Source organism: Erpetoichthys calabaricus, chromosome 5 (genome assembly GCF_900747795.2).
Source record: "Erpetoichthys calabaricus chromosome 5, fErpCal1.3, whole genome shotgun sequence".
NCBI lineage: Eukaryota > Metazoa > Chordata > Cladistia > Polypteriformes > Polypteridae > Erpetoichthys > Erpetoichthys calabaricus.
In genome coordinates, this window is record NC_041398.2 from 28,488,126 (window position 1) to 28,560,214 (window position 72,089).

A 72,089-nucleotide genomic window follows, 5' to 3' on the forward strand; every position below is an offset into this window, starting at 1 on the left:
ATAACAGTAACATCATCAATGACCCTAAATCCTCAAGCCCAAACACAACAAAACCTGATTTGAAGATGCTCAAAGAAGGAAAAACCTGGCAGGTTACCATAAAAGTCCCATAAATAACATTGAACTAATTTTACTAACTTTTCTCAAATAGGCCAGTTATATTAGACATTATTAAAAGTAGTACTCTCAAGGTTAACCAATTTCTAATCATGGAAGTGACCAGACATAGAACAGCAAAGCTCGGTTCTCGTGATTCTTTATTACTGGATTAGGAATCCTCCTCTTTATTCTCTTTAATGTTCTATCGTTATAGTCTTTTGTCAGTCCCTGCTTGTATAGGTGACTGACTTAATAGCACTGTGCACTTTTTACTTACTCATATTTGTTTGCCCTGTTTTTTGACTTTGATTTACATTTTTCAAGCTGAGATCTACTGCATACTAAGCAGTCTTATGTGGTTCAGCCTTGACTGGACACACTTGTAATTAGAACTTGATTAACCTAATGAGTACTACTTTTACTACACCAATACATAAACTGTCATTTTGGAAAAAATAGTGGTTTACTGTATTTTTGGAAATTACATGCTGCCACATCCCCAACAGGATTTAGTGCCCTATGGAAGGACTGACTTTGTCTGTCCAAAACATTTACTCAGGCTTCAGTGTGAATTGCAGTGTCAGCAGCAGTCTTTTGCAACCAGTTTTGATTATCTGCTTCTTGTGGACTGCTGATGTAGACTTGGGTCATTGAATTAACTCCTTTTGCTTTGTGATTGAATAATTTGTTTGCTAAATGAAATATATAACGTATTAGTTAAGATTTTTCCTTTGTTTATATTATATACTAGCTGTGTAAGCCCGTGCTCCTAGAAACCACTGATTCTGGCACTTCAATCGCATCAGTTATGCATTAGCAGCTAAGTGAGGTTTTCTGTCTTTGGCGGTTTTGTTTTGCCGACATGTTCGTCTCCATTGTCTATCAGCGGCTAAGTGCGTTTCTCTTTCCTCGGAGCTTTCGTTTTGACGATGTGCTCGCCTCGTTTGTGTATTAGTGGCCAAGCGAGTTTCTCTTTCTTTGGCGGTTTCACTTTGCCGACAGAGTCGAGTTTTTTGAGCTTCATGCTGTAGCCTCGCACTTCCGGGCCAGACAGACAGACACACTTCCACGAGAAGATGTTTATATATAAGACATGGATTTATGATATTTAACTGAAATTGAACTGCATGTATCAATCATTTGTTTTCATTTTTAGAAGCTGAATTAGTTCACTATTGACATTTGCATACTATTTGCTTTCCTTCTTTGCTTGTGGCCATCAACTCTCCTTACTGCTTGTGAGCCTTGTAAAGCACTGTTGTTTTGTTTGAGTGATCATTGGCTATTATTGTTCACAGACATGAGAGCTTATTCCTGGTGACTTTTTACATTAAAACTGAGCCAGTGTGGTAGAGTACTATAAATGAGTTGAGTTACTGGAGGTGTCACGCTACAGAACTATGGTAACAGGTGCATACTGCAACTGTGTACAACTCCGTATGATTGTCTGTAGATTTGTGCAAATGAAGACTCTGACCAAAAATTGTTGGAAGAGTCATGTAATTTAATGCCAGCTTTACATGAGACTGATATCGTTCCTTTTTTCCCTTAAGCTATTTCTTCTTCTAGACAGAAATGTGTAATGTCAGAGATGGCTGTCCATTTTTGAAAGATAATCCAACTAGTTTATTTTATAGATTTTTATTGTAATTGTTTGGTTTGTGGTCTCTTCTTGTTATTGTTTTGTGCAATTATTATGTTACATTTTTCTTTAATTTTCAGATTGTGGATTCTTAACTAAACTATTGGTTTAGGACAAGGATTTTTTGGCAATGACTTGGGATTATGAGTGTATTGTCAGTATTGGTAAATTTACATTTTATCATCCAATCTACCCTACGTTTCACATCCTGGTGGACTTTAACACCATCCTTCTAAATTCTCTGTTACTTTCTTGAAACAGAATAGTTCTTAACTTTCCAAAGTAATTATCTCTCTTCTCCTTTCCTAGGTAAAAAGGAGACTGACCCCAAAAAGTGAATGGCCTAATATGTGATCAGAGTCCAGAGACTTGGTGTAGGTTTCACCAGTCTCATTTAGTGATGTGCATTGAGGAAGATTCTACCAGGGTGAAAATGTTTCCCTGCCTTTAAGGAGACCAAGGCACACAGATGGATTTGTGGTAGGAAGCCCTGAAATCTGCCAGGTGTCATCATCATCATCTATCTTTCACTATCTATCTGTCATGGTTAAAGAGGAGGTTTTTGACCCAGGATTTATGGCCATCAAAAAAGAGGTTAGTGACCCCAGATATGGAATCGATAGAGTCATTAAGGAGGAGATTTATGACCCTGCATCTGAAATCATTACAACAGGATGTGAAGGAGAGAACATTTCATTTAAAGCGGATCTTAAACTCAAGGACTGTCCAGATCTGAAGCACACAGTACATTTGGGAAGTGTAATAGTCAAGAAGGAATTGACTGAGGAGCTGGAGGACAACTACTACTGCAGAAGTCCAAAAGAGGACGCAGTGTCAACTTCGATCAACAAGCCTTTAATAAGTGAGTTCAACAGAATAGAATGTGTTAGAATGAAAGAGAAGAATGCATGTCTTGTTTAACATCAGGGAAAAACGCTTTGCTTTTTACACTGACATTTAACCTTGGGTCCTTTGCTATATACCCATGTATTTAAGTATGCAAACCCCTTCACTTTTACACGTTTTGTTATGTTGTACTTTAATGCTTAAATCATATAAACAAACCTTTTTCCTTCATCCAGCAAAACTCAATACTCCAGCATGACAAAGTGAAAACAGGAGTTCAAAATTATAGCAGAATTGTTAAAGATGTTTAACAAAAAAAAAAAAAAAACTGAACTATCCCACTAAAACAAGTACAGTATTCAGACTTTTTGCTCATTACTTAGTTATGGCAGTGACTCCAGCCTAGAGTCTTCTTAGGTCTGATGTGACAAGCTTTGCTTACCTGAAGTTGGGGATTTTCTGCCATTCTTCTCTGCTGATCCTTTCAAGTTCTTTCAGGATAGATGGAGACCATCAGTGGACAGCTAGTTTCAGGTCTCTCCAGAAATGTTCAATTCCAGGCTTTGGCTGAGCCACTCAAGGACATTCATAGAGTTGTCCTTAAGACACTCTGAAATTGTGTTTTTAAAGGTGAACTTCCAGCCCAGTCTGAGGTCCAGAGTACCCTGAAGCAGTGTTTTATTAACAATATTACTGTACTTTACTCAGTTCAGTGGTCCCTCCGCTCTGACTAGTCACCCCTGATGCTACTGTCACCATGCTTCACCATTGGAATGGTATTGTACAAGTGATGAGTGGTGTTTGGTTTCCCCCAGATGTGATACTTAGAATTGACGGCACACAGTTCACTCTTAGTTTAACCAGACCAGACAGTGTTGTTTTTTTAGAGTCTTAGGTGCCTTTTTGCAAACTCCCAAGCATGTTGTCATGTGTCTTTCACAGAGGAGAGGCTTCCATTTGGTCATTGGTGGAGTATTGCAGTGATTTTTGTCCTTCTGGAAATTTCTTCCATCTCCACAGAAGTTCTCTTGTGCTCAACCTGTGTAACCATTGTGTTCTTGGTCACCTTTCTTACCAAGGCCCTTCTTCCCCAATTGCTCAGCTCTAGGAGGACTTCTTGTTGTTCTTAACATATTCCTTTTAAGAATGAATAAGGCTAATGTGCTCTTGGTAACCTTCAGTACTGTATCCTTCCTTAGATCTGTGCCTTGGCATAATCCAATCTCTGCATGCAGTTCATTTGATCTCATGGATTGGTGTTTGCTCAACTGTGGACCTTCTGTAGACAGTGGGCATCAAGAGATGAGAGGGAAAGAAAAAGTCCACAGAGAGCTAGGAAAAGTAAGCGGGATAAGAAAGTTCAGTCAAGACAAATGTAGAAGAGGTGGTAAGAAAAGAGATTTTACTGCATTTTGAAAAGTGGAGGATGGGGAGAAGGTACAGTATAACAACAGCAAAATAAATAGAAAAAGTGGTCTGGGATATGTAAGGGAGTGATAGGTGGGGAGGGAGGAGAGGTTGTGACTGAGAGAAGAAAAAAGAAACCAGATAAGCTGTGAGAGGCAAGGTTGATGTTGAGGTCTCCTAGATGGAGAACAGGATCTGAGCATAGAAATACAAAAAAGAGAAAGAAGTTTCATTCACAAAATTCACATGTGGGAGGACAATAGGTCACATTGAGAAGCAAGTTATAGGGCAAGGTTGCTTGAACAGAATGAAAAAAGAAGAAAATTAGAAGGTGTAAAAAAGATCAGGAGCAGTAAATATCTAGTTTAGAGACAAGAGAAGACTAGTGACACCACCATGTCCAGAGGCATGTGGAGTGTGAGAAAACCTCTAAGAGTAGTAAAGTGCAGAAGGAGTTAGAGTTGCATAAAGTGAACCATGTTTCTGCCTGAACCAGGAAGTCAAGATTTAATATGAGTGGCACAGGCAGTGACAAAATCTGCCTTGTTGAAAGCTGAGTGACAGTTCCACAGTCTGCCAGAAATCAAAGGCCTTGAGGAAAGAGAGATTTGGTTAGAATGAACGGAGACCCGGCACCATGAGAGGTGGATGCGGTAGCAGGAAGAAATATCAGGAATAGGGGCAGAGTGTAAGGGAGGAAGACCTGCTGGAAAAATAAATGTCACAGACAAGAGAGAATTGCGGATAAGCTGGATATTGAACACTGTGACTACTTCACTGAAAGTAACTGAAGACTACTTGGATCAAAAAGATATCTGACAAAGAAGGACTAAAGAAACCACTTGATACACATTTTAGTACATGAGCATCCTCAACAGCTGCTTAAATAGGTAAAATCACTTTATTGCTAACTAGCCTCACTTAACAGCTAGTCGCCAACACTGGGCAGCAGACTAAGCAAACTAAGTGCCTTCATCATACCTAAATAGGTCATCAACAATACCTTGCTTTGAAGCTAAAGGAGACACAAAATATGGAGCAAAGATTTTGAACAGTAATACCACCATAACAACAACTGCCTGATTCCTAACCTAATTCCTATCATCAGTTTCTGTACAAGCTTCACTTTAATACACTGTAAGGTGCATTGAAAGGTGTTAATCAGATAAGAAATATACTTTTTATCCTTGTTACATGGTAAATAATGTTAGAATTAGAAAAAAGTACAAGCCAAACAAAACACCCTTTCCAAGAGGTGGATCAGCCCAATAGTTTGACCAAAAATTGAATTGAAGTGATTTAGTAGAACTGATATATATGGGCAGCCTCTTAAAGACGTATGTAAAGGGCACAATGTGTGCCAGTGCTGCTGGGATTCTGTAAGAGCCTTATCTATCCCATTTCCTAACCCACTTACCCATTAGTAGGAACAATACAACGGCAGAGTGGTGGCTATGAGGCTAGGGATCTGCACTGGCAATCGGAAGGTTGCCGGTTCGAATCCCAATGCCAATAGGGACTCTGCTCTGTTGGGCCCTTGAGCAAGGCCCTTAACCTGCAATTGCTGAGTGCTTTGAGTAGTGAGAAAAGCGCTATATAAATGCAAAGAATTATTATTATTACAACAACACCTGGTCAGGACAAGCACACACATTCCGATTTTTATTTGTTACTTACACTTGTACTGGTAGAGTTTAATAGTCAAAGTAGGAAAACCTAGAATATTACATCTCCTCCTATTGCTACATAATCTTATAATTTATTTTGCATTATGCGGACCCCATTGGAAATTAAGGGGAAGTGCATTTAAAACTGAAGACAGGAAGTACTTCTTTACACAAAGAGTTGTAGGACTATGGAACAAACCACCAAGACATGGAGTTGAAGTAGAACCCTTGACAACTTTTAAGAAGAATCAGGATGATATAATGGGACAGAATAGCTATTAGTTAATAAACAGGCTCCTCTTGTTTGTCAAACTTCTTATGTTCTTAATCTTGGAGTAATGCCTAAGAAAACCTGATCAAAGTATCCCTAATTTCAACTGTGAATCTTGGTGGCATTAATTTTTTTTTTGACATTGATTAACAGAAAAACTATTTAATGTCAAAGTGAAAACAGATCTCTGCACAGTGATGTAAATTAATTACAAATATAAAATGGAAAATAACTGATCACAGAAGTGTTCCGCCTTTTAATATGACCCCCTAAATCGTCATTGGTGCAGTCACCTGTGTGACTTTTCAGTTGACTGTAGCCTAAAGGTAATCTGACTGTATGTGGAAGGTCCAACTTGTAGTGAGTTGGTACGGTGGTCTGACCTACACAGCAAAGACAAAAGAATACACAAAGCAAAAGGTGGTTGAAAATCACAAGTCCGGAGATGGAGACAAAAAAATCTCCAAGTCACTGAGTATCCAGTTTAATCAATCACGACGAAATAGGCACAGCTGGAGCAGGTGGTCCACAAAAACTGAAGACGACAAGTGAGGGAGGCCACCAAGAGACCTCTGAGAACACTGAAAGAGTCACAAGCTACATTGGATTATATCGGAGAGACTGTGCAGATAATAACTGCACAAAGTCACAGATTCAACGAGAGTGCCAAAGAGAAAAAACACACAGAACATCTCGGCAGAAGATAGAGGGGAGACTCTGGGAGAAAGTTCAGTGGTCTAATGAGACCAAAACTGACTCTTTTTGACATCAGACTAAAAGCCAGGTTACACTGCACATTATCAAAAACCTGCCATCCCCACCATGAAGCATGATGGGAGTAGCATCAGGCTGTGGAGACAATTCTCAGCAGCAGGTCCTGGAAGGGTTGTGAGGGGGGGGGGGGGGGGGGGGGAACGAATGCACCAGAATATGCAGAAATTCATCCTACAGAAAAAAAAAATTCTTCAAGAAACCTACACCATGGGAGAAGATGCGCTTTCCTGCAAGACAATGACCCCAAGCATATAACCAAAAATACAGATAAATGGCTTCAGAACAACAATTTTAGTATTCTGGAGTGGCCAAGTCAGAGTCCAGATCTCAATCCAATGGAAAATTTGTGGCTGGACTTGACAAAGGCTCTTCACTCACAATCAACATGACACCTGACAGAGCTGGAATAGTTTTGGAAAGAAGAATGGGAAGAAATGGCAGAGCTGATATAAACAGACCTGTCCACACAGGCCCCTAAGGCGGTCATTGCTGCCATCTACTAAATATTGACTTGAAGGGGGTGAGTACTTATGACATTAATTATTTTGTGTTTGTGTTGAACTTAGAGCATTTTGCAGGGATTTGGTTTCACTTTGACATTAAATCTTTTCTGTTGTCTAAAAGCCAAATTTAATCCACTATGATTCAAAATCTGCCTTAATAAACAGATCATGTGTCTGTGTGTGTACGTGCCTGTGTATAGGTGTGTCCATCCAGTTGCTTATGTCTCTGTTATATGCTATTTGATATGGGGTTTGTAAAAGCAGAGCTAATGTTTGTGAAGCACCATCTGTTGGAATTGAAAAATGCAGTGCATTTTATTATTACAAGTATTGCCAAATACATTCCAGTAGATGGTGTATTGCAAACATTAATACTGAATATGCTGAGATCTACATTGATTACTTCAGTTTCAACCTGTCTTACATGGGCAGAACAGCTAGTTGTATAATAATAAAATGTGAAAACTTCCAAGGGAGTTACTATAAGCAATATTTTTAATCTATTATCTGTTTGTTCTTTTTAGACAGGATGTTCTGGAAATATGTCAGGGAAGATATGCAAACAATCCAAATCGCATTGTCTGACTTTCCCAGTCTTCCTCTTGTGAAGATGTACATCACTTCAGAAGGTCTAACCCGCGGAGAGTCAAATGAGTCAAAGAACTGCTCAAGTAAATCAACCAGAGATGCAGAGGAGATTGTTGAACCAACAGCCATAATGATGCTGGAAACAGTCCCCAACAATACATCACTTTATGTATGCACTCAATGTGGAAAAAAGTTTACAACTAAACGAAAACTTGAACAACATGAGAAGAATCACAGCAGACAGAAGCTTTATAAGTGTACCCGCTGTGGAAGGAAGTTCACATCCAAGTTCTTTCTTCAAAGACACGAGTGGCTTCATGCCAGAGAAAAAACTTACAGTTGTACCAAATGTACAATGACATTCGTGAAGAAAAACAAACTTGAGCAACACTTGCAGAAGCACATTACACTTGATTTTTGTTGTCCCGATTGTGGTGTAAAGTTTATAGATAAAGTTAGTCTTGACTACCACCAGAAAGGTCACATAAAGACATCTAACCGCTGTACAGAATGCGGTAAAGGATTTACAAATAAGTACTCTCTTAAACGACACAGTATGGTTCACACTGGAGAGAGACCTCATATTTGCAGTGAATGTGGGAAGAACTTTGTCAGGAGACAACATTTACAAATCCATCAGAGAATTCATACCGGTGAAAAGCCATATTGTTGCAGTAAATGTGGAATGAAGTTTGCATGGAAACATCAGTTTCAGAATCACGACATTTTTCATACTGGAGTGAAGCCACACTGTTGTAAGATATGTGGAAAGAGATTTCGTGAGCAACATCATCTCCAATGCCACTATCAAAATCACATGGGGAAGAAGCGGTTTGAGTGCACTGAATGTGGACAGAGGTTCACCTTGAAGACCAGTCTTCAAAGTCATGAAAAAATTCACACTGGAGAGAAGCCCTATTGCTGTTCAGAGTGTGGGAAATGTTTCATACAGAAGAATAGCCTTAGGCGACATCAGATGACTCACACAGAAGACAAGCCGTACTGCTGTGCGGAGTGCGGGAAGCGGTTTATACGCAACAGTCAGCTTGAGGGGCATCAGAAGCAGCACACCGGTGTGATTTTAGTTAAAATGGGACATGGCAGCAAGCCTTGAGTGGCAGGCTAAAAATCAAATATGCTTTCATAAATTGGATGGTCACGTAATTGAACCTAAGATAAGTTAATGGAACAGTTGTGTCATACATAATGTATGGCAACAACAAGCAGTTTCAAGAAAGTAAAATTTACTTAAACAATTTACTAATACGGCTGTTCAGCATATTTGGTTATTACTTTTCAATTAATTCAGAACAAGGCAGTATATAAAGATATGGATGTGGCCAAAAGTGCCCTTTCACAATGTGAAAAAGAACCACAGTTTTTAAGTGCAACAAATTGAAACTGATGGAAGTAACTGGCATTCACCATTCTATAATCCATAGATCATACACTTGTCTTTTGATTTAGGACTTAACATATTGTTTTAAAAAAATAAATACAATTGGGACAACTAGACTTATACTTTTTAGCACACCAATAACTGCAATCCAGCACTTTCTATAGCTCTGGATGAGACTTTCCTCTCAAAATAAAGCAAAGGGCATGGACAAAATTATTGGGGCCCTTTAGAAGACCTCATTGAATAGTTGTGCTCATCTCAAGCCCCATCATCCATTACTGTCTGGATAAAAGAGTTCCATAGTAGAAGACCAAACGTCTGACACAATAAGGCAGACACGAGTTTGTTAAAATGCATGTGGACAAGCCATAGTCAGAATTTGTGAGACTGTCGTTTCAGATAGATGAAACTAAAGAAATGTTTTTGAAAGTTGCAGCAGCCCTGTATTCACAGAAGATAACCTGAAGCTTACAAAAAAAAAAAAAACACGAAACATAGAGGATGCTCATTAATGTTGTGGGGTTGCTGTGCTGCTCTGGCACCAGGTGCCTTGAATCTGTGCAGGGCAGAATCAAAGATTATCAAAGCATTCTGGAGCGAAACATTCTGCCTAGTGTCAGCAAGCTCCACCCTAGTCACAGGTCATGGGTCCTCCAAAATATTCATCCAAGAACACTTACGAAGGAGCAGAAGAAAATACTGGCAGTGGTCTGCTATGAGTTCTGATCTGAATCCTATCTGACATTAACCGAAAGAGCTGAAACTCACAGTTGGGAGAAGGCAGCCATCAAACTTGAGAGAACTTGAGCAGCTTGTTTAAAGAGAGTGAGAAGCATAGAAGTCTCATTCTGAGCTAACAAAAGCACTTGATTGCAGTTGTTGCCTCCGTCTGCTCAATGAAATAAAGAATGGTTGATGCCAAATATCTTTGGCACTTTCAATTTTTAAATAGTGGAAGGGTACTTATACTTTTGGCTGTGTAATGTAACTGAACTAAGAAGTACAATCTTCTATAACCCAAGTTGTTAAGCGGCTACATCGGTTTCCAGCTAAGTTTAGAGACCGTTTTAAAATCTTCCATTTTATATATACATTTATAAATGGCTTGACCCTCCAATGTGCCTTTACACAACATATTAATGCCTGCATTCCAGTTTTCATAAAATTTCCAGAGTAAATACAAGTACATTAGGAGAGGAGCCTTTAATGATGAGGCTTGCACATGCTTGAATGATCTCCCAACACTAATATTACAGATGCCTCATCAGTCTTGGCAATTTAAGTTTGAAAATTTCATTTGTATAGCAGTGTTTCTTAAAATGTGGGTCTGAGTCGTGTCTGACGACCCTCTGGGACGACGACTGACAGCAATTGTAAATGTGGGATAGATATCCTGCATGATGCTTTATGGTGATTGTATGTCACAACACCAGGCAAAAGTGGGACACTGATTTATATTTTTTAGAACTGCTTCTGGGCTATCTATGCTGCCTATTTAAATGGGGGGGGGGGCATCTTTATGATTTTTTTTTTTTTTTTTTTAGTTTTTAGTGTCCACTGGAGACCAACAAACCTTATAAATGTAAGAATGTCCTGGGGGCTGAATGACCAGCTGACCAAGATGAAATTTTTGTTCTCTTTTACTTAGATTATTAATACTTAACTATTTAATTATTAAAGGTGTGTGTGTATTTTTATGCACATTTTGCATGGTGTTTTTGTGTTTTACTACATTTTATTTTAGATATACAGTGGTGTGAAAAACTATTTGCCCCCTTCCTGATTTCTTATTCTTTTGCATGTTTGTCACACAAAATGTTTCTGATCATCAAACACATTTAACCATTAGTCAAATATAACACAAGTAAACACAAAATGCAGTTTTTAAATGATGGTTTTTATTATTTAGGGAGAAAAAAAATCCAAACCTACATGGCCCTGTGTGAAAAAGTAATTGCCCCCTTGTTAAAAAATAACCTAACTGTGGTGTATCACACCTGAGTTCAATTTCCGTAGCCACCCCCAGGCCTGATTACTGCCACACCTGTTTCAATCAAGAAATCACTTAAATAGGAGCTGCCTGACACAGAGAAGTAGACCAAAAGCACCTCAAAAGCTAGACATCATGCCAAGATCCAAAGAAATTCAGGAACAAATGAGAACAGAAGTAATTGAGATCTATCAGTCTGGTAAAGGTCATAAAGCCATTTCTAAAGCTTTGGGACTCCAGCGAACCACAGTGAGAGCCATTATCCACAAATGGCAAAAACATGGAACAGTGGTGAACCTTCCCAGGAGTGGCCGGCCGACCAAAATTACCCCAAGAGCGCAGAGACGACTCATCCGAGAGGTCACAAAAGACCCCAGGACAACGTCTAAAGAACTGCAGGCCTCACTTGCCTCAATTAAGGTCAGTGTTCACGACTCCACCATAAGAAAGAGACTGGGCAAAAACGGCCTGCATGGCAGATTTCCAAGACGCAAACCACTGTTAAGCAAAAAGAACATTAGGGCTCGTCTCAATTTTGCTAAGAAACATCTCAATGATTGCCAAGACTTTTGGGGAAATACCTTGTGGACTGATGAGACAAAAGTTGAACTTTTTGGAAGGCAAATGTCCCGTTACATCTGGCGTAAAAGGAACACAGCATTTCAGAAAAAGAACATCATACCAACAGTAAAATATGGTGGTGGTAGGGTGATGGTCTGGGGTTGTTTTGCTGCTTCAGGACCTGGAAGGCTTGCTGTGACAGATGGAACCATGAATTCTACTGTCTACCAAAAAATCCTGAAGGAGAATGTCCGGCCATCTGTTCGTCAACTCAAGCTGAAGCGATCTTGGGTGCTGCAACAGGACAATGACCCAAAACACACCAGCAAATCCACCTCTGAATGGCTGAAGAAAAACAAAATGAAGACTTTGGAGTGGCCTAGTCAAAGTCCTGACCTGAATCCAATTGAGATGCTATGGCATGACCTTAAAAAGGCGGTTCATGCTAGAAAACCCTCAAATAAAGCTGAATTACAACAATTTTGCAAAGATGAGTGGGCCAAAATTCCTCCAGAGCGCTGTAAAAGACTCATTGCAAGTTATCGCAAACGCTTGATTGCAGTTATTGCTGCTAAGGGTGGCCCAACCAGTTATTAGGTTCAGGGGGGCAATTACTTTTTCACACAGGGCCATGTAGGTTTGGATTTTTTTTTCTCCCTAAATAATAAAAACCACCATTTACAAACTGCATTTTGTGTTTACTTGTGTTATATTTGACTAATGGTTAAATGTGTTTGATGATCAGAAACATTTTGTGTGACAAACATGCAAAAGAATAAGAAATCAGGAAGGGGGCAAATAGTTTTTCACACCACTGTAGATTTACATTTTTTTACTTAGTAGATGCTCTTATCCAAAGCAACTTGCGTAACAGGATAAAACAAGCAACATCAGTCTGGGGGACTGTTTAGGAACAAGTGTGAAATGTGAAAGGACAAGAATACAAAATTGATTACCACAAGTAAAAAGATCAGAACAAAGAACAGTACTACTACTAGCAATTCACATTAAAGCCATTATTTCTTATTCCTTGGCAACTTAGAACTTTTGAGATACAATTGGTTATATTTCTTTTTGTTTTTCCCTTTGTAGCACAAGCCGGTCAAGTGACTTGCTCATGGTCACATGGTGTCAGTAGTGGGAATTGAAATCCCTAGCCACTACTCCACACTGCCTGTGCATTAGCAATTAGAAGGCTATTGTCAGCACAAGAGATTCCTCTTAATAATAATATTTTATTTATATAGCGCCTTTCCCATGCTCAAGGTGCTTTACAGAGTTTAAAAAAAATGGCAGGGTATACAGTATATAGCATTGTCCTAAACCAGATAAATAAATAGAGCAGAGTAAGATAGTGAATTCAGAGAATAGCCTAACAGACAACATAATTGATAGTCTAGCACACACACACAGGTTACATTAGCATTTAGACATAGAACAGCGTTTTTCAACCTTTAAGTATTTGCGACCTGAGTTTTCATAACAGTTTTAATCGCGCCCCTCTAACGTTTTTTTGAAAGGAGCCCACTAATACCAATTTGTTCTTTTTTAATTAATGATATATCATAGATGCATATTTTATTATACCTACTTTTATCGACATTTATCTAACTCTATATTTATTTTTCTAGTATCAGAATGTAGTTTAAGTTAATTTGTTTTTGTTTTAATAGATGTATTTTTCATATTTTCGATTCTTGTTTTCTTTTTTTCACATCTTCGCACCCCCTTTTTGTTACTTCGCACCCGCCCCACAAATTGAGAACCACTGACATAGAGGTAAACTGAGAGCAGGGTAATAGAGTCAGGTAGAGCTAAAAGCCTTCCTGAAACAGATGAGTTTTGAGTTGTTTTTTAAAAGAATTCATGGAGTCAGCTGACCTGATTAATTTCGGTAGGTCATTCCAGAGTCTGGGCGCTATACAGCTGAAGGCCCTGCTGTCACCCATGGAGTGTAGATTAGTGTGGGGTACAACAAGATGGCCAGAATCAGAGGACCTTAGTGGGCGGACAGGCACATAGTGATGGAGAAGGTCACTGATGTAGGTTGGCACAAGGTCATTTAAGGTTTTGTAGGTTATTAGTAGGATTTTATATTCAATTCTGTAAGAGACACAGGGAGCCAGTGAAGACGGAGCAGGATGGGTGTGATGTGCTCGCTGCTGCTGGTTCGAGTAAGGACTCTTGTAGCCGAGTTTTGAATAAGCTGGAGCTGAGATATAAGATTAGAAGGGGCACCTGCCAGTAGGGAATTACAATAATCGATGCGGGATGTGATAAAAGCATGGACAAGTTTCTCAGCATTAGAAAAGGAGAGGAATAAGAAAGGGAGGAATCAAAAAATGACACCAAGATTCTTTGCACTAGAGGCAAGTCTGATGAGATCACCACCAAGATGGACTGGGAAGGAGCTCATTTTATTAAGTTGCACTTTAGTCCCAAGTTGCAGGAGTTCAGTTTTGTTGCAGTTTAATTTTAAAGAGTTCTGCTCCATCCAGGTATTCATTTCACTGAGGCAGGTTGTGAGCTGAGAAAGCTCTGATGAAGTTCCACTTTTAACATTGAAATACAGTTGAGTATCATCTGGATAAAACTGATAACCCAGTCCAAAGCTACGAATAATATGGCCAAGGGGAAGCATATAAATACAGAAGAGAAGAGGGCCGAGGACAGAGCCCTGTCTTACACACACTAAGGACGTCAGCAGTTGGAGATCATTCCACCAGTGAGGAGCTATACATGAAGAGTCCAGATTGGCATTTGATACCACCTAGAGGTAGTGCCAGAAGATGCTATTCATCAGCTGACCTGAGTGGGCAAGAAGAAGCACAGGACCTCACGAGTACCTCCATATACAGTGTATTCAGAAAGTCCTCGGATCACTTCACTTTCTGCACACTTTGTGTTTAGGTTTAATTTGAAATGGATAAATGTACCATTTATCTGCCCATCAATCTACATTCAATAACTTACAAAGCCAAAATGAAGACATGTTTTTATAATAATTTGTGAAATACTTGCAAATCAAAGACTACAATCTCCCATTTATGTAAGTATTTAGAATCTTTATTCAGTACTTCGTATAAGCCTCTTTGGCGGTAATTCCAGCTTCAAGTCTGCTTGGTAAATCTCTACACTTTGTACATCTAGATTTGCACTGTTTATTCCTGATTGATCCTCTCAAACATCATTCGATTGGATAAGTGTCTGTAAATTACCATAGTCTGGTTTTTATACAGATGTTCTATGACGTCTGGGCCACTCAGTTACACTAAGGGTCAGTTAAGTGTGCTTAGAGCTGGGGATGATCCCATGCTGGTCTGTTTTTATTACGTATTTACGGTAATTGGACTAACATTGTGGATTACCACCCTGCTGCAGTGTGCCTCAGAGATGTAGACTAGTAGTGGATCAAGGCCAAGTGCAGCTGCAGTGGACTTTTTGAAGAAGAACAAAGTTTAAAGGGGAGCAAGTTGCATATTAACTTACAAAATTAATTCTGGGCGCATCAAACAGAATATTAAGTACATGAAAAAGCACAAATATGCCATTAAAAATATTCAAACCATATTTTATATTTGGACTGAAATATAGTGTGATACTGAATCAAATATATTTAACTCGGTGCTACAGAAAGAGACCAGCAATGCATGGAAATATTTTTTTGTGTGTAATACAAGAAATTGCAAAATATGGATCAACATATAGTTGAATTCAGAAGTAAGTTTAAAAAGAATTCAGTCAGTCAGTCATCGTCCAACCCGCTATATCCTAACACAGGGTCACGGGGTTGTGCTGGAGCCAATCCCAGCCAGCATAGGGTGCCAGCCCACCGCAGGGCACACACCCACACACCAAGCACACACTAGGGACAATTTAGGATCACCAATGCACCTAACCTGCATGTCTTTGGACTGTGGGAGGAAACTGGAGCACCTGGAGGAAACCCACACAGACACGGGGAGAACATGCAGACTCCACGCAGGGAGGACCCGGGAAGCAAACCCAGGTCTCCTTACTATGAGGCAGCAGCGCTACCACAGCGCCACCATGCCGCCTTAAAGAATTAATTTAGCCATTATTAATCTTCAGTAAAAAGATGCAGTGTTGGGCTCTCCAATTAAGAATATCACTCAGCCACTGGTTCAGACAGGGCGGATTAAAAGATGCTGCTAGTTTCCTCCATACTGAATTCATTCAAACCATGCGTGTTTTCCAGATATAAGACTTCTCATACAGTTATATAATATAGTGCTTCAGGGACTGTTGGATTAATTCAGTTAATTGAGAAAGCCTAGTGCATAAAGAATATAAGACTTCTCATACAGTTATATAATATAGTGCTTCAGGGACTGTTGGATTAATTCAGTTAATTGAGAAAGCCGAGTGCATAAAGAATAACATGTACAAACTCTTCAATATTATCTACCTAATTGAGAAAATGAGTTATGCCGATTAAAAACCCCATAAGTCTCCAGAGTGTCACACACATATACTTACACTCTATAAACATTACATATAAAAACAAAAACATCCAGGAGGTGGGTCTCCCTCGGAGATTGAGGGGTGGCGCTATAACATATGAATACCTACTGATGTGTATCATGTGGAAGAGTGTAAAGTACTGCAGAAGCAGAAAAATGGCAGTGCTATTAAGAGAGGTCAAGATGGCAGAAATTTCATGATGGCAGCTGCAACACAGCTATTTTTAGGTAGGAGTGAAATTTCTAGGGCATAATCAACAGGTCAGTCATTGACAGCAGATAAAATCTGAATTGACACTGACTACCAGTCTGAAGTTAAGTTGTATTATTTTGGAAGGGGTGATATCAACATCCTAATAAATCTGTTGCAGCTGCAGTCGAATAATATTGCCTAACACTTAATGCAGTAACAGGAAAAATAGAAATAAATGAGATCTTATAATCACTATCGGCTGTAGTAATACAAGTAGTATGACAGAATTAATCAATAGCACTTACATATTTACCTTAATAATTATAAAATAATTCCTTTTGACTTTGCTGACCCACATGAATGGGGGGGATGGATGTGGGTTGGTGATGCTTTCAATATGGTGATGTTTTTTACTTTGTTCCTGCAAATACCTGGGCACACAACCTACAGAGTTACAGAGAGACAATTATACTTAAATTATGATTCTACTAAAGTTTACTGTTTGTCTTCACTAGTTTCAATATACTTTCTATAGTTTTCATGGCCTTATCTGATGCTCAACATGAGCATCATTTATAGAAATGACAGCAGCACTTACAGTACTTTAATCTAATGTAGCTTACAAATTGCAAATATTTTATCAATGTTACACAAGGACATATGTTTTCCCTGTGCCCCGTCCCTTTAAATCAAGAGGAAGTTGCAACAGCAAGTCGTTGATTAAGAGAGGGTGAGATATTAATTACCAGCGGGCCACTGTTAAACACCGGTCAGACAGCCAGGTAAGCAAACCAATGGGGATCATAAACAACAAGACTAGTTGCATATTAGTTAAACTTGCTACTGATGTTGTTCCACTGGTCACTGAGACTGAAGATTTTCTCTTAGTACCGCACTGCTTAGTCTGATCTGTACTATTTCAGGTAGACTTAAATTGTCCCTCAAAAACTTGTCTTGAACAATAACATTTATTTCTACAGAACATTTTCATACAAAGGATATAGCTCCAAGTGCTTTACAAAATGTCAAATAAATAGATACAAGAAAAAAAAATCAAAATGAGATAAAAAGAAAATTGAATATAGTATACAACAAAAAATAATGCATACTTACATAAGACAGATATATAATTAAGAGAATTTAATACATAGCAAGTTTGGAATCTTGCCGAACGAGTTACGTTATGCATCATCAGATCAGAGTCTTTTTCCTCATGCTGTCAGAGTTAAAGTGGATGGTTTCCATCCTTCCAATAGGTTTTGTCCCATCTCAGTAGAGGACTTCAGAAGCTCTGTTTGAGTGACCATTGCATTCATGGTCACCTCCCTGACCAAGGCTCTTCTTGCTTGGTTACTTTGTTTGGTCAGATTGGCCACATCTTGGAAGAACCCTGGTGGATAAACTTCTTCCATTTCACCATTATTGAGGCCAATGTGCTCCTCAGCTTTAGCACTACACTGCACTCAAAGCTACAGAAATGCCTTTATCCCCTTGCCCTGATCTATGCCTCACCATAATATGACCGCGGGGGTTGACAGAGTTCCTGTACACAGGTACGTGAGTGTCTTTTTAAACAATGTCCAATCAAATCAACTTGCCACAGGTGGACTCCAGTCAAATTCTAGGCACATCACAAGGAGAACAAAATCAAAAAGGATTAGTGTGAACACAATTTATAGTGCCACAGCAAAGGGTCTGAATATTTGTATAAAAAAAGATTTCAGTTTGCTGCGGTGGGTTGGCACCCTGCCCGGGATTGGTTCCCTGCCTTGTGCCCTGTGTTGGCTGGGATTGGCTCCAGCAGACCCCCGTGACCCTGTGTTCGGATTCAGCGGGTTGGAAAATGGATGGATGGAAGATTTCAGTTTGTGGTTTTTAATAAATCTGGAAACCTTTCTTAAAGCATGTTTTCACTTTGTCATCATGAGTTATTAAGAGCAGACAGATGGGTAAAAATGGCAAATTTACTCCATTTAAAATTAAATCAACAACACAATAAAGTACATAGAAAGTGAAGGGTTCTGAATACTGTATGAGTTAATTGTTTTGAATGTTATTGGAAGAATCTTGGAAACTTACCTGCAAAGGTTCTGCATGGTGTACTTCATGATATCTCCAGGGAAATGACAGGTGTCCAGTTGCAAGATAGTTTATGCAGTACCCATGTTCCCCTAAAGATTTAAGAACATAAAAAAAGATTTGACAGAAAAACAAGCCCAACGTAGCAGGTAATCATTTACTTTTCTGGACAAACTGGTGAGGAAAGCAGGCTCTATTGTAGGCATGGAGCTGGACAGTTCGACATCCGTGGCAGAGCGACGGGCGCTGAGCAGGCTCCAATCAATTATGGAGAATCCACTGCATCCACTAAACAGTGTCATCTCCAGACAGAGGAGCAGCTTCAGTGACAGACTGCTGTCACTGTCCTGCTCCACTGACAGACTGAGGAGATTGTTCCTCCCCCAAACTATGCGACTCTTCAAATCCACCCGGGGGGTAAACAGTAACATTATTCAAAGTTATTGTCTGTTTTTACCTGCATTTTTATTACTCTTTAATATTGTTCTTTATATCAGTATGCTGCTGCTGAAGTATGTGAATTTCCCCTTGGGATTAATAAAGTATCTACAGTGTATCCGGAAATTATTCACAGCGCATCACTTTTTCCACATTTTGTTATGTTACAGCCTTATTCCAAAATGGATTAAATTCATTTTTTTCCTCAGAATTCTACACACAACACCCCATAATGACAACGTGAAAAAAGTTTACTTAAGGTTTTTGCAAATTTATTAAAAATAAAAAAATTGAGAAAGCACATGTACATAAGTATTTACGGCCTTTGCCATGAAGCTGAAAATTGAGCTCAGGTGCATCTTGTTTCCCCTGATCATCCTTGAGATGTTTCTGCAGCTTCATTGGAGTCCACCTGTGGTAAATTCAGTTGGTTGGACATGATTTGGAAAGGCACACACCTGTCTATATAAGGTCACACAGTTGACAGTTCATGTCAGAGCACAAACCAAGCATGAAGTCAAAGGAATTGTCTGTAGACCTCCAAGACAGGATTGTCTCGAGGCACAAATCTGGGGAAGGTTACAGGAAAATTTATGCTGCTTTGAAGGTCCCAGTGAGCACAGTGGCCTCCATCATCTGTAAGTGGAAGAAGTTCGAAACCACCAGAACTCTTCCTAGAGCTGGCCGGCCATCTAAACTGAGCGACCGGGGGAGAAGGGCCTTAGTCAGGGAGGTGACCAAGAACCCGATGGTCACTCTGTCAGCGCTCCAGAGGTCCTCTGTGGAGAGAGGAGAACCTTCCAGAAGGACAACCATCTCTGCAGCAATCCACCAATCAGGCCTGTATGGTAGAGAGGCCAGACGGAAGCCACTCCTTAGTAAAAGGCACAAGGCAGCCTGCCTGGAGTTTGCCAAAAGGCACCTGAAGGACTCTCAGACCATGAGAAAGAAAATTCTCTGGTCTGATGAGACAAAGATTGAACTCTTTGATGTGAATGCCAGGCGTCACGTTTGGAGGAAACCAGGCACCGCTCATCACCAGACCAATACCATCCCTACAGTGAAGCATGGTGGTGGCAGCATAATGCTGTGGGGATGTTTTTCAGTGGCAGGGACTGGGAGACTAGTCAGGATAAAGGGAAAGATGACTGCAGCAATGTACAGAGACATCCTGGATGAAAACCTGCTCCAGAGCGCTCTTGACCTCAGACTGGGGCGACGGTTCATCTTTCAGTAGGACAACGACCCTAAGCACACAGCCAAGATATCAAAGGAGTGGCTCCAGGACAACTCTGTGAATGTCCTTGAGTGGCCCAGCCAGAGCTCAGACTTGAATCCGATTGAACATCTCTGGAGAGATCTTAAAATGGCTGTGCACCGACGCTTCCCTTCCAACCTGATGGAGCTTGAGAGGTGCTGCAAAGAGGAATGGGCAAAACTGGCCAAGGATAGGTGTGCCAAGCTTGTGGCATCATATTCAAAAAGACTCGAGGCTGTAATTGCTGCCAAAGGTGCATCGACAAAGTATTGAGCAAAGGCTGTGAATACTTATGTACATGTGATTTCTCAGTTTTTTATTTTTAATAAATTTGCAAAAATCTCAAGTAAACTTTTTCACGTTGTCATTATGGGGTGTTGTGTGTAGAATTCTGAAGAAAAAAATGAATTTAATCCATTTTGGAATAAGGCTGTAACATTAACAAAATGTGGAAAAAGTGATGCGCTGTGAATACTTTCCGGAGGCACTGGATCTATTTATCTTTTCAAACTGTCCATTTGAGATCTGAAGGAATCCAAACCAAAGCTAAAAAAAAATTGGTTAAGGTGTGTCAGTTTCACGTAACAAAACAAAAACCATTGTGTTATCAGTAGTATATTTTAATGGATGGATGTTCCCATATTAGATATGGGACATTAAGAGAGAGAGAGAGAGAGAGATAATCTGTCAACTGCAAACGTGTCTTTACAGACATTCAAGTTCTTTTTCTGCTCTTTCCAGTTTGCAAATGCTCCTCTTGCATCTTTTGCCATTGAGGGCATGTTGTTGTTGGTCAGCCTGGCATCACAGCTAACATATGCCAGGCCTGCTGCACTTGACTCTCCTTAGGCTGACAGAGTAATGTTGGTTCATTAGCTCATTTCGTCTTCTCCGACATTGTATATTACAAATCTTAATTACTTTTTTGTATGTTACAAATCTTAAGTTACTTTTACTGAATGTACTGGACTAATGGCTTGGCTTGTAAACTCTGTTAAATGATACGGTCTGGTACCTTGTCTAAGCATTTAATATTGCATTTGGTGGTAAAATCATTAAGGAGAGTAATATGTTATTGGTCATACATCTGTCAAATCATGCCACTGATGTTAAACATGCAAAACAAGTTGAAGAGTTCCTGTTTCAGAAATGATAATTGTTTCATTATTTTAACCACTGAAGAATTAAAATGGGCAGATTTCACTTCCTTTTTTTTGTCTCTTACTTATAGAGCTATGCAGGCCAAACCTTCATACTAAATCATACTTTGTTTATCTCAGTCCCAATTACCCCAAGAGCTAACACTTCTTCTTCTTTCGGCTGCTCCCGTTAGGGGTTGCCACAGCGGATCATCTTCTTCCATATCTTTCTGTCCTCTACATCTTGCTGTGTTACACCCATCACCTGCATGTCCTCTCTCACCACATCCATAAACCTTCTCTTAGGCCTTCCTCTTTTTCTCTTGCCTGGCAGCTCTATCCTTAGCATCCTTCTCCCAATATACTCAGCATCTCTCCTCTGCACATGTCCAAACCAACGCAATCTTGCCTCTCTGACTTTGTCTCCCAACCGTCCAACTTGAGCTGACCTTCTAATGTCCTCATTTCTAATCCTATCCATCCTCATCACACCCAATGCAAATCTTAGCATCTTTAACTCTGCCACCTCCAGCTCTGTCTCCTGCTTTCTGGTCAGTGCCAACGTCTCCAACCCATATAACATAGCTGGTCTCACTACCGTCCTGTAGACCTTCCCTTTCACTCTTGCTGATACCCGTCTGTCACAGATCACTCCTGACACTCTTCTCCACCCATTCCACCCTGCCTGCATTCTCTTCTTCTCTATGGAGAAGTATAGAGAAGGCCAGAAGGAGTTGGATTGAGTCTAGGTGCAAAAAAACAACACTTTCAGGCGAATGTGAACATAGATTACTTTTGTGCAGAATTCTTGTGGCCCATCTTTGTCAGCCAAGAAGAATGAGAATCATTGCATAATGTATGTGCTTCTCCACTTCATTTTCGTTATATAAATTTGTTCATTTGCCTAGGTGTGAACTATATATTATCTGGTTACACTTTAGATTAGATTAGGCACATACTGCTATGTCGAAATAGCAAAAAGGGGTAGCAGGACACAAAATGAACACAAGCCAAACCAGTATTTCAGTAGGTATGGGTCTCTGAAACAGGCCTCACCCTAGGTAGCTTGACCCCACACTCAAAAAATGGGAATTTTCAGCCTGCACAGGCACAAAACGTGGTTCAGGCATTTAAAGTTTCAAATATGCAATAGAAAGAAGGAAAAAACTGTAAAAACCCTATGGTTAAAAGAAATAATACATTCCTGAATATGTGGAGATTTATATGAAGAAAATGGAGAACACTACAAATGCAAAACAAAAAACAATAAAAAAAAATACAAAAACATATTTAAATAACAGCAAAAAGACTAAAATAAACAGTAACTGTGGCTGTATTGTTACATGACCATAAAGATTTCTTTTGGTCTTCAGAATACTTGCAAAGCACCAGTAAAGTGGTTATTCATCACTGAGTAGTGTGCAAGTCCTTTAGATGCACTGGTAAAATGACATGTGAATATGACAGCTTCATTTGCACTTATTAATCATTAATTAAAAAAAAAAAACACAAACCAACCACAAACAAAGTTATTTTAGTAGGCCACACTGCTCAGACATGAGTAGCCATGGATTGATGCTTTTAAATGTTCTTAAGGCCAAAATATGCCTTTGTTAAGGTCTTGTTACATAATAGTATGTGACTAGTAGATACAATCTAGAAATTGCCTAATCTAGTGTTATCCATTAAACATTAAATAGATAATGAAGGGTGGGATCAGATCAGCTGGGCCTCCAGCTGTTTGATAGGGTGGAGTTTATTTTAAAATATTGTATGCAGAGCAGGTAACATTTCAAATTGACTTTTTTTATTTCAATTGGATTGACAGCAGCCCATTTAAGACTGGCATTGTACCACACAACTTAAAGTCAGACAGCATATCGCGCCCTTAATGACTGCAGGTGGTAGGAGGTCAGATTACACAACTACATATCACACAGGATAATGGACGGCACAAATCCCTCAAGACTGAGAAGAGTTTCAGAGAACTGAAACTACTGCAAGGTCAACACACTTTGGCAGCTAATCAATGCAGAGCATCAGTTTTCTTTCTTCACTTTTTTGTAGTGCATCAAAGACAAGACCTCAAATAGACATGTGGGCTAGCCACAAAATTCCATGAGGTTCTTCAGTGTATGTGCGGTCCTGAACACCTGTCTTCTCTGTTCTTCCTCGAGTCGAGTTGATTTGATTGGGCTCTTCTGCAATTATGAGGCTTCATATGCATTATACTTCTGCCCATTAAGCAACAGGCTGCTGTACATGACAGAAAGATTTCACAACATAAAAACATGTTTGATCTTGCTCTAGCATTTGAAGACCTCTATGACCCATTAAGTGAGGATATTACACTACATGACTGTATCCAACAGGGGGCATACATTCCCTGGGAAGGTGTTAATTAGAGATTGCAGCCTTTACTAAACCAACAATATACATAAAGATATTTATGAATTAAAGTATTATATAATTCTGTAGTGGAACAGCGGTTATCTAAAAGGTAGAAAGAATCAATAACACTAAAGGAAGATTACACTAGCTTCTGTTTAATATCGGCATAATACAAGAATACAATAAATGAAGGAGAGCCATACTTGACCAAAACATGATGCAGTTGGGGTTTCCTGCAATCGATGCTTGTCCAACTTCAAGACAGAGTGTAGGAAAGCATTTTGTCCTAGGCACGGGCAGGAGTGAGGTCTTCCATCCATCTGTAGGTGAGCTCTAGGGTCCCACTGCAGTTGTCCGATTTTTATACCTTCTCTTTGAACATACAACCTCCACAACTATTGGAGAAAAACATCCATCCATCCATCCATTTTCCAACCCGCTGAATTCGAACAGCTTTTCCCAATTGGCAGCCTCCACTGTTCTTCTGTAAGAGTAGCCTCCCAGCTGGGTAAGGGAACACAACCCATCCCTGCCTTGCATACATTAATGCACACTTTGCAATTGTTTCATCCTTTCAAACAACACCACATATTTTCAGGCTAACTTAAACTTCTTTAAAAATTGCATTTCATTCACAGAGACCCCTTTCATGTAGTGCGCAACACACTCAAAGTTAGCTTAATTGCCTTTAGCACATGTAAACTAACCCAAGGTTGTGTTTGTTTTGAACTATTCAGCATTCAACACATTTATAAACTCCTTGCCTTTCATGTTTATATTTACTTATCAGGACACACACCAAACAGCCACTCATGATGAAAGCTGGTGTTAACTTCATCAAATAGGGAGCACAACAATAATCCAGCTTAGCTCTATATGGCACTGGTCTCCAGATCAAGGAAACTCCATTGGCAAATCGAGTCAGCGACAATGAGGAAGAATCTTCTGTAGCAATCCAATTCTGTGGCAACATGGACAAATCCAACCATCAGGAAACCATACAACACAATTTAAACTCAACAAAGCATTCCCTGAAAAAGCTACACGGTCAGAGAGAATATACCAACTCAACACAGAACAGGGCAAGAGTATTAACCACTGTGCCACAGCACTCTACACAATAATAATTCCCAAAATACACAACCCTACACACACATCAGGAACAAGAAAGGAACGAAAGGGAAGAAACTTGAAAGAAATGGTCTCTCCTTTGTATTTTATAATTATGAAAAGAACATTTTCTTAAAACTTGAACAAGGTTTGAAATAAATAGGTTTTGCATGTGTACACCTAGCAAAAGTGTAAATGTTTTTATTTCACATACCTTAACCCAAATTAACTCAGAGCTCTGGAAATAAATTTAAATCAGATATTTCAAAATCCTTGACAGTGTCTGCTCCTAAAAACAAAAAAAGCAGTGTTAACACAAGCATGTGATTTAAGTAATACTTAAAACATAACTTTCTTTTTTATTTATTTTTTTTATTTTCTCTGTTCTTGTTAGGAATGGCCTACTAAATAACTTTGACGGCTCATATCTTTGTTGGGGGGTTGTTACATTCTTTTTTTTCTTCAAGGCTACAAACTGCTATATGAATGATAGAGTGTGGCAGCTGACTGGAGAAACTCACTAAGATTATGTACATGAAGGCTACACATCTGGAAATTGTTGCAAAAGTCATAGAGTGTGGCAATTGAAGCTATCCATCCATAAATACAACTGGGTATCTCCTGTATATGATATGTGAAAAGATTGTGGTTAAGTTTTAAAATTGTGCAAAGCTGCATAGTGTAGTAGTTCTCAACTTTTATTCCTCCAAGGTCCCCCAGTGTACCACATAAATGTGTGACACTCCCCATCCCTAAGGTGGTCATGATATTTCCCCTCCTGTACTTTTGCTGCAGTCTTTTCAAAGGTGCTCGCTTTTAAATTCATGTTTATTAACAAAAGCCTATTTGCTACTGTTTTATTAAAGTACCTGTTTTTTTTAAAGCATAATCTATATATATAATTCACTAAGTCCATGGCAAGCAAGACACACGCAAGACAGCCATGACCGCCAACAATTCACTAAACAGCCAACCATGGCTATATAGTGTGTGCATTGTGTTAATTGGGCATTCAGGATTCAAGCATTAATGCTAATAAGGATTTCCTTTTGATTATTACAATATTGTGGTTTATTTTCCTTCCATATACTGCAGATATTTTTCATAGTTTAATTATAAAAGTTATTTCATTATCCAATGGATTCAGCACTGGAACATTTCCATCAGGGATTAACCACATTTAACACGAGTCAAAATTCAAATGTGGTTTCTCTCCACATTCAACAAGTCAGCAGAAAAGACAAAAAAATTGTGTAGGGTAGTGACAGCAGTCAGGTAAGCCACAGAAGAGTGGCCAGCCCTGTCACAGGTGCAGGTTTAAAAAGTGAGCACAGTGGTTGATATAATGTCAGGTTACCAACTCCTTCATGAGACTGTCACGTCTTTGGCATCATGCTAAACCACTAAAGTTCTTTATACCAGTGTGGTATGTCACCTGCTTTTCACTTTTTCTTGTTGGGTGATTACAAGCCGTCATTTTCTATTTTATCTATATGTTAGCATCTGTAATGAGTTGTACTATGCAGATTAATGTGAATGGACACTGGAGGTGCATTTTAATGTTAGGTATGAATATGATCTAGCAAATGTATATATGGATACTATCTATTGTGGGAGATGGCCGGCTGTTCATCCCGGCCAATACCCCCAGGCTGCTAGATGGAGCCCTCCCTGTAGCATGGAATTGCCCCAAAGACCAGCAGGGAATTATGGACAATGGAGTTTTTATTTCCAACCCTGCTGGACACCGTGGGGCTCACCAGAGGACGCTGCAGGGAGGCTCAAAGACTTATACGTGCCCTATAACCTGGAAGCACGTCATGATCAGATGACCAGAAGGAACGACGTGTTTCCGGGTTGAAGAGAAGGACTTTTTATCTGACCCGGAAGTGATAAGAAATCACAGGGACTGTAGGATGGGAAACACTTCCGGGTCAGTAGATATAAAAGGACTATGGGAAATCCCAGATGTCGAGCTGAGCTGGGTGGAGGATTGGTTATTGTTTATTGATTTATTTATGAGTATTGTGGAGAGAAGGGTGATTGGTGCACATTATTATTATAAAATAAACAATAATTGGATTTTTATCTGGTGTCTGACGTCTGATCTGAGGGTTCAAGAGGACGACCGTGACTCAATCTTTCACACTATATTTGGGGGAAAAAAGTTAAAGAAAATCTTTAAAAAAAACTGTCAGTCATTGCACGCCATAACACATTAATGAAATCGATGAAGCGGACTGCTTTAAAAAGATAAGTTTAACATCCCTATTCTATGTTGATTTTTACAGATTTGACCATTTTGCCATTTTACAATTATTTTCAACTAGCTGTCCCTTGCAGCTCCACCCGCATAGTAGTGAAACAGGACAAACTTTAAAAATCAATAAAAAAAATGAATAATTTGTATTGAGAAGAATTTCTATTGATAGCTTTCTTATCCGAGGGCCTCTTGATATACAATATTTTTGGTTTTCCTATCACGAGCAAATGTGTAGCTGGGAAGGTAGCTCTGGCCAAGCAGAAGCTAGGTATGCTTCAACATCAAACATTGGCATTGTATCTGATCGTGTTCAGCTCTGACGGGAGAGCGTCCCTCGCATGGGGGGAAGAGCACGTGGCTGTGATATCTCTGCCAATGAGTAACTCCCCCCTTAAAACACATGTAGCTGTGATCTCTCTCTCAGAAATGTCAAACGTTACTCTTTGACAATCTCTAAATGATAATGTCTTCTGAAAAAACAGGTATCTCTAGCTAAGCGGAGGCAACGTGTGCTCCAACATGTGGCGGGAGGTACAGCGACCTGAATGGAGACTGGCATGTGAGTGAGGGCCCCGCCCAGCTCCCACTCCTGAGGTCCTGCCTCACCCTCCTCTCAGTCTACTGCCTGTCTCTCTCAGATTCGCACAAACAAAATCGGTGCTGCAAACCGAACTATGATACTTAGCACGATGACAGAAGTTGCAAAATCAACTGGAATGTTCAAGCAAATTATAGGAAAAAAACATTCTAAATCCAATATGTAGTTCTCTTGTGAAAAGCAGGCAGACAAACAAACAAACATTGTATTTTATATATATATATATTATATATATATATATATATACATATACATATATATACACACAGACAGAGAGAGAGAGAGAGAGAGAGAGAGATGAGATCTTCTGGTCCCTTGGAAGTTTACCAAGGTCCTAGAGCGGGTCATGACACCACCCCAGCCAATGTTGACGACCACTGGTGTACTGCTTGTGGTGAAACATGATACTGATTGAAGATGTTTGAAATTTTATTCAGTTTTGAACATTAAAACTAATATATATTTCAATATACACCATACAGAAATTTTAAATATGAAAGCAGCAGACCTAGTTTTGTAGTGTACCATGGCATTTATCATATGATAATGCTCACAAATCTCATTTTTCACATTAAGGACCCCTCCATCAGTAATATTGGTAAAACCAGAATAATTTACAATGCAAAAATTGAAAGGAGTGTGCATTTTTGAATCAGAACCTCTAAAAACCATGGCAAAGTTAGCAGCTGCCATTTCTCTTCTAAAACAGATAAAAAAAGATTTTAATACTCACAGGATAGAACAATTCTTCAGTGTGGCATCTGAGGAACTTTAGAAGCACTGCATTGTGTTACACAAGTAATGGAATGGATATAAAATTCATAACCTAAAAAAAATTAATAAATAAAATCCCAATACTTGCCATCAGTGTAAAATATAAACAAACACTGCCACACTTTCAATTTAACTTTTATAAAGCTGTAATTAGCAGATCCACATTTTTCATCCAGTGAATCCTTGAAGGGTAACAGGGAAACCAGCTTCAGTTTATCTTTTCAGTTTGTTATGTATGGTTTCAAATCTTCAGACCAATGGTATAATTCATATGACCTCAGAAATGCAAGACAAAAAGTACAAAAATGTGTGTGTCTGGATCTTTTGCCTATACTTTTTTTCTCAAAATTGTGTTGGGTTCTCTGTAGTATGCATGATCATCATGTGCCGTTTCAGATTGTTACTCCTAGTGAAGAGTTTCCCACATTCACTGCACCAATATGGTTTCTCTCCAGTATGAATCCTTTGGTGTTGTTGAAGGGCAATTTTCTGGGTAAAACGTTTTCCACATTCATTGCAGCAATGCTGCTTCTCCCCTGTATGAATTTTCAAGTGCTGCTGAAGAGTTTTCCTTGCTGCAAATCTCTTTCCACATTCACTACAGGAGAATGGCTTCTCTCCAGAATGAATCCGCCGGTGGTAAACAAGATTATTTTTTCCTGTGAACCTTTTCCCACATTCAGTACAACAATACGGTTTTTCACCTGTATGAATCCTCTGGTGGTGTTTCAGTGTTCCTTCCTGTGTGAACTTTTTGCCACAGTCAGTACAACAAAATGGCTTTTCACCCGTGTGAATCCTCTGGTGCTGTTTAAGATGAATTTCCCGAGAAAACCTTTTCCCGCACTTAATGCAGAAATATGGCTTCTCTCCTGTGTGGATCCTCTGGTGTTGCTGAAGAGTATTTTTCTGAATGAACCTCATTCCACAGTCAGAACAGCAGTAAGGTTTTTCTCCAGTGTGAATTCTGGTGTGCAGCTGAAGTCCATGTTTCTTTGTGAATTTTTTACCACATTCATTACACTCAAACATCCTTTTACCCATATGAACCTTCAAGTGGACTTTAAGCTGAATCCTCTTTGTAAATCTCTTTTCACACTCATTGCAGCCATAAGGCTGCTCACCTGTGTGAACTATCAGATGACGCTGAAGATTATTTTTCTTTGTGAAACGCTTTCCACACTCTGTGCAGCCATAAGGCTTCTCTCCCGTGTGAATTCTATAATGTCGCTGAAGATTATTTCTCATTGAAAAATACTTCCCACATTTATCGCAGCAGTATGGCTTCTCTCCAGTGTGAACTCTTAGATGCCTCTGCAGGTAATCTTTCTTAATAAACAGCTTTCCACATTCAGTGCAGCAGAATGGTTTCTCTCCCGTATGAATTCTTATATGACACTGCAGATGAAACTTCCTTGTAAATGTTTTCTCACAACCAGTACAACTGAAAGGCCTCTTTTTGGTTTGGACTTTCTGAGGACCCTTCATAGATGATGTCTGCCCAGTTACATTTTTCTCTACCACAGACTTGCCATCTCCTAAGTTACTTGAATGAGCATCTTTGTAGAGCTTTCCTGGTCCTTTTTCATTCATTACTTTCATGTTTTCTGAATTTTGACAGATGGTTTTTGAGATGCAGTTCCTCTGGATATTCCTAACAGCAACTCCACTGGATGTTTTTACTAGAAATTGAGACAGAAAGAGATGTTAAAAATTTACTAAAGCAAAGTAGAAAAAAAAAATTACAGCTGTCATTTCAAAAACAAACACTTGTGCATCTTGTATGACCTTTATGTTTATAATGCCAAGTTTTAAAAATGGAAAAACAAACGTTTCCAACATACCTTGGATTCAGAAAGTAGTCACACCTTTTCATTTTCTGCACACTTTATTGTGTTGCTATATAATATTAAATGGACAAATTTGCAATTTTTGTCCATCAACCTACACTAAATAACCCATAATTACAAAGTGTAAACTTGTTTTGAGGAATGTTTGCAAGTTTATTAAACTAAAAATACTGAAATCTCCCTTTAATATCAGTATTCAGACCCTTTGCTGTGGCACACCAAATTGTGCTCAGGTGCATCCTGTTTGTTTTCATTATATTGGATATGTGTTGAGAACTTGGGAGGCCACCGATGGCAAGTTGAATTGATGGAACATTGTTTAGGAAGTCGTTTGTGAACCTTATGTATAGAAGGTCCACAATTCACCCTTCATCTCAGGACAAAAAACAAGCCATGGAGTCCAAAGAACTCTCTGTAGATCTCCATTATCAAATTGTGTTGAAGCAGAGACCATGCCAAGGGGATAAAACCATAACTAAAGCTAGGAGCACCTAGAAGAACCGTGGCCTAAATAACTGTGAAATGGAAGAAGCTTAGAACCACCAGTACTCTTCATAGACTTGGTCATCTAGCTAAACTAAGTAACCAGGCAAGAAGGACCTTGGTCACAGAGAGAGCCCAATGGCCACTGTAACAGAGCTGAGATGAGAGAACCGGTCAGAACGACAACCATCTCTGCAGTACTCCATCAAGCAGGTGTTTATCGCAAAGGGGCTAGACGGAAGACACTCTTGATTAAAAAGCAATTGATGACATTTAAAGGTGCACAAGGGAAAAAAGATTTTCTGGTTTGTTGAAACAAAAATAAATCTATTTGTGCAGAATTCCATGCAATATGTCTGGTCAAGACGAAGTAGTGCTCATCACCTGCCTAATACCATCCCTACAATAAAGCCTGTTGATAGTATCATCATACTGTAGGGATGCTTCTCAGTGACGGAACTGAGTGAAAGATGAAGGCAGCCAAATACAGGGAGGTCCTTGGAGAAAACCTGTTTCTGTGTCCACACCACCTCAGACTGGGGTGATGGTTCACCCTTCAGCACAACAATGACTAGAAGCAAGCAGCCAAGACACTTCTAGAATGGCTTTAAAACAAGTCTCTTACTATTTCTCAGTGGCCTATACGAGGTGCGATCCAAAAGTTCCCGGAATGCATTTATATAAAAGCATACACACCAAATAATTAATGGTGAACAGTTCCTTCAAAATAGTCACGCGCTGAGTTGATACACCAATCCCAGCAAGATTTCAACCTTTCGAAGCACCTCTGGAAGTCGTTTTTTGTGTGTGTTCAAGACGTCGGTTGTTACCGCTTGGATCTCCTCCACCGTCTCAAATCTGCGTCCCTTGAGCCTCATCTTCATCTTAGGAAATGAAAAAAAAAATCAGACGGCGCTAAATCTGGGGAGTACGGAGGGTGGGGAATGGCAGTAAACTTTGTAGAAGCCAAACATTGGCGCACAGTCAGAGATGTGTGAGCTGGTGCATTGTCGTGATGCAAAAGAAATGACTTGTCAGCCCACATCTGAGGACGTGTTCGGCGAATTCGATTTCGCAAACGCCTTAGAACATCCCTGTAGAATGCTTGTTGCAACATTTCATGGCTTTCTTTTGCTGTTTTTCCCAGTTTAAAACAGAATTTAACACATACTCTTTGCCCTTTCAAATCACTCATTTTCACAAACAACCCTTCACAGACACAACCGAAGTTTAAACGAGAACTGCGACTTGAAAAACAACTGTGCTGACATTATAACGCGTGATAACAGCTCTCAAGGACAACCTGAACTGTTATCTAGCGCCAATCGATATAACCAAACCCTTTTGGCTGCAGAATAAATGCATTCCGGGAACTTTTGGATCACACCTCGTATAAAGCCCAGATATAAACCCCACTGAACACCTGGGGAGAAACCTGAAGAAGGCAGTTCACAATTACATCAAGTCAAACAGAACTTGAGAGGATCTGCCAGGAATAAATTAGATAAACTGCCCAAATCCATGTGTTAAAAAATGCTTAAGTGTTCTCTCTCTTACCAGGTCTTCATTTTGCTTCACTTAATCTGTAAGAGAAGAAACCACCTGGGAATGGAATGGTTGTCAGTCTCTTTTTACTGCTACTTGGGCTGAACGTGACAACTCAACATACCCAGGTTGCATGAATCTTTGTGTATAGTCATGGCCGAAATTATCGGCACCCCTGGAATTTTCCTTGAAAGTGCACCATTCCTCCCAGAAAATTGTTGCAATTACAAATGTTTTGGTATACATGTTTATTTCCTTTATGTGCATTGGAACAACACAAAAAAACAGAAAAAAAACAAATCTGACATCATCCATCCATTTTCCAACCCGCTGAATCCGAACACAGGGTCATGGGGGTCTGCTGGAGCAAATCCCAACCAACACAGGGCACAAGGCAGGAACCAATCCCGGGCAGGGTGCTAACCCACCACAGAAATCTGACATCATTTCACACAAAACTCAAAAACCGGGCTGGACAAAATTATTGGCACCCTCTACTTTATATTTGGTTGCACGCCCTTTGGAAAAAATAACTGAAATCAAGCGCTTCCTATAACCAACAACAAGCTTGTTACACCTCTCAACTGGAATTTCCGACCACTCTTCTTTTTCAAACTGCTCAAGGTTTCTCAGATTTGAAGGGAGCCTTCTCCCAACAGCAATTTTGAGATCTCTCCATAAGTGTTCAATCGGATTTAGATCCGGACTCATTGCTGGCCACTTCAGAACTCTCCAGCGCTTTGTCTTCAACCATTTCTGAGTGCTTTTAGAGGTATGTTTGGGGTCATTGTCCTGCTGGAACACCCATGACCTCTGACGCAGACCCAGCTTTCTGACACTGGGCCCTACATTGCACCCCAATATCTTTTGGTAGTCTTCAGATTTCATGATGCCTTGCACACAGTCAAGGCATCCAGTGCCAGGGGCAGCAAAACATCCCCAAAACATCTTAGAACCTCCACCATGTTTGACTGTAGGTACGGTGTTCTTTTCTTCGTAGGCCTCATTCCGTTTTCTGTAAACAGTAGAATGATGAGCTTTACCAAAGAGCTCTACCTTGGTCTCATCTGTCCACAAGACATTCGCCCAGAAGGATTTTGGCTTCCTCAAGTACATTTTGGCCAACTCCAGTCTGGCTTTTGTATGTTTTTGTGTCAGCAGTGGGGTCCTCCTGGCTCTCCTGCCATAGCGTTTCATTTCATTCAGATGTCGACGGACAGTTCGAGCTGACACTGTTGCACCCAGAGTCTGCAGAACAGTTTGAATATGTTTTTAAGTTGATTGGGGTTGTTTATCCACCATTCGGACTATCCTTCGTTGCAGACTTTTATCAATTTTTCTCTTCCGTCAACATCCAGGGAGATTAACTACAGTGCCATGTGTTGTGAACTTCTTGATTATGTTGCGCACAGTGGACAAAGGAACATGAAGATCTCTGGAGATGGACTTGTAGCCTTGAGATTGTTGATATTTTTCCACAATTTTTGTTCTCAAGTCCTCAGACAATTCTCTGCTCTTCTTTCTGTTCTCCATGCTTAGTGTGGCACACTCAGACACACAACAGAAAGGTTGACTCAACTTTTCTCCATTTTAACTGGCTTCAGGTGTGATTGCTATATTGCCAGCATCTGTTTCTTGCCACAGGTGAGTTCAAAGAGCATCATATGCTTGAAATAAAACGATTTACCCACAATTTTGAAAGGGTGCCAATAATTTTGTCCAGCCCATTTTTGGAGTTGTGTGTGACATGATGTTAGATTTGGCTTTTTTTCTCTGTTTTTTTGTGTCGTTCCAATGCACATAAAGGAAATAAACATGTATATACAAAAACATTTGTAATTGCAATAATTTTCTGGGGGGCGGCACAGTGGCGTAGTGGGTAGTGCTGCTGCCTCGCAGTTGGGAGACCTGGGTTCGCTTCCCGGGTCCTCCCTGCGTGGAGTTTGCATGTTCTCCCCGTGTCTGCGTGGGTTTCCTCCAGGCGCTCCGGTTTCCTCCCACAGTCCAAAGACATGCAGCTTGTTTGTGTGTGTCCTGCAGTGGGTTGGCACCCTGCCCGGGATTGGTTCCTGCCTTGTGCCCTGTGTTGGCTGGGATTGGCTCCAGCAGACCCCTGTGTTCGGATTCAGCAGGTTGGAAAATGGATGGATGGATAATTTTCTGGGAGAAATGGTGCATTTTCTGGGAAAATTCCAGGGGTGCCGATAATTTCGGCCATGACTGTAACTACGTAGTTGCTCTTAATGGCTTTAATACTTCTTCTTTCGGCTGCTCCCATTAGGGGTTGCCACAGCGGATCATCTTTTTCCATATCTTCCTGCCTTCTGCTTCTTGTTCTGTTACACCCATCACCTGCATGTCTTCTCTGACCACATGCATAAACCTCCTCTTAGGCCTTCCTCTTACCTTGCAGCTCTATCCTTAACATTCTTCTCCGAATATGCTCAGCATTTCTCCTCTGCGCATGTCCAAGCCAACGCAATGTCGCCTCTCTGACATTGTCTCCCAACCTTCCAACCTGAACTGACCTTCTAATGTCCTCATTTCTAATCCTGTCCATCCTCATCACACCCAGGGCAAATCTTAGCATCTTTAACTCTGCCACCTCCAGCTTTGTCTCCTGCTTTCTGGTCAGTGCCAACATCTCCAACCCATATAACATAGCTGGTCTCACTACCATCCTGTAGACCTTCCCTTTCAGTCTTGTGCTGTATAGTGGGTCCACAGCTCAGATCAAAAGCCACTTTTAAATAAATAATCGCCGCCCTCACAGCTTAGAGGGGGGGCATGGTAGTGTGGCCGGAGCGGTTCCCGGGTGATTCGTGATGCAGACAGTCCTCTCTTAAGTGCACAGGTGAGGAGCCATCTGCATCCGTAATTGTTGCCAGGAGCTGCTGATTGCCACACCTGATCCACGTCCCTAGAATATTTAATAGAAGCACGAGGCAGATGAAAAGAAGTAGGAAAAAGGAGAGAAGGAACTGAGGTTAATGGAGAAGAAGGTGGCGAGAAGGAGAAAGCCGGTGCGTGAGAGCGAGAGCAGGTTGGACAGTAATGCAGCTGGTAGGAGAGCCCCGCAGGAGTGTTTGGCCGACTTTCAGAGGGGGCAGATTGAAGCAGTCACTCCTGCTGAGCAATTTGGAGGAGGTGGAGTGACCGGTAGTGGAGTCAACTGGCCATTGAAGGAAGTGGAGTCGTGGAGGTTTTGGCCATGTTGAGCCCCAGCGTGAGCGCCCTGGCCGCTGGGGAAGGAACCCAAGTCTCAGTCTGGCTGGAGCCCAATGTAGCCGGGTATCGGAGGACTACCGGACCAGAAATGATGGAGCTGCATTTGCTGGTAGGGCGACTCCCCTGTTGCGGGACCCGAATGGGAGAAGCAGGGGAGCCGCCAGTAGAAGTTCACTCGTTTTTTTTGGATTATATATTTAATGACCTTTGAGAGACACCACACTTATTTATTTTAAGACTATTTTGGTTGTGTTGTTTTTAATAAAAGCACTTTGCACTTTTTGCAGCATCCCCTTGCTTCATTGTTGTGCCTCACTGTCCAGCTCATCGGTGTCATTACCGAAGGTGTCGGGTTCGAGGACTCCCAGAAGTAAGATGGGAGCATGGAGCAGAACCCGCATTGTCACATCTTGCTGATACCCATCTGTCACAAATTACTCCCGACACTCTTCTCCACTCATTCTACCCTGCCTGCACTCTGTTCTTCACCTCTCTTCTACACTTCCTGTTACTTTGTACTGTCGATCCCAAGTATTTAAACTCACCCACCTTTGCCAACTCTGCTCCCTGCATCCTCACCATTCCACTGACCTTCCTCTCATTCACACACATGTATTCTGTCTTGTTCCTACTGACCTTCATTCCTCTCCTCTCTAGAGCATATCTTCACCTCTCCAGGGTCTCCTCAACCTGCTCCCTACTCTCACTACAGATCACAATGTCATCAACAAACATCACAGTCTATGCGGACTTCTGTCTAATCTCATGTCAACCTGTCCATCACCACTGCAAAGAAGAAAGGGCTCAGAGACGATCCTTGATGTAATCCCACCTCCACACTGAATGACCTTTTCACTACCACAGACTTCACCACTGTCACACTCTTACATACTTCTCTGCCACACCCGACTTCCTCATACAATACCACAGCTCCTCTCAGTCACCCTGTCATATGCTTTCTTCAGGTCCACAAAGGCACAATGCAACTCCTTCTTGCCTTCTCTATACTTCTCCATCAACACCCTCAGAGCAAACATTGAATCTGTGGTGCTCTTTCTTGGCATGAAACCATACTGCTTCTCACTAACCATCACCTCCCTTCTTAACATAGCAGTGTTTTCCCCAGAAATTTTTTCCAGCCAGGTAGCATAAAAAAGTAGCTGGGTGGGGCGGGACGGGAAAATTTGGTGGTGGGGAAAATTAAATGTGCACTATTTTTATTAGTTAATTATTATTAATTATTTTCCAATGCTCAATATGACTTCCTTTTTTAAGGTTTGACACTTGTGCCAAAATATTTTTTATTAAATTTAAGAAGTATCCAATTCAGGATCCTGCAACCCTAACAAAAATTTTAAATAATTGTTATGACATAAACCAAGAGGCACAAGTATTGTCGCTGTCGGGAAGAAAAGTGAAAAATAACGAAAAAAATTTTAAAATATTTTTCAAAGCCAACTTGCATATGCAGAAGGTGTCTTGAGTTAAATATTTATTCTTCTTTTCTTCCTAGAAAAAGGAACAACCAATTTCTTTACAGTGTTCCAACAGATTTTCAAACAACGTTGTATGTGGCAACTCATTTTTTGCCAACCAATACATGGATCTTAAAGCTCCCACAAAGGCATCTCTCTGTAAGTTATTTAACACAGAGATCTTTCAATTTGACCAATTCCAGTTTGCTCTAGTATACACTTTCCTAAAAGGTCAGCAGAAGACTCAATGTGCGTTTTACTTTTTTCATGGTCCAGCAAGCTTTCTTTTCGAATTCTTGTGCAAGGCACGTTTACCCAAGGTAACTCCCTCCTTGGGGGATGTTTGTTTAATATTTCATGCACAATGAGTACCACATACCATTTTCTTTGACCATTAGCCAATCAAAATCTTTAAACCACTGTTTGTTTATGCCGGATAAGCGGTGCTTAGATTTATAAATTGGCAGAGTGTGTGCTAAAGAGATTTCCCCTGATGGACCAGCTTCTGCAATGTCTTTGTCTGAAATTGCCACATGAGGAGTTGACATTGCACCTTCATTAGTTTGTGGTGTCGCTTTTCTGAAATAATTGAGCAGTGTTGTTTTCTGTACACTTTTTTGCTCATGTTGGTAAAACGTTTGGGAAAAATTAAAAGTACCTATGAATAAGACTTTTGAATGGGAAAGTGAGAGCCTGTTGGATATTCAATGCACACTTGCATTATGGCAGGGCAAGATATGAACAACAAAGGAATGGCAGATGGGTCACTTTAACAAAACTACGGCTGCGTATTAGGGCCAGGGTGAAGAAAAAAAAAACAAATACGGGCACATTGAAGAAAAAAAAAAAACTGTTGAGAATAAAGTCGACATGTTCACTTTATTCTCGCCGTTTATGTCGAGATTAAAGTCAACATTTACACTTTATTCTCAGTTTATTTTGTCATTAAAGTAGAATGTTGTAAACTAAACTTCATCTTAAAATCAATGTTTACTAGATTTTCTCAAACCCCGTCATAAGGTAGGGTAGTGCATTAAATGCTTTGTGTTAAGTGTTCCCCAACCGAGTTGTTAATCACTACGCACTTCTTAAGCAGACTTCTTGCACTGAGGAGGCACCGGGAGGGATCGCCGCACAGAATACATTCACTTCATGATATTCCTGCTCTCTGAACATTTACAATGCTAAGATACATACTTGATATCATTTTCATGATGAAATGCATTAAAGCTGGTATTAAACATGCACGGTAATGTGGCAGTAGTGCTGCTCCCTCGCAGTAAGGGGTCCCCAGGTGTACATTCAGTGTAGAGAACTTTATGGCAGGTGTGACAAGGCTTCAAAAATCTGGATATATGAATGGGTATCGCACAGGTTTAACTTAAAAATTGTGTAAATGTTGGGTTCGTGATCTGGTGGTCGGAGACACGAACACAGAATTCAATGGATGTTCTTCTGAGTGGCTTTTCTTTATTGCATGCGTGCTGTCTCTATCTGACGTACCAAAACCCCAATTCCTATCCTATCTATTCTTTCTCCGCATAACCAATCACCACACGATAACACAAAGCATTTCATGAGCTACATAATTTATGACGGGGTTTGAGAAAATCTAGTAAATGAAATATTCATTTTAAGATGAAGTTTAGTTTACGATGTTCTATTTTAATGACAAACTACGAGAATAAAGTCAACATGTCGACTTTAATCTCGAGGTAAACGGCGAGAATGAAGTGGAAATGTCAACTTTATTCTTGACCTAAGCTTAGCAGCACTACACAGACTGCACTGACACGTCACTTCCGGACCCCCTTTTTCTGATATCTATCAGGCTGGTTCCACTAGTCTTTTTTTTTTTTTTTATCAGTCTGTTGCCGCTCATCTCCCACTATTATCATGTACAGCCTCCACTCGCCTGCCCACCTCTCCATACTCCTTGCTACTTTAATTAAACTGCTCCTCCCCCGCTATTACCATGTACACCCCCCTCTCGAAAGCCCACCGCCCCATACTCTTTGCATGTGAACTCCACTCCGCCTTGTCCCTGCTATTAGCTTTAGCACCGAATGATCGGCGATCCTACTTCTAAAATATTTGCCCACCCGTCCACTCGTCCCTTGCCATCTCTGCAGATCATTAGATCTGCAGCGGTCATCTCACAATGTCATGCGAGATGACAGCCGGGCGCTCAATTAAATTAGCCGGGAAAAGACGCTAGGGAGAACACTGCATAGCTTCTACTACTCAATCTCATAACTTCATATCCTATCTGTTTTCTGAACTTTGCTTCAAAATTTCCTAAACATGACATTTTTAAAACACATGAGATAAATGTGATGTTGAAGTTTCAAGTGAAAATATGGCCCATGATGGAGGGCAGTTCTAGTTTTGCTGACAAATGATAGTGTCAGAGAAATATCGGATTGTTATAATGTGTAGATAATGCAGCTGTGAGGATGTGTTTAATGTAAATACTGAGGACATTTATACTTACAGATCTCCTGCTTACAGAGCTCCTTTCCTCATACATTTTTACTTAAGTGACTTTTACAGTTAACTATGCCTCTCCTGGGGCCTCATGTATAACGCCGAGCGTAGAATTCACACTATAGCATGGCGAAAGCATAGAAAAAAAACACAAAAAACTGGTTGATGATGAGGTTTTATTTCTTTTTTGATTACCATTACCCATACTCGTGTAAATAATTTGCATGTGTAATAAGACAAACAATCAGGCAGCAAATGCTGTATTAATTACTGTTTATTTAGTTCCAGACAATAGCACAAAAGCTGACCCCAATGCCGAGGACGTGGCTCTAGGCGATGATGGTGCTGCTTCTGTGCCGACCTCATTTTCTGGCGCTGGCTGCTCACACACCCCTGCCTTGGAAACCACTGGGCAATCATCTGGCCGTGTGCTGACTGATGCAGTTCTGGAATCCCAAAATGCATTGGTGGATGCGGTGAGAGATGTAGCCAATGAACTACGAAATATAAAGGCAGTACTGAGTGATATTGATCAAAAATTAAATGCATTTGTGAATAAATGATGCATCTGCTTACCTGTTTTTACATTCTGTTAATTACATTCATTCGACATTGTAATGCTGTCCGGTGTGGCTGATCATTTGGTGGTCCAGGGTCAGGTTCATCATACCGCATCTCTTCAGGTACGGGCAAGCTACAAATGACTGCCATATTATGTAGAATGCTACATGCTTGCACGATGTGACACACTTTCTGTGGACTATAGAGCAGCAATCCACCAGTCTTATCCAGGCAGCGCCAACGGCCCTTAAGCCGCCCTATAGTACGTTCTACCACCGCCCGAGCCCGAGAGTGGCGGTCAGTTGCTCTTGTTCAGTCAGTGGGTTGGCGAGAGGGATGAGAAGCCACGTCTTCAGCGGTTACCCACTGTCACCTAAGTAATCATGTAATATGGTTACATCGAACAGATAACATACGACTGTGATTAAAAGGTAATAAATGTCTTATCTTACCGAGAAGCCAGCCATCATGCACCGCACCATTTTCAAGTTTGATCGCCACACTACTATTTCTCAGGATAAATGAATCATGAGTTGAACCAGGCCATCTTGCAACAACATTAGTGAGGCGCATTTTCGCATCACTGATGATTTGCACATTAATAGAGTGAAAATGCTTTCTATTTACATAAACAAATTAATTCTGTGAAGGTGCCTTATAGCAATTTGTGTGGAGTCGACCGCTCCGATTACATTGGGAAAAACGGACATTGCTGCAAATTGCGCTTTCATGTTTGCCTGTTCAACCAGAGTGTACAGAAATCTTATATATCTGCTTGAAAAGCAGATAATACCATCCCATACAGGTGGCATGGTATGACTCAGTGAAGACTGAGTAATACCGGATCGATCAGCCAGTTCACGCTGAAAAGCTCCTGTGGCTAAAAATCCGAGAGTGTACAGAACTTGCAAAGGAGCAGGTAGAGCACAATTCCTCAAAGTTTGCCTTTGTAAAGCCGGCGCCAGTTCAGCACACAGCTCCAAGAGGATCGCTCTTAGAAATCTAAACCAACGTAGAAGCCAGTCATCATCATGCGCCAAGAAATCAGTATGATCTCTGAATACGCGTTTCTCTTCTAATCCTTCCATTTGCAATGTCCTCTAACAACGCTAAAGGAGCCACGACAGAGGAATAGTTTGGACATTCTGTGCACAATTATATTGTTACTGATTGAATACAATTAGGTGCCATAAATTTATTAATGATATGTGGTTAATTTCAGTGTATTTGATAAATCCGGCATTGTGGATGTAAAAAAGAAAGGGAAACCACTTGGGAACAGCAGCACTGCTTTGACACTTGGTGCCGCCAGTTTGCAAAACCGAGCAGACAGCTTGCGTACGCCAGGGTTGGAGCTACCGTGAAAATGTGTGTGGCTTTACGCCAAGTTTAGGTTTTATACATTGCGATTTGAGCGTGGAAACGTGCTTACGCAACATTTTTGTGTGTACGCACCGTTTATACATGAGGCCCCTGGCGTTTGGCTAGCTTGTACTGGGAATCAGTTTTGATGTCAGGAGTGGCTGTTGGATAATTTGAAGAGAAAAATGTACAAGTTGAAGTGACCTTTCTGAAGGGACTGTTGAAACAGCAAACTAATACAGTATGTAATTGAAGATGCATGAAATGTTCCTCTATTTTTAAAATAGACAATTTTTCAAAGTGAGAGCTTGAAGTTTCAAAACTTTGCACAGCACGGGATATCTCAACAAAAACTGAAGTTTCCAAGTAAATTTCCTTAAAAAAACAAGTGTGCCGGATTTCAACAAAATCAGTCCACTGGGAATCAAGTTGTTTCCTGTGGACAGACAGGGCGATTCAAGTAGGTGGTTTTTGCAACAAAAGAAAATATCTGAATGACATATTGAAACATCTTAGTTATTAGCCAAAGAAACAAGCTTAATGAACTGAATGGTCTTCTCTCATTTTGTTAAACGTCCTATGTTAAACTGTGTTCAAACAGCACAAAACACATGCATTTAAAATAAGTGCTTCACTGGCATCTACAGTTTGTTAATGCAACCATAAAGCATGAAGCAAAATAGATAGCTGTGACCAAAACAAAAATTAACTAAAAGTCATGCTTGATGTCTTATGCAAAATGTTAAGGTTAGGGCTGATAAGTAGTAGTAGGTGTGAAGGCACACTTACACATCTAAAACTAAAATCACACAAAGGTCTATTTATTAATGTGATTATCAAACTAGTAACAGATTTCATGTATGGAGGAAAAACCTAACAACATTAAAGTCTAGTAAAAAAACAAAACAAAACAAAAAAAAAAAACCAAGACAAAGAGTGTCTGCATCACTTACTTTTTCCAGATGGATTGGTAGTATGGGTTGCTGCCTCTTCCTCTTGAGGCCTACTGACAAAGGTCTCTACCATAATCCCTTTCTCACACTGCAGTAACTCAGGTTGCTGAGGACAGGAGATGTTCTGCCTCTTTATGGAGGACTTCAGTAAAGTGACTTCACCTAAAACAGTCAAAGGATCCAAGCCTGGTTTTATAACAAAGTCAAACCCAGGTTCACAACCTTCTTCTTTAATACAGACAGAACTCAAATCACACAACTCTACTTTTGGTGCTGATGTGGAGGTGGAAATGCCAGATTTAAACTGGAAAGAGCCAGGGTGACAATTCTCCTCTTCAACAAGTACACAATGCCTTTCGCAGTGTTCCTCTTTAACCCAGATAGGTCTCCGCTCATGGCTTTGCAGTACAGAGGAGACAAGATCTACTCTTGCCTCCCCTCTGTCAGTATACAGCATAATCTCCTCGTCATTCTCCTGAATTGCAGAAGACCTCAGTGCAGAATTACAAGTCTGGTCTTCCATGTCAACCAGTCAGTTCTTCAGTTCATGTCTATATAAAAAGGAATAAGGAAAATGTTCAGTTTTCAAAGAAAAGAAGAAAAAAAATACATGAATACTTTTTTTTAACAAGACAATGCCTAAAAAGTATTCACCCCTTGGAAAGTTTCATAAGATATTGTTATACATTATTGAGTCACAGTGGATTTAATTTGGCTTTTTTGACACTAATTAACAGAAATGGACCCTATAATATGACACTCCTATATAATCACTGGTGCAGTCAATTAGTTTTAGAAATCATATCATGAGTTGCATGGAGAACACCTGTCTGGCGTTTCAGTTGATTGTAGTCTAAATGAACCTGACTGTATGATGAACGGCAATTTTTGGGGAAGTCAGTATGGTGAATTGATTTACACAGTGAAAACTAAAGAACACTCCAAGCAAGCACATGAAAAACACAAGTCAAGGCATAGAGAAAAGAAAATATCCAAGCCACTGAATATCCAGTTAAACCACCATTACTACATGGAACGAGTACTGCACATCTAAGTCTGCCTAGAGCAGGCCATCTACAAAAACTGATGACGACGAATGAAGGCGGCCACCATGAGGCCTCTGATAACAGCAAAGGACTCACAAGCTACAGAGAGACTGTGCAGACAACGTGTGCCTAGGTGCTTCACCAGCTGCAGCTTTATGGAGAGTGGCAAAGAGAAAAAACGCACAGGACATCTCAGCTAGAGTTTGTCAGAAAGCACCTAAGAAAGTCTGAGGTCAGCTGAAAGGAGGTTCTGTGGTCTGAGACCAAAATCCAGCATCAGACTAAACCCCATATTACACTGTACATTATCAAAAACACACCACCAAGCATGGCGGTGGTAGCATCAGGCTGTGGGGATGCTTGTCTGCAGCAGGCCCTAGCAGTCTTGTGAGGGTAAGAGGAATTCAGCAAAATACAGGGAAACCATGGAGGAATACTGGACTCATTCTGCAAAAACCCTGTGCCTTGGTAGAAGATTTGTATTCAGGAAAACTAGCCCAAGCTACACAGGAATGGCTTCAAAACAACAATGTGAATATCCTGGAGTGGTCAAGTCAGAGTCCTGATTGCAATCCAGTTGAGAATTTTTGACTGGGATTTGAAAAAGGATGTTTACTCAGAATATTCACGAGACCTGATGGAGCTTGAGCAGCTTAAAAGAAGAAAGAAGAAAAAAATGGCAGAGCTGATAGAGAGTGACCTATAAGAACAGACTCAAGGCAGTCATGGCTGCCACCTACTAACTACTGACTACAGCAAGGTAAATACTTATACCATCAGTTATTTTGGGTTTTATATTTGTGATTAATTTAGACCAATTTGCAATGATATTTTTCACTTTAGCAATAATGGTGTAGAATAAAGAAATGAGAAAACTTACAAGAGGGTGAATACTTTTAATGGGCACAGTATTTTTGACATTGCATTTTAGGTACTGTATATCACATACCATGAACTCCAAAAATAACTGGACATATACTAACTTTTGATTGTCACAATATTTTAATAAGAGACCCAGCATTATACAAAAAATATGATGTTTGTTCAACTTACATTCAGCTTTTTTATTTCCCAAAAGAAAAAGACCAAGACACCCTTCCCTAGTTGGCTGTATAATCCTTGGCAGTGATGACGTCTCCAAATGGTTCTTGTATCCATCTAGAAGCTGCTTGATCTTCCAACTCTTCATTTGAATTTTTTTCTCACTCTTCAATGATGGCAGAGTTCCTTTACCTCAGTAGCAGATACAGCTCATTGCTGGCTCTTTTTCTTTTATGCTTTTGCATGCATGTTTTGGGTCATTGGCCTTCTGGAGATCTCCTGATCACTCACACATACCTAGTTTTCTGACACTAGGTATATTCCATTGTAAAATGACCAGATAATTTTCCGATTATATGATTCCCTTAATATGTTAAAGGCTGCACATCTTGACCTGAGGCAGCAAAGCATTCCTTAATACAATGGTACAGCCACAGCCATATTATTTAACAGTAGGAAAAGGGTAATTTTCTTTATATACTTCATTTTGTTGCCAATAAACAATCTACTTCAGCTTTATCATTTGACTTGGATGAATGAAAGCACTAACAAGCCAACTACTTAAATAGAAAGTTTCATTATCAGCATGAACTGCCTTCTAAATAGGAAACCAGTTAGAACGAAAACCTGCAGCCACTGTAGCCCTACTGGAGTGTAATGGAGGACCCCTGTTTCACATGTGACAATATTTCTACTACTACAACCACACAAGCAGAAGGTGATTTGACTTCAGCAAGAAAAAAAAAAAAAAGGGACACTGACATCAATGCCAGTGGATCCCATGAGGCTATAGATTTTTGCTCTGACCAGTTTCACAATGAGCGAGTAACTTTACTTCTCAAATTTCATTACATTCCTCTTTGTTTTTTCTCTTCTTATTCCTCATTCAAAAAACCACAAAATTTATCTTTAAATCCTTAACAATGTTTTTTTGTTGTTTTCTTATTAACCTGCCTTTTTTATGTAGTTTGCTCGCTTAGTTCTATATTAATAAAGAGAATTAGCAACCAGCAGAGCTAGTCTTGTTGGGTCAGATGTGATTCTCAAACGAGAATGCATATCTGGGGACAACCTGTTAAAGTGTGTTGTGATTTTAGCGGCAAAATTATGTGCTGCAAAGCCTACACCCACAGGACTTCTTCCTAAAATACCCACTCCCATTTCTTCAGTCTGTGTGTTTTAAAACACTGTTGGGGTTTGAGGGACAGAACAAAAGATACTGAACAGAACACTTGAAGCTGGGAGAAAATAAAAAGCTTAAATTGCTGTTATCTATTTAGGAGCTCACTAGCACAAGGTAACTTAAGCTTAATAATTAATTTGCACATTGTAATGAGCACAATGACAGTGGAGACAGAGAGACACATATACATAGACCACCGCAGCTACTGTGCTCCACATATTTGAAAAGTAATTCTGTCTGCTGCAATATCTTGTGTCATTTTATCCATTGCATCACTATATAACAACAGTACTAGGGTGTTGTACCGTGTTAGCCATTATGAATGTAGAGAAAAGCCAAGCAAAATGACACCTTTTATTGGCTAACTAAAAAGATTACAATATGCAAGTTTTCGAGGCAACTCAGGCCCCTTCTTCAGGCAAGATGTAATACAGAAACTGAAGTTTCCTATGTTTATATACACACTCTTAGGACAAGAAACAACATTGGTAAATATTTAAATGAGAAATTTTAAATGTAAAAAATTAATAGATTCATTCAGGCTAGGGTTAATTTAACGAGAGAAAAGAACAATGTATTGTCAAGATCTCTGGATAAGATAACTGTCCAACAAAGTCTTTTGAAGTTTGTAGTGAGTTTTTTCAAAACAATGTGGGTCTGTAGACAGGTTGTCTGTCATTCTGAGAGATGTAAACAATCCTCATATCTGGCCATAAAACTCTTGTCTTTATTCAATCCATGTTGTAAAGTATTACCTTTTAGCATGAGTTTAACTTCCCATTCTTTTCTCTCTTGCTGTGTTTTGAAGTTGCCCATAAGCACTGTGACTTTAAAGTCCTTCTCACAGTGTCCATGGCTGTTGAAGTGGGCCGCCACAGGAACATCTGTGTTGCCACGTTTAATGTGGAATCTGTGTAAATTCATTCTCTGGCGAAGTGTTTGTCCAGTTTCTCCCACATAGAGTGCAGTGTCAGGACATTTCATGCAGAAAATTAGGTAGACTACATTAGATGATCTGCAGGAAAATGATCCCTTGATGTGATGTTCAAGTCGGCAGTGTGGTATAAGTATACGGTCTGTATCATAGATGTGGGCACATGTTTTGCATCTTTTCTGTAGGCATGGAGATGTGCCATTTTCTGTTGGTTCACTTAGGGAGCCTCGGACAATTAATTGTTGAAGGTTTGGTGGTTGTCTCCATTTTCATAATGAATATAATTGTTTTCACCCCAACATAAAGCTGAAGCTGAATTACTCAAAAACAGAAGTCAGCTTCCTTGACACCACCGTTCAACTGAAAGACAACACCCTTGTAACTTCTATTTTTCACAAACTGACAGACAGACGGACCTACCTGAAAAGTGATAGCTTCCACCCCAAGCATATAAGGTGCTCCATTATTTTCAGCCAAGCAATACGGTACAATCGTATTTGCTCAGACCCAACAGACCGGGATCAACAACTGCAGGAGCTCAGACAAGATTTCATCAGACAAGGTTACACCCCGAAAACAACAGACACTCAAATAAGAAGAGCTACTGCCATACCCAGAGACAACCTTCTGGAATATAAAAACAAAGACAACAAGGATCGCATCCCCCTTGTTGTCACCTACAACCCACATCTTGAAACACTTCGAAAAATTATAAAAGAACTCCAGCCAATACTAAACAATGACCAAACACTGAAAAATGTATTTCCTGAACCTCCCCTCCTGGCATACAGACAACCACCAAACCTTCAACAATTAATTATCCGAGGCTCCCTAAGTGAACCAACAGAAAATGGCACATCTCCATGCCTACAGAAAAGATGCAAAACATGTGCCCACATCTATGATACAGACCGTATACTTATACCACACTGCCGACTTGAACATCACATCAAGGGATCATTTTCCTGCAGATCATCTAATGTAGTCTACCTAATTTTCTGCATGAAATGTCCTGACACTACACTCTATGTGGGAGAAACTGGACAAACACTTCGCCAGAGAATGAATTTACACAGGTTCCACATTAAACATGGCAACACAGATGTTCCTGTGGCGGCCCACTTCAACAGCCATGGACACTGTGAGAAGGACTTTAAAGTCACAGTGCTTATGGGCAACTTCAAAACACAGCAAGACTGAAAAGAATGGGAAGTTAAACTCATGCTAAAATGTAATACTTTACAACATGGATTGAATAAAGACAAGAGTTTTATGGCCAGATATGAGGATTGTTTACATCTCTCAGAATAACAGACAACCTGTCTACAGACCCACATTGTTTTGAAAAAACTCATTACAAACTTCAAAAGACTTTGTTGGACAGTTATCTTATCCAGAGATCTTGACAATACATTGTTCTTTTCTCTCGTTAAATTAACCCTAGCCTGAATGAATCTATTAATTTTTTACATTTAAAATTTCTCATTTAAATATTTACCAATGTTGTTTCTTGTCCTAGAGTGTGTATATAAACATAGGAAACTTCAGTTTCTGTATTACATCTTCCCTGAAGAAGAGGCCGGAGTTGCCTCGAAAGCTTGCATATTGTAATCTTTTTAGTTAGCCAATAAAAGGTGTCATTTTGCTTGGCTTTTCTCTATATAACAGTAAATAGAGTTTAGATAAGCATTGTGCTCTGTGGATGTACAACATGTCAAAATCTGGTGTCAATTTAGTTACGGCATGGTTTGAATTTCCAGTAAAGCTAATTTTTTATAGTTATTTGTTTAGAAGTGCGGTCAGAAGGCGGATGCTGTGCAGCCTTCTCCCTGATTTTATTGGTGGTGTTAGACAGATTTGTTGATTCAGGTGTTCCGAGTACTGATATCTGACTCTCCTGTAACTCGTCATTATCAGCTCTCTTAACAGCAGTCCTTTTAATGGAGTGTGACACACTTTATCTCAAATGCATATTTTGCAGTTTATATTTTCATGGGTACAGCTGCCAATTCTTTCAAGCTTACATTAACACCTACTCTAATGCAGTAATGCTGAACAACAGCGAGTACACACAGTACCTGCAACAACTTATTGCTCATGTTTATCATTTGTTCATTAATGTCTTTGAATGCCAATAAATAAAGGTTTTTCCCTTGCACCAGGTTATGTTTATTTTTAAAACCTGCAATGTGTTCTTAGCACACACGATACACGTTTATGTCTAATAGGGTTTTTAGGAGAATTTTCAACTGTAGACAGTAAACCATAAACAGAAGTGTGCCTCCTGTTGAACCAGGTGAACCAGTGCACCTCTGCTCTTTCAAATTCAAAATCACTGCCTCTACTTTGAGCGACACCTTAATCAAGTGTTGGATTGATTTACAAACGTGACACTCAATTAGCCATCTAATTTTTCCCACCCAGTTTTAAGCACATCTGGTTTCAGTGAGAGTAAGCATCCAGATAAATAACACTGAATGTACAAAAGCTATTACTACTTAAACACCAGATCCATTGATACACTCGGTAATAAATCATGGATTAAATAACCAGAACAGCTGGAATGGCAGAATGCAAAACTGTTACAATGAAAACTTTAAAAACCAAGTTAAAAAGCCAATAAACTAGAGAGCACTAAATTATCCCCATGCCACACATATATAACTCCATGGTACATTTAAATAAATGATGCAGCAAACTTAATGTGGTAATTTCTATTTTGACCACAAAACATGGAAACTTAAATTAAGCTTAATTCAATACTGAAATTGGTGGGAATAAAAACCTGGAGCCACAGGGACTTTGAGTATCACTGCTTTATGCATTTGACACACATTGTAAAGCCAGGTGTACTGTAAATGTACTCTGGCTAAATCATACGCCAATAAAAAAAAGACTATCAGAAGCAGATTCTTCAGTGGGGCTTGGGGCATCCTCACTAGTATATAAAAACGTGTTTTGCAGGCTCTACCCCAGGGGTGTTCAACTCCAGTCCTGGTGGGCTGCAGTGGCTGCAGGATTTCATTCTAACCCTTTCCCTAATCAGCAAGCAGATTTCACGGCTAATTAACTCCCTTACCTTTCATTTTTATAGCCCAGTTTTTAAGGATGCAGTCCTCCGAATTGATTTGTTTCTTCATTAAATGGCAGCCAAACAGAAATAAGATGTGAAACGAACCAACATATGACCAGCTAAATTGAAACATCAAACTCCAGCCAATTTCACTCCAACCAGTTTCTTAATGAGAAGACAATTCTTGCTGTTAATTAAAGCTTGTCGCTGCTCTCATTCTGCCACAACAGATTGTTGATTTTCCGTTTTATCCAACAGCATCAAGATGTTTTGGTGACCTGAGCAGACCAACATGACCGAGACCTTTACCTTTCTTTATTTTCAGGTGAGCTGGTCATGTGGCGGCTTTGTTTTGTGTTTCATTATCGTTTGGCTGCTCATTGAAGAAAAAGAAACTAAAGGGTCTGTGTCACGTCAATTAAAACTAAGGCAAAACAAGTTAACCAGCAGCAAGATCACTAATTAAGAGGATGGTTAGAATGAAAACCTGTAGCCACTGCGGCCCACCAGGATCGGAGTTGGACACCCCTGCTCTACCCCTAAGAGCCTTCATTTATTGCCAAGCTTCTGGCACCATCAAAGGGAAGGAGCCAATAGCCCAGCACAGAGGTGAACCCACTGCCTCATAATAAATAACTACAGCCAGACTTCTGCATAGGCAAACAATGACTGTAGCCCAGGGCTCCAAAATTAATCAAGATGTACAAAAATTATAAGTTATTTGCTTTTCTAAAAATAATCCTGCCATTAGACTGGCCAGTTGAGTCCTCTTTAACGTTATCCCCGAGATAACTCGTCTGTCGCTAGTCATACACACACCATCATCCCCATGTAGTGATAGAGGGCTGCCGTTGGTTGGCCATTTGTGACAGCAGTAGAGCTGAATATGGGCTGTTGGAACAGAAAGCGCAAGCAGAAGAAAGCAATTTCATCCATCCATTCATTGTCTCCCGCTTATCCGACGTCGGGTCGCGGGGGCAGCAGCTTGAGCAGAGATGCCCAGACTTCCCTCTCCCCGGCCACTTCTTCTAGCTCTTCCGGGAGAATCCCAAGGCGTTCCCAGGCCAGTCGAGAGACATAGTCCCTCCAGCGTGTCCTGGGTCTTCCCCGGGGCCTCCTCCCGGTTGGACGTGCCCGGAACACCTCACCAGGGAGGCGTCCAGGAGGCATCCTGATCAGATGCCCGAGCCACCTCATCTGACTCCTCTCGATGCGGAGGAGCAGCGGCTCTACTCTGAGCCCCTCCCGGATGACTGAGCTTCTCACCCTATCTTTAAGGGAAAGATCAGACACCCTGCGGAGGAAACTCATTTCAGCCGCTTGTATTCGCGATCTCGTTCTTTCGGTCACTACCCATAGCTCATGACCATAGGTGAGGGTAGGAACATAGATCGACTGGTAAATTGAGAGCTTCGCCTTGCGGCTCAGCTCCTTTTTCACCACGACAGACCGATGCAATGCCCGCATTACTGCGGATGCCGCACCAATCCGCCTGTCGATCTCACGCTCCATTCTTCCCTCACTCGTGAACAAGACCCCGAGATACTTGAACTCCTCCACTTGGGGCAGGATCTCGCTACCAACCCTGAGAGGGCACTCCACCCTTTTCCGGCTGAGGACCATGGTCTCGGATTTGGAGGTGCTGATTCTCATCCCAGCCGCTTCACACTCGGCTGCGAACCGATCCAGAGAGAGCTGAAGATCACGGCCTGATGAAGCAAACAGGACAACATCATCTGCAAAAAGCAGTGACCCAATCCTGAGCCCACCAAACTGGACCCCCTCAACACCCTGGCTGCACCTAGAAATTCTGTCCATAAAAGTTATGAACAGAATCGGTGACAAAGGGCAGCCCTGGCGGAGTCCAACTCTCACTGGAAACGGGTTCGACTTACTGCCGGCAATGCGGACCAAGCTCTGGCACCGATCGTACAGGGACTGAACAGCCCTTATCAGGGGGGCCGGTACCCCATACTCTCGGAGTACCCCCCACAGGATTCCCCGAGGGACACGGTCGAATGCCTTTTCTAAGTCCACAAAACACATGTAGACTGGTTGGGCAAACTCCCATGCACCCTCCAGGACCCTGCTAAGGGTATAGAGCTGGTCCACTGTTCCGCGACCAGGACGAAAACCACACTGTTCCTCCTGAATCCGAGGCTCGACTATCCGACGGATCCTCCTCTCCAGGACCCCTGAATAGACTTTTCCAGGGAGGCTGAGGAGTGTGATCCCTCTGTAGTTGGAACACACCCTCCGATCCCCCTTCTTAAAGAGGGGGACCACCACCCCGGTCTGCCAATCCAGAGGCACTGTCCCTGATGTCCATGCGATGTTGCAGAGGCGTGTCAGCCAAGACAGTCCTACAACATCCAGAGCCTTGAGGAACTCCGGGCGTATCTCATCCACCCCCGGGGCCCTGCCACCAAGGAGTTTTTTGACCACCTCGGTGACCTCAGTCCCAGAGATGGGGGAGCCCACCTCTGAGTCCCCAGGCTCTGCTTCCTCATTGGAAGGCATGTTAATGGGATTGAGGAGGTCTTCGAAGTATTCCCCCCACCGACCCACAACGTCCCGAGTCGAGGTCAGCAGCGCACCATCCCCACCATATACAGTGTTGACACTGCACTGCTTCCCCTTCCTGAGACGCTGGATGGTGGACCAGAATCTCCTCGAAACCGTCCGAAAGTCATTCTCCATGGCCTCCCCAAACTCCTCCCACGCCCGAGTTTTTGCCTAAGCAACCACCAAAGCCGCATTCCGCTTGGCCTGCCGGTACCTATCAGCTGCCTCCAGGGTCCCACAGGACAAAAGGGTCCTGTAGGACTCCTTCTTCAGCTTGACGGCATCCTTCACCGCCGGTGTCCACCAGCGGGTTCGGGGATTGCCGCCACGACAGGCACCGACCACCTTACGGCCACAGCTCCGGTCAGCTGCCTCAACAATAGAGGCACGGAACATGGCCCATTCGGACTCAATGTCCCCCACCTCCCTCGGGATGTGGTCGAAGTTCTGCCGGAGGTGGGAGTTGAAGCTACTTCTGACAGGGGGCTCTGCCAGACGTTCCCAGCAGACCCTCACAACACGTTTGGGCCTACCACGCCTGACCGGCATCCTCCCCCACCATCGAAGCCAACTCACCACCAGGTGGTGATCAGTTGACAGCTCCGCCCCTCTCTTCACCCGAGTGTCCAAGACATGTGGCCGCAAGTCCGACGACACGACCACAAAGTCGATCATCGAACTGAGGCCTAGGGTGTCCTGGTGCCAAGTGCACATATGAACACCCCTATGCTTGAACATGGTGTTCGTTATGGACAATCCGTGACGAGCACAGAAGTCCAATAACAAAACACCGCTCGGGTTCAGATCAGGGGGGCCATTCCTCCCAATCACGCCCTTCCAGGTCTCACTGTCATTGCCCACGTGAGCATTGAAGTCTCCCAGCAGAACGAGGGAGTCCCCAGAAGGTATGCCCTCTAGCACCCCCTCCAGGGACTCCAAAAAGGGTGGGTACTCCGAACTGCTGTTCGGTGCATACGCACAAACAACAGTTAGGACCCATCCCCCCACCCGAAGGCGAAGGGAGGCTACCCTCTCGTCCACCGGGGTAAACCCCAATGTACAGGCTCCAAGTTGGGGGGCAATAAGTATACCCACACCTGCTCGGCGCCTCTCACCGGGGGCAACTCCAGAGTGGTAGAGAGTCCAGCCCCTCTCAAGGAGATTGGTTCCAGAGTCCAAGCTGTGCGTCGAGGTGAGTCCGACTATATCTAGCCGGAACCTCTCAACTTCGCGCACTAGCTCAGGCTCCTTCCCCTTCAGAGAGGTGACATTCCACGTCCCAAGAGCCAGTTTCTGTAGCCGAGGATCGGACCGCCAAGGTCCCCGCCTTCGGCCACCACCCAACTCACACTGCACCCGACCTCCTTGGCCCCTCCCATAGGTGGTGAGCCCATGGGAAGGGGGACCCACGTTGCCTCTTCGGGCTGTGCCTGGCCGAGCCCCATGGGTGCAGGCCCGGCCACCAGGCGCTCGCCATCGAGCCCCACCTCCAGGCCTGGCTCCAGAGTGGGGCCCCGGTGACCCGCGTCCGGGCAAGGGAAAACGCCGTCCAAAATTGTTTTTCTTCATAGGAGGTTTGTTTAACCGCTCTTTGTCTCATCCCTCACCTAGGACCAGTTTGCCTTGGGTGGCCCTACCAGGGGCATAAAGCCCCGGACAACAGAGCTCCTAGGATCATTGGGACACGCAAACCCCTCCACCACGATAAGGTGACGGTTAAAGGAGGGGAAGCAATTTGTCATGTTATAATAGTGATAGTATGACAGATTCTAGTTCTACTGATAGAGAACTAAACGGTAATGATTTTGCTTAAACAGCAACTTAAGATGCCAGTGACTTCTGAAATGTGTGGTGTAATAAGAATGCTGAGAAACTTTCAAAGCTGCCATTCACCAATGTCTAGGGTGCATGGTAGATTTATCAGGTACAGATGACCCTTTACAGAATGTCAGTAAGTTTATAAGAGATGTTATATTTAATTGTGACTAAGCCCAACATATGGGCACAGCAACTGATCCAGCACAATACACTGAAACGAAATTACAAGGAACTCATGTGGCGTGAAGTCACTTATGACAAGCTGCTGGCTTTTTTGCACTTATTATATACATTAGAAGGCCTCTGGTGCTGCAGCTCTTGTTGGTCTCCGCTATTGTTTAAAACTTTGAAATGGATTTATTTGTTTATTGATTGATTGTATTATCCATCCTGTAAGTCTGTATTCTTGTTTTTTAATGCTTCTGCTGCTGTATACATTTGAATTTCCCCAAGGGATTAATAAAGTTTATTTAATCTAATATTACAGCAATTCAAAAGCCTGATGTTGAAATGTTATGATAAACAACATAGCTTGACAAGACTGCCTACAGTCTGCAAAATGGAGAAAAATTAAACCTGCTGATGTGATTTTATTTGAACTTAATTCATTTTTTTCCTAGTTTTACCTCAACAGATTAAAACACCAGATATTGTGAAAATGGCTAGGTGCCAGAAAAAATGTTTTTAAATATCTTTTTCTCCCATTCCCCTTCTCCCTCAAAATAGATAGTTCAAATGGACAATGCACTCTTACAAATAGTTCTTTAATGGTCCTTTACCGAGTTGTTTGGTTGCTTGAATAACCACTGCTTAATAGATAACCATTTAATTCTGAGACCAGTTCGGTCCATATAAAAATTTGGTCCTATTGGCTTTGCATGTGCACATAACGGAAATATGTAATGTATAGTAGGGCACCTAGCACGATACTAGGAAATCAAAAAATACTTAGCCTTATTATTATTATTATTAGTCTCATGATATGCAGCAAGAGTCCCTTTCAAATCATGAGCCCATTGGTATTTCACAAATCCGTTGCCATTATTTCATGGCTATTTGTGGAGCCTTTTATGATTTAAATAAATATGGTTTCTTTGGATGATTCTTTTGTGAACCAAAGCTGGTTTCCCTATGGCATCACTGGGAAGATCCAGTTTGGCACCTTTATGTTTAAGAGTTGCCTGCCTTTGTTTTTAACATTTAACACAGAATACTGTGCTCTGATGTCTTTCAAGTTTAACTTTAAGCTTTGAAAATGAATACTTGGTCTCTATGTGTGTGTTTATATCTACCACCCATAATCTCAGATGCTGTTTCTGAGGGTTTTCTTGCCATTTGTGCACCTATTGCACACTCTCACACAACTTCTTCTTTCGGCTGCTCCTGTGAGGGGTTGCCACAGCAGATCATCTTTTAGAACACCTAAGCGGGGTCTGAACAATGGTCCAAGCCAAGTGGCCCATCCTTTCAAAGTCTTACCTGGTAAATAACACACTAAATGAAGAGGTTAGCAAATCCACCCAATTTATGAGTCTTCCATCAGCAATATAAAGGTTGCACGGATGCAGTCTTATTATTTAGTATTATTGGAATTTCAGGAGCATCTAACTAGTATATAGTATACAGTATGCTTTTATCTTTATATATATTAATGGTAACTATGTTTTGCATAAAACACATTGAGCTGCACTTCATGTGAAAAGTGTGCTATATAAATGAATTATGAATATATTATTTAGGCATGAAGCAGTACCTGGGCACCTATGTCAACTCCTAATTATTACCAATCAATCAAACGTATCTCTTAGAACTTATTGAATTGGTTTAGTTTTCTTTGCATTCTGGGAATGTGCTCAGATATCAGACACACGTATCTGTTGTATTTTCAGCCCATCAGCACCCCCAGGGTTTCTGCCAGTGTGTGGCCAGCTAACTGCAAGGGCACCAGGAAACAAAAGACCCCGCTGGGGTTGTTTGGTTGCTCAAATATCATTGCTTCATTCTGTGACCGGTTCGGTCCATATAAAAAACGGGTCCTTTGAGCTTTGCAACGGTTCATAATATGTGCACAAAACATACATATTTAATGTATAGGAGGCCACCTAGCAGGATATTAGCACATCAGAAAGTGACTCGTAACGTGCACACTAGAGAATTTGCCCGCTAGTTTTCAGCTATTTTTATACAGATAAACCTGGAAAATTAGATTTTTATTAATCATCGACCCTGGATGAAATCTTGCTACTTAATTTTACAGGCACTATATGTTTATACGTATGTCCACATCTGAAAAATACATACAATTTCCCTTTTATGTTTGTTTAGGTAAACTGCCAGTAAAGGCTATCCTTTTATCTCGGTGATAAAAAGCAATGAAAGGGAGGAAGGAAGAAATCAACTCACCGGCAGGGAGGCGGAGATCCACACGAGCGCATTTGACAAAAGAAAATGAAAGCAAAACAAAACGCCAACCTGCATCCGTCTTCCTAGAACTGGACAAAAACAATTCATCTCGCGATTGTGAAATTAAACGTGACCGCGACGGCATCTGCACACAATAAACAAACAAACAAACAACATTTTTAAAATTCCCGGGAATCCTCAGAGGCTGCGCAGCCCTACAAAAGCCACACGGCGCCATATTGTAGACCGGCGCCTGCGCAGTCAAAGACGATCGGGACGCCGGCATTCATTGGAGAGCGTGGGGAGGACTGGAAACATTACTGAAGGAGGCCTTTTGTCAATATAATGTGTTATACGAATATGTATAAAGGGTGCTGATGACGTGAACTGTGAGCAGAGCCTTCCTGAAATGTTGGTACAGTCGAAAGATAATGCGTAGGAACGGGCGGGGACAGAGTGAGGCAATTGTGTGTTAATAAAGTTTATTTTTAGTAAACGTATATCAATACATATTTGCATATCTACATATTTAATTAGTGACGTATTCACGTTTTAATTAACAACCATGATTCTAAACAAAATATACTTAAGGATTATCGACGTTAATTACGTTACTGTGCGAATCATCTGTTAATAACAGAAATACAGATTATGTTTGGGTAGACTTTATCACTGAAAGAAATATTTTTTAGAGAATTTACGATCATAAAACATACTCCACATATACAATAAAACAAGGCAAGAAACAAAAATGATATCAATTTTTAACAGTGCATCAGAACCTCAGGTAGCCCAAAAATTACACAACCTCTTACGCGAATCACTGCAATACACCATACACCAAAATTAATTTACTAAGCCAGTATTACAGGCAAACAAAATTCCAGATGATAGACACCTGAGACCATTGTCTATTTTTTAAATTCCTTAAATTTTGTTAAAGTGAAGACCATTGCTCATGACTGTTCTTTCCAACATGCATCAAATTTTAAAAATGAACATTCGTTTACTTTCTTTCAATATAGTGTCTTTGGTTTTTATTTATTTATTTGTTTTTTTGATGTAGCTTTATTCAGTTCTTTTTGCCCCAAAATGGAAACAGACAAGTAAAATAAGGCCTTAGCATTTCCCTTATAATTATTTGTATTAAAACTAGGTACTTAAATGTGAACAAAATGCACAAAAGGAACAGGGGCATTAAATAGAAAAGAATTGTAATTACTACAGTATTCAGTTATTACAGATCAAAATATAGCAATTAACAGAATAAAGCACAATATTGTCTAATCACTTTCCTTGCCTTTTATCTGATAGGAAAAACAAAATAAATCTAGCCAGTTGTATCTTAAATGTTGTAAGTCACCTTGGATAAAGGTGTCAACCAAATAATAATAATAATAATAATAATAATGTCTGCAGGCTAGACATGAAAGAGACAATTAGGTGTCTGTGGGCTGTCAGAAGGGGTGAATTTGGCTGGAGCACTCCATTATAAATTTGGCCTGAGTGGTGTGACACAGGGGGTACTGGGGGTGGGCTTAGGAATGATAATTTGTGTGGCTGTATATTTGGAAGCATCTTCGTTTTACAGATTTCTTTTTTTACATGTATCTATGACCTTTACATAATATTGTACATGTAACAGTTGTTTTAAACAGTGTAAGAGATCCAGGGACGGTCAACCCGGCCGACATTTTACAAGGATCCATACCCGGCCTGGAGGCCAGTTTAATGGAAGAACAGGAAAGACAGCCAAATTGGGTCATATTTTTCCCTAGAACGCTAGGTGGCAGTGCCCCTGGGTCACAGTATCTTTACAGATATTCACAGGGCATGTTGGGAATTGTAGTCCCATGGAATAGCCCTATTGGGTTCTATGGGCGCCGCCACTGGACGCTGAAGGGATTTGTGATCTGTAATTTTTGAGACTTCTACTGGACCTGGTAGTGCTTCCTTTGGGCTATGCCTTGGCACTGAAAGTACTCCCAGGTCTGACATAAAAGGAAGCCTTCTAGTCTCCTCCGATGAGTCAGAACTGGGAGGAAGGAAAGCAACACTTGCTGGATGAAAGTGGATGGACAAAGAAAGGAGAAAAGAGAGAAAGAAAAAGAGAAGGAAGAACCATATTTGGATTGTGCAACCTTGAATGACCTGGCAAGGTATTTTGTATAAAAATTCAAGTATTTGAACCCAGGACTTGTGTTTGTGCATTTGTGTTTGGAGTTTGTGGCTCTGTGGTGCCCCCTAGAGTTCACAAAAGTTAATTGAAGGACTGTTAGAATGTGAGGTTGTAGAATTTTAAGTAATGGGAACACAGAGATGTGAGTGGATCAGGTCATTGGGTTATGTGAATTGTTGTTTTCACATTTTATTGTTACACAACATCGAATCACTGAAATTAATTATACTTTTTTGACATTGATTATCAGAAAATGACTGTTTAATGTCAAAATTAAAGCAGATTTTTTTCAAAAAAATCGTCTAAATTAATTAAAAATATAAAACACAAAAGAATTGATAACATCACGATTCACCCCTTTCAAGTCAGTATTTAGTAGATAGTGGGTATGACAGCTTTGACTATGTGTGCACAGGTCCCAATCAGCTTTGCACATGGGGACCCTGTCATATTCCTTCATTCTTCTTTGCAAAAACTTCTCAAACTCTGTCAGGCGTCATGGAAGTTGTGAGTGAACAGCTTTTGCTAAGTCCAGGTGCAAATTCTCCATTGGATAGAGATCTGGACTCAGACTTGATCAATCCTCAGGCATCAGAACTGTGAGCACAGGGACCCCTCAGGTTTGTGTGTTGAGTCCCTTGTTGTATACTCTCATTAATTATGGCTGTGTGGCCTCCCAGACTAATACCAGCATCATAAAGTTTGCAGATGTCACCACAGTTATGAGACTAATCACTGTGAGAAAGGAGACCGCATACAGAAGAGAGGTGGCAGGGCTGATCGCCTGGTGTCATGAAAATAATCTCTCTTTAAATGCAGATAAGACCAAAGAGATGATTATTGGTCCTAGGAGGAGGAGGAAGGAGCAGCATACCCCAATATACATTGGTGAGACAGAGGTAGAGAGGGTGAAAATCTTTGATTTCCTTGGAACTTTACTTCAGTGAGGATCTCACCTGGTCCCACAACACTTGCCAGCTTCTAAAGAAATCACAGCAGAGACTGTACTTCTTAAGAAGGCTGAGGTAATTTGGCATGTCAACCAAAATCCTCAGCAACTTTTACAGATGTACAGTGGACAGTATTATCGCTAGTTCAATCACAGTGTGGTATGGAAGCTGCTCCTCACAGGACAGGAAGGATCTCCAGTGTGGAATAAAAATTGTACAATTCCTCTCTAGAACAGTCTTCCCATCACTCCCAGGGTCTTCAGGAGGGCCCACAATATTATTAAGGACAGTGCACACCTCCACGACATTGTATCTTCACACTTCTGCCATCAGGGAGACACTTCAGGAGTGTGAAATCAAGGACAACAAGACTCACAAATAGCTTCTACCCACAGGCTATCAGACCACTTCCTCCACTTTCCATCAGTTCCATTGATTGTTACCCTGTCTGTAGCACGAGGCACGGAGTACTTTATTTCTTGTATTTATTTTTCTCATTATTTTTTGATTTCTGCCTAATTATTACCTTTGGGTTAACTTCTATCTAATTTATTATTTGGTATAAGGGAGACTGGCAAAGTAAGAACTTCATTGCATGGTTTGAACCACTGTGTTTTTTTTACTGTGCATATACCAATAAACTTCTTGAATCTTGAATCTTCTTGAATTTAACATTGTTGTTTTGAAGCCTTGGCTTTATGCTTGGGCTCGTTGCCTTACAGGAAAACAAATCTTCTCCCAGGACACAAATTTCTTGCAGACTGCATTAGGTTTTCCAACAGGATGTTCCCTGTAATTTGCTGCATTCATTTTATCCTCACAAGCCTTCCAGGGCCTGCTGTGGAGAAGCATCTCCACAGCCTGAAGCTGGAATCACTATGCTTCATGTGAGTTTGGATGCAGTGTTCAAATATAGCATTTAGTCTGATGGCCAGAAAGCTCATTTTCTGTCTGATTAGACCATAGAACTTTCTTCCAGCTCAATTTAGAATCACCCATTTGCCTTCTGCAGACATGTCCTGTGTGTTTTTTTCTATTCACCTCATTTACTTAAAGCTGTGGGTGGTGAAGCACCTGGCCAACAGTTTTTGTCCCCACAGTTTCACTGATCTGACCCACTGTAGTTTGTAGCCCTTAAAAGTCTTTTAGTGGCCTCCTTTACTCGTCTCCTTCAGTTTTTGTGGATGGCCTACTTTATCCTGATTTACAGCTGTGCCATACTCTTTCAATTTCTTCATGATTGATTTAACTGAATACTCAGTGACTTGAATATTTTCTTGTCCACATCTCTTGTTTTTTTTACTTGTCAATCACCATTTTCACAGAGCTGCTTGGAGTGTTCACTTGTCTTCATTGTGATCCACCATACTGACTCACCACTGTTATATTTTGGGCTTCAAATGTCTTTTTTTTTGTGTCAATTTTGTTAATTATTTATTTTAACATTATTGATTATTTAGTTTCTTCATGTCTGAACATCTTATGCTATGTGCCATCTGCTTTGCAGGTGATTCTCCAAGATGAAAAGGCTAGGGAAACCCACAGTCCCTTGCGTTTCATTCTGAATACACTCATTTTGTGGCTAGTTCCCTTGAGTTTATTCCATGCTTTTTGTGATTTTCTTCATATTTTAAACATTTGCTTTGTTTTTTTGACCTTACCTCTTGGATTTCATATTGGGATTGAGATTGCAATTTAAATTAAATGTTTTGAAGGCATTGCCCCCTGTGTCTTTTTGCCTTGTGTTCCTCTGAGCTTAGTTTTGCTTTACAGAACATTTTTATAGCATAATTCTTTATTTACAAAGTTTCTTTGTTGCTCTTTTGGTGTAACTGCCTGGGTTGATGATTCCTACCTCTAGTTGGCACTTTGAGAAATTACTGACAGTTTTGTGTTTGAGAACTCTCAAGTTCATAACAAACACAACTTGGCCCTTCCAAACACAGTCAGGTGCATTAATTCTACAATGAATTTAAACCCCAGACAGATGATCACCATTGAATCAATCTGTGAATTCTAAAACAAACGGGAAGCACCAGTGATCTGAATAATTATGCCATCATTTGTTTGTGTTTTATATTTGTAAATGGTTTAGAAAAATAAGCTTTGACATTTAAGATTATGTTTCTGTTGATCAATGTCAAAAAAGCCAAATCACATCCACTGTGATTCCAAGTTCTATAACAAGAAAATATTAAAATTCCAATTAGTGAAAGACTTTTAGGCACTGTATAGTAGGATAGTTACCAAGTATCTTTTTTCCTGAATAAATTTAATTGTCACTGCTGTTTTTTTTATAAACAGTCACTAGCTGTCCTCTGTGGCTCTGTGGCTCGAAGCAGTGAAAAAGGACAAACATTAAAAATCAATGAACAAACAGGTATCACTAGCTAGTGGGGGGGAGGTTCACTTCAACACCTGGCGAGAGGTAGATTGACTCAAACCGAGGTTGGCGTGTGAGTGAGGAGGGCCCTGCTCGGCTCCCCACTCCTTACATCACACTTTCCCCTCCCCTCAGCCTGCAGCCTCTGTCTTGGATTAACACAAATAAATCGCTCCTGCAAATGGAATGTTCAAGAAAATTATAGACAAAAACCCAATCTAAATCCGTTAAGTAGTTCTCTCCTAAAAAGTGGACGGACAAATAGACAGACATTGGATTTTATGTATAGCGAAATGAATGTAAGCATTGACTGCTTATAAGGACACAATGGACATGGATGACCAGAGTTGTAATTCTGAGGTCTTCTGGATTTCAGGGGAATGAAGAGGCAAGTATGTTATATATATATGACAGAGGGGAAGCAAAAGTAGAGCATGTCTCCTGTGTACCTCAAAGCCAAACCTGTCTGGGTTAAGAGAAAAACTGTGAAAGGCATTGTGTACTTGTTGAAGAGGCCTGGCTCTTTACAGTTTAAAGCTGGCATTTCCACCTCTACATCGGCAGCAAAAGTTGAGTTGTGTGATTTGAGCTCTCTCTGAGTTAAAGTCACTGGTATGAATTTGTTATGTTCAAGGGGGTGAATACTTTTTAGAAGCACTGCATGTCAACCAAAGTGACTTACAAAAGAGTAAAGCAACTTACAAAAGAGTGTTTCATAATATTGCGCCCGACATTTTCCCTAGTCTTAAGTTCAAAACATTTCATATGTCCTAAGCTAATTATTTTTTGGCAAACAGTACTCATTTCAAAACTATCTGTTTTCCTCTCAGTCAAAGGCAAGGGAACACATTAGTTAACAAATCAAGGTAAACAAGGAGTTAAAAAAGCCAAGACCTTGAAGGTTTGGTCTATATTGAGTAAGAGGATGAGGAGTCCGGTGAATTAACTAATATGTCACAAGAAAACAATGTTTGATTTGAAAGTCAGACAACCCAATACAATTAATGATTCTGACAGTCCTCATTTAAATTTGTTTTTTTTTCCAGCAGAGTGTCCCTCAACTGCAGAAGACCACAGACTTCACATTTTATTCCCCTGTACCTGAAATGGTAGTGACCAAATGAAATTTATTCCAGATGTCCTCTCACCCAATCACATGGACTCAAAATGCAATGTTGTTGGAAGGTTGAATTATTTAAATGAGGCAAAGCTGTGAGAAGAGGCTTAGTGCTGAAACTTGAGGCCAAGTAGCTGTGAATATATCAAAGACAAGTGAGGAGGATCAGCTATGGGTGAGCATATTTTACAATGAAGCTTTGGGCTGCCTTCAACTAGCCAGATTAGCCTCTGACATTATAAAGCAGAAACTGCCTGAAAAGCCACACAAACTTCCCAGTTTGAAGTAAAAAACAACATTTCCTCTTTTGCCATTGATGAAAACCAGTGTAAAATCCTCAGAGACTGGCCAAAAATATTTTTTTATGAAAGTCAGGGTAAGTAGATCTTTATTTAGCATGTCATGTGGAAAAAGGACGCTTTCATATATACAAGTACAACCCCTGCTTTATGTCAGCAAAGGCTAACCATGAAACTGATTGACTGAATGTAAAATGACTGTCTAGGAGAGATGGTTTTGATGTAGTTCAAGAATTAATAGAAACCCAAGAGTGACCTATTTCCACATGTCTGTGTGGACTTTCTCCAGTGTACTCGGTTTTTCTGTCGAAGTACATTTATTTGTTTGAAGAAGGCATATGACAGAAGTGCAGAATGGTGATGCAAGAAACATAAGTTTACATATTGACAATGGAGTTGTTTTAGAGAAAGTGGAGATGTTGAGTGCAGAAGGAGGTATGTGTATAACAAGTGATAACAAGGGTGAAGGGTCTGTGGAAGAAAGTTAGGAATGTGGCTGCATTTTGGACATCTAAAGGAGCTTCTCTGGCATTGAAAGAAAAAGTTTATGAAAGATTTGTGAAAAGCAGTATGGGAGTTAAAACTCGGCAGATGAACATGAATGGAATGCCGGAAAGAACAGAGATAAGAATGATCAAGTGGGTTATGTTAAGTAAGACATGGCTGACAGAAGTGGAACCTGAAAAGAAAGATAGGAAAAACACAGATGAAAATGATCAATTGTGTTTGTGGAGTGTTATGCAGTGAGATGAAGAGGACTGCTGATTTAAGAGAAATACTTTGTGTGTAGGATTTAAGAGAAACTGGCAGGTAGTTTGGACATGTGAAGAATGACCGTGTGAAGAGGTAGAGAAGATGTGGTTGAGTATGAAACCAAAGAGGACAATGTTGGAGGTAGTTGCATCAGATGACATAAAAAGAAAAGGTCTCACTTGAAAGAATGGCTGGCAAAGAAAAAATAATGTGGTGGGCAACCATCTACATTGTTTGGGGAAAGGGTCTCACTCTGGCTTTTGTTTATCTCACAAATTCCCAAGTTGGGTTTTTCCAGTAAATGTAAATTGCTCAGTTTGAGCTGAGATTGGTGTGTGGATGAAGAAGGTTTGTGTTTCTTATCTTGGGCTTCATGATGCTAGCTTAGACATAGGCCTCTTAAATTGAAAATTGATGGATGTTGTAATTTTCCAATGTACTATTTCTGCTTTTGAATTCTGCACATTACTGCAAATTTGTGCTTTCACAATGTAAATTTCTTTAAATTCTTAGTGTCATTCAATGATCCAGTCTTCTGTACCAGGAGCTGAGAGGCAGAGGCTGAACGGGAGATGAGTTTAGAGTGGAGTGGAGTTGCCGGGAGAACAAAAGGAGGCTGAGAATTCCAATAGGGACAATGAGTTGCAGTTTTGGAGAGGAAGCAGCTCCAGATATAAGAAATAAAATGTTCAGATTATAATACTGGAAACAATCAATTGTTCATTCTCCCTTATTCCCTTCACTTCATAATATACACTCAAGGGTCACTTTATTAGGTACAACCTGTTCAACTGCTTATTAACACAAATATTTAATCGGCCTATCACACGGCAGCAACTCAATGCATTTCAGCCTGTAGACTAGTTTCTCAACCTTTAAGTATTTGCGACCCGAGTTTTCATAACAGTTTTAATCGCACCCACCTAACATTTTTTTGAAAGGAGCCCACTAATACTAATTTGTTCTTTTGTAATTAATGATATATCATAGATGCATATTTTATTATACCTGCTTAACTTTTATCGAGATTTATCTAACTCTATATTTATTTTTCTAGTATCAGAATGTAGTTTAAGTTAATTTGTTTTGGTTTCAATAGATGTATTTTTCATATTTTCGATTCTTGTTTTCTTTTTTTCACATGTTCGCGCCCCCCTTTTTGTTACTTCTCGCCCCCTCAGGGGGGCCCACCCCACAGTTTGAGAGCCACTGCTGTAGACATTGTTAAGCCAACCTGCTGAAGTTCAAACCAGACATCAGAATGGGGAAGGAAGGTGACTGAAATGACTTCGAACATGGCATGGTTGTTGGTCACAGACAGACTGGTCTGAATATTTCAGAAACTGCTGATCTACAGGGATTTCCACACACAACCATCTCTCAGGTTTACAGAGAATGGTCTGAAAAGGGAAAATATAAAGTGAGTGGCAGTTCTCAGGGCACAAATACCTTGCCAATGGCAGAAGTCGCAGGAAAATGGCCAGACTGGTTCAAACTGATAGAAAGGCAACAGTAACTCAAATAAGCACTTGTTACAACCAAGTTATGGCAAAGAGCATCTCTGAACACTCAACACGTCAAACCTTGAAGCAGATGGACTACAGCAGCAGGAGACCACACCAGGTGCCACCCCTGTCAGCTAAAAACATGCAAGTAAGGCTACAATTGGCATGGGCTCACCAAAATTGGACAACAGAAGATTGGAAAAAAGTGTTGCCAAATCAAAATCCAATAGAACACCTTTGGTATGTGGTGGAACAGGAGTTTTGCATCATGGATGTGCAGCCAATAAAATCTGCAGCAACTGCGTGATGTTATCACATCAATATGAACCAAAATCCCTGAGGAATGTTTCCAGCACCTTGATGAATCTATGCCATGAAGAGTTAGGACAGTTCTGAAGGCAAAAGGGGGTCCAGCCCAGTACTAGCAAGGTGAACGTATTAAAGTGGCCAGTGAGTGTATATGTTTCTTCTAAGTCTTACTTACTAGAGAATCTCCTCTCAAAATTAAGATTTTTTAGGACCCTCCCTGAAGAAGGGGCCCGAGTTTCCTTGAAAGCTTGCATATTTTAATCTTTTTAGTTAGCCAATAAAAGGTGTCATTTTGCTTGTCTTTTCTCTACATTCATAATGGCTAACACGGTACCACACCCTAGTAATACTCTCAAAATTATAAATTTCTGCTTTGTAGATAAGCAAAGTCAAGCCTACTGCAGTCATGTATGTGACTGAAGGGAGGAAAATGTGCTTTATGACACATTTATGGCTCAGTGTTTGTGGATTTGTTTAACTGTTTTTTGGTTGTCATGCCTCCCGGCATTTGTTTGTCTTGCCTGAAGAAGGGGCCTGAGTTGCCTCGAAAGCTTGCATATTGTAATCTTTCTAGTTAGCCAATAAAAGGTGTCATTTTGCTTGGCTTTTCTCTGCTCTAAAGAAGTCAAAAGGTCTGTTTTCACTTTCATTGTTGACTTTGGCTTAGTGGTTTTGTATGAGACATGACAATAATAATGAATTATTATTAATTATTATAATGGGGCAGCAATGCTGAAAAGAAAAGCACTTGCCACTTGAAGATGCAATATATGTCCACCTGCTCAAATGAGCACAGAGTACTCTTTATAATAATGAAATGCATTTAAAATATATGTAAAAATACATTGGTATGACCCACCCATCCATCCATCCTTTCATTTCCTAACCCTGCCTATTGTGAGCAGGTTTGCAGAGAGGCTAGAGCATCTACCAGCAAGCTTTGGGCACAAGGCAGGAATAGCCCCTGGCCAGGGCACCAGTCAATCACAGGGTGAATACAGACACACACACCCTTACTGACACCCAACCGCACACACACACCCAGGCCAATTTACCATCACCAGTGCACCCGACCCTGCAAGTCCTTGAACTGTGGCAGGAAACCAGAGCACTTAGGCATTAATATATTTTAAAATGTGTTACAATATACTTTAAGTTTAAAGTATATGATAATATTGTGTAGTCTAGTAAAATATATTGTAAAATATGTAAATTATTGCCATTTTGTATTGTCATTGAAGGCAAGGTCAGGCTGGCATCCTGGCTGGGATGGATGGTGGTCCCTTACCTGGCCAGAAGGCCATCATAATGGGTAGACAGTGGGAGACAGCCCTATGGAGACATATGTTCCCAGAGCATGCTGGGAAGCAGCATCCTTCTCATGGTGCTTCCACCTGCACATCTGCAGGGCTTCATGGGAGGTGTAGTGCCAAAGGGCAGCTCTGTTTTTTATCTAGGGAGTCTGTCTGACTCCGAAGTGCTTCCTGAAAGTAATATTATTGCACTGGAAGTACTCCCAGGTCCAGCTGAAATGGAGCTCCTCTGCCCCTGCCAGATGAGTTGGAAGAGCAGGAGGACCAAGCTTGCCTGGGGGAAATGAAGGGAAAGGAAAGAGAAAAAATCATTATATTTATTATGGAGTAAAAAAATCTGTATGATGGCTTTTTTTAAATAAAATATCTCTTGAATCCGAGATTTGTGTGTTTATAGTTGTGTCAAGGGTTTGTGGCCTTGAGATGGCCCCTAGTGGCCATGATATTTTTTATGTTTACTGTCCAGAATATAAAAATATATTTCTTCTTTTAAAGTAGTAGAAGTACTATACTGTAAGACATGTATGAAAAATTATATTACAATATATTTTTAAATATATTGTAAATTCTAGTTATACTGTACTATACAGTACAATATATAGTAGAGTATATAGATATTTCAATATATTTTTTAATATATTTGTTATTTTTGTAGAGTGCCATTCATAGTGTTTGGGACAATGACACATTTTGCCTTGACTCGCCCCATGCTCCGCAATTTGTACATGGTATTTATAATTCTACAGTTAACATGTGATTAAAGTGAGAATTCTTGAAGTTTTATTAAAGATTTTTTTATGCGTTTCAGTTTCACCATGTAGAAATAACAGCAAGTGTATACATAGCCCTCGTATTTCTGGGCAGCATAATGTTTGGGACATAGCAATGGTACTGTTGAAGCCAAAAGTTTCCATCTACCTCAATTAAAGCCTTTTAAACTCAATGTTTCCCAACTCCACACATTTCATTTCATCATACATTCCCTATGTTAAGTGAATTAAGGTATCTACTTTATTTCCATAAGATAGATAGATAGATAGATAGATAGATAGATAGATAGATAGATAGATAGATAGATAGATAGATAGATAGATAGATAGATAGATAGATAGATAGATAGATAGATAGATAGATAGATCTGCGGTGGGTTGGCACCCTGCCCAGGATTGGTTCCTGCCTTGTGCCCTGTGTTGGCTGGGATTGGCGTGTTCGGATTCAGCGAGTTGGAAAATGGATGGATAGATAGATAGATAGATAGATAGATAGATAGATAGATAGATAGATAGATAGATAGATAGATAGATAGATAGATAGATAGATACTTTATTAATACTTTATTATTAATAATACTTTATTAATCCCAAGGGGATATTCACTAAGGTAATATCATAACAATACCTAAGAGACAGATTCATTTTAGCCTGTATTTACTATATCATATTTTCACTGGGTCAAAAGTTGACATCCACTTTGTTAGTATTTTGGTGGGATTACATTTTAATTGCTTAACTTAAATCAAATACTGAGGTATACCTTCTACAAGTTCCTCAAAATGCTTAGCATTACTGTCCTGTTGACAAAATTCCTACCAAGTTTGAACTTTCTCGTTGATGCCTTGAGGTGTTGCTTCAGAATTTCTACATCATCCTCCTTCCTAATGATGCTGTTTATTTTCTGAACTGCCCCAGTTCTTTAACCCTTGCAATATAATGCTGCCACCACCATGCTTCGCAGGTGGATTAGTGTTCTTTGGCTTAAACGTCTCAGCCTCCTTCCTTCATACATAGAGGTGATCATTATGGCCAAACAGTTTCATTTGTGTTTCATCTAACCATGAAACACACCTCCAAAAGGCTGGGTCTTTGGCCTGGTGATCATCACCTGCAAATATCTTTTTTATGTTTGTCTTAGAGTAGGGGCTTCTTCCTTGTGCGTTAATTGTTTAATTCATGATGAAGGACTCTCTTAATGATTAATGTACTTACTTTACCTCCTGATGCCTACAGCTCTTTTGCCAGTTGCTTTGTTGTTGTCTTGGGGTTTTATTTGATTTTTTCTCAACAAAACTTGTTTATCCCTGGGAGTTAATTTGTGTCTCCTCGTTGAACGATACAGTGTTTGTGTAGTCCCATCATGTTTGAGTTTTTATAAACAGTTGCTTTGGATACATTCCATTGTTTAGAAATTGCTCCTAAGGAGGAACCAGACATCCATTTTTTTTCCTGAGGCCTTACCTGAGTTGCTTGGATTTTTCCAAAGGTAACAAGATACTGGCTCTAAAGGTATACCCTTCAATACAGCCACAGGTTCACCAACAATTAACTCAAAGAAGACATTCACAGGCTTCTACACATCAGGACATCAGTTTCTTGAATCTACCAGGGTGTTCAAACACCCTGGTAGAAGTACTATACTGTAAGACACGTTTGAAAAATTATATTACAATATATTTTTAAATATAATGTAAATTCTAGTTACAGTATACTATACAATATATAGTAGAGTATATAGATATTTCAATATATTTTTTAATATATTTGTTATTCAACTTGGTGTATGTAAATTTTGACCCACTGAAAGTCTAATCTAGTACATAAAGGCTGAAATAAATCTCTTAGCTATGATTGTGACATTACCGCTTATGAAAAAAAAGTCTGTACCCTAACTGACTCAACAAAGGGAATGTGAGGTAACATGATGACATGTCTGGAGTTGGGAAACATGGAGGTTGAAAAGCTTTAGCTGAGGTGGATGGCCTCAACTGTACATATTTTAAAGTAGTCCTGTTCAGTACTTTGTTGCGTATTCTTTGAGTGCTTGAAATCTGCAATTTACAGGCATCACCAAGTACTGAGTATTTTCTCTGGTGATGCTCTTCCAAGCCATTACTGATTCTGCTTGTATCAAGGACTTGTCCCCTTTATTTTTCTCTTCAGCATGTGGAAGGCATGCTCAATTGGATTTCAATCAAGTGACTGACTTGGCCATAGCTCTAATGCTCCTGTTGAAAAATGGCAACAACAATCTCTGAAGGTGATTAAAAGCTTAGAACAAGATGAGATGCTGAAAGCTTTCTTATATACTTGCAACAATGAACCAATTACACACACTCGAGGAATCAAAAACACCTGTGAAATGGGAGGGATATGTATGAAAGTGCTGTAATTTCTACATGGTGAAACCAAAATTTATACAAATTTAAAATAAAATTTGAGAATGATCACTTTAAAAAACATGAATTATTTGATTACAGATTTAAAACTGTGAAGCTTAGGGGCAGGTCAAATAAAAATGTGTTTATATTCCAAGCATCATGATGGACACTGCATAATAAAGTATCTATCTATCTATCTATCTATCTATCTATCTATCTATCTATCTATCTATCTATCTATCTATCTATCTATCTATCTATCTATCTATCTATCTATCTATCTATCTATCTATCTATCTATCTATCTATCTATCTATCTATCTATCTATCTATCTATCTATTGCATTAAATTGTAAAAATAGGGCAGGTCAGTGGGGCAGTGGTAGTGCTGCTGCCTTCTAACATGGATACTGTAGGTAAGTCCTCAGGGCTCCCTCTGTGGAGTTTCCATGTTCCCACATGTAGGTTAGGTGGATGGAAAATTCTAAATTGGCCTGTGTATGTGTGTGTGTGTGTGTGTGATGGACTGGTGCCCTGTCCAGGTAGTGTTCCTGCCTTACCCCAATGCTGGGATAGGCTCCATCTTCCAATAAAAATAGGTAGATGGATGAATTTTAAAAATATGTTAACCTGACATATAAAATTTCATCCAATACTTATCTACAGTATAAGGTGTTTCTTATATTAATAAATATAAACCACAGCAATTACGTAGCTAGTAAAGACTGACAGTGCTATGCACCTGTGGGGTCTGGTCCTATCTTAGAAGCATTGAGCACAAAACAGCTATGAACAACAATAATTTATTTCTTGTATAGCCCAATGTCACATAAGGAATGCCTCAATTGGCTTTAACAGAATCTCAGATGTAATCTTAAACACATATATTTGAACTGCATTTATTTTATAGTGTATTTAACCTTGTTGACTAAATTTATTTACACTTATATAAAAAAAGAAATTATGTGTGTTTTTGCTGTCAAGCAGATGCTGAATTAAGTGGTGATTGTTAATAGGAATATAGCACATCCAATAGATATCAATTTAGCTGTGATGCAAATTAGCGACATTAGGCATAATTGGGCATATTAGTAATTAAACAAATTTTCCAGTCTCAGGTATGTAGATTATTATTTTATTGATGCTGCTATTGATAAGTTCCTCCAGTCAACAATCCAAATCACAAAAATGATCCAAAAATCAGTAGAATGTCATGAAATTAACAAAAGGTCACATGAGGAGAAACAGTCTTACACGTGGAATTCTCGAAAGCAGTTCTTGTTCTTATTGAGGCACAGGTAAACATTGCACTTTGCACATTTGATTACAGTCTGGCTCCTACAATTTTGGCGTTTGCAGTGTTGCCATCCACTTTCAACCATTGGCCAGTGACCCACTGCATCTGAACGAACTTCCAGTGTTGGAATAGTGTTAGCTGGACATCGATATTTGTTCTTTTCGAAATCCCTTTCAACATCAGATATAGGGCCGTCCCCTCTTCTTCCTTGACATATCCTTGCCTTGCATGCAGAGTGCCTGTGCAATTGATGTTCTAAAAGCAAGCAGATCCTTGTGCTTCTTTCTTGGAAAATCCAGTGAATCACAATCACGTTGATACAACAACCAGCTGTTTACAATGACCATAT

The 72,089-nt window shown here is 40.3% G+C and overlaps 2 protein-coding genes across 3 annotated transcripts; one reads left to right on the top strand and one right to left on the bottom strand.

Moving 5' to 3' along the window:
• The first annotated feature begins 2,260 nt into the window (after positions 1 to 2,260).
• Positions 2,261 to 8,981, top strand: LOC114652459 (gastrula zinc finger protein XlCGF26.1-like). The gene is made up of 2 exons (XM_028802840.2): positions 2,261 to 2,603; positions 7,734 to 8,981. The coding sequence occupies exons 1-2, from the start codon at positions 2,285 to 2,287 to the stop codon at positions 8,909 to 8,911; spliced, it is 1,497 nt and encodes a 498-aa protein (XP_028658673.1). The 5' UTR covers positions 2,261 to 2,284; the 3' UTR covers positions 8,912 to 8,981.
• Positions 8,982 to 18,508: 9,527 nt separating this feature from the next.
• On the bottom strand, positions 18,509 to 56,784 carry LOC114651576 (gastrula zinc finger protein XlCGF57.1-like). 2 transcript variants are annotated; one of them, XR_003716217.2, is made up of 4 exons: positions 56,482 to 56,784; positions 42,419 to 42,969; positions 28,434 to 30,156; positions 18,509 to 18,595 (listed from the first exon to the last, which is right to left on the bottom strand). XR_003716217.2 is itself a non-coding variant. In XM_028801401.2 (3 exons), exons 2-3 carry the CDS (start codon positions 42,939 to 42,941, stop codon positions 28,817 to 28,819), a joined length of 1,863 nt encoding a protein of 620 aa, XP_028657234.2. In that variant the 5' UTR covers positions 42,942 to 42,969; positions 56,482 to 56,784; the 3' UTR covers positions 28,112 to 28,816. The 2 variants fall into 2 exon arrangements, 1 of the variants encoding a protein (XP_028657234.2); XM_028801401.2 differs by lacking the exon at positions 18,509 to 18,595 and having other exon boundaries at positions 28,112 to 30,156.
• Between the last annotated feature and the right edge of the window lie 15,305 nt (positions 56,785 to 72,089).

Excerpts from the sequence above, each read along its gene's own strand:
- LOC114652459 (XM_028802840.2), top strand. The coding sequence starts at position 2,285 with ATGGTTAAAGAGGAGGTTTTTGACCCAGGATTTATGGCCATCAAAAAA. Across the intron at positions 2,604-7,733 it reads GATCAACAAGCCTTTAATAA|ACAGGATGTTCTGGAAATAT; the intron begins GTGAGTTCAACA and ends TGTTCTTTTTAG.
- LOC114651576 (XM_028801401.2), bottom strand. The coding sequence starts at position 42,941 with ATGGAAGACCAGACTTGTAATTCTGCACTGAGGTCTTCTGCAATTCAG. Across the intron at positions 30,157-42,418 it reads TACCAATCCATCTGGAAAAA|TAAAAACATCCAGTGGAGTT; the intron begins GTAAGTGATGCA and ends CTCAATTTCTAG.